Source organism: Urocitellus parryii, chromosome 3 (assembly GCF_045843805.1).
Source record: "Urocitellus parryii isolate mUroPar1 chromosome 3, mUroPar1.hap1, whole genome shotgun sequence".
Lineage (NCBI taxonomy): Eukaryota > Metazoa > Chordata > Mammalia > Rodentia > Sciuridae > Urocitellus > Urocitellus parryii.
Window position 1 is genome coordinate 81,110,000 of NC_135533.1, and position 61,191 is coordinate 81,171,190.

The 61,191-nt window shown below is 40.1% G+C and overlaps 1 protein-coding gene and 1 non-coding gene across 2 annotated transcripts; one reads left to right on the forward strand and one right to left on the reverse strand.

Moving 5' to 3' along the window:
* The first annotated feature begins 12,159 nt into the window (after nt 1-12,159).
* Nucleotides 12,160-12,233, forward strand: LOC113201213 (small nucleolar RNA SNORD93). Its single transcript, XR_003303127.1, has one exon. It is a non-coding gene; the product is annotated as a small nucleolar RNA SNORD93 (small nucleolar RNA).
* A 3,289-nt stretch (nt 12,234-15,522) lies between these two features.
* Nucleotides 15,523-33,489, reverse strand: LOC113201198 (ferroportin-like). Its single transcript, XM_026414806.2, has 8 exons — nt 33,431-33,489; nt 30,009-30,168; nt 28,661-28,776; nt 28,118-28,244; nt 26,205-26,459; nt 24,483-24,611; nt 23,655-24,365; nt 15,523-19,701 (listed from the first exon to the last, which is right to left on the reverse strand). The coding sequence occupies exons 1-8, from the start codon at nt 33,476-33,478 to the stop codon at nt 19,406-19,408; spliced, it is 1,842 nt and encodes a 613-aa protein (XP_026270591.2). The 5' UTR covers nt 33,479-33,489; the 3' UTR covers nt 15,523-19,405.
* Between the last annotated feature and the right edge of the window lie 27,702 nt (nt 33,490-61,191).

The following is a 61,191-nucleotide window of genomic DNA, read 5'->3' on the forward strand; positions in this document are numbered from 1 at the left end:
AGTTTTTGTAAACATAGTCTTAAGGGCTCTGGGGATTTAGCTCAATTGGTAGAGTGCTTGCTTTGCAAGGCCATGGGTTTGATCCCAAGCACCACACACACAAAAGAACATAGTTTAGTTACTACTATATTACTTTATTGATTAGTAATTGCTGACCTAATAATCTACTGTATTTCTTTTACAGGTCTGATGCATGAAAGAATCACTAAAGCTGTTCAAGTAATAAGGTATATGGCTGTATGGAATAGAGATTTTGATGTCTTTGTCCCTTTCTTGGTGGTCACAGAGGTGAATTTTGAGACAGTCCTAATTACATATATGAGCATATCTGGGAATTGTACCTCTGCCCTGTAGCTGAGTTGGACTCTTAGAGAATTTCTGTAGAACTTAGTTCCACATTTAGATTTTCTGTTAGCAAGGCTAGTTTGAAACTTGACACAGAATTAACATTAAAGATTGTCTTTATTCTTGGTTCATATACTCTACAAAGATGACCAAGGCTGGTTCATTAAGATCAGAGCTAGGAGGGGTGGTACACACCTGTAATCCCAGTAGCTCAGGAGGCTGAGGCAGGAGAATCACAAGTTCAAAGCCAGCCTCAGCAACTTAGTAAGGCCCTGTCTCTAAATAAATATTTAAAAAGGGCTAGGGTTGAGGCTCAGTGGTTAAGCACTCCTGGGTTCAACCCATGGTACCAAAAAGAAAAAAAAGATCAGTTAGAATAATTCTAAATTAACTAGCTATTTTACAACTATCTTAAGAAATTGTTGACTGCTTTAATTTATAAAAGTCATTATAAAATTATTCTTACTATTCCAGATAATCATGTGCTTTTAAGTTATACTCAATTAGTAGAGGCATAAATATGGTAGGACTAGAATTAAATTCTAAGATTACTTCTTACCTGAGCAAAATATCTGTATATCATAGCAAAATTTGAAACTGTCCTCATTGTTGGTTTACTAAAGAAAAGTTTAAAATACTTTCAAACACTTGGCTTTGTGTGTTTTGTATGCTTCGATCTTTTTTTCACTGTCGATCATTTTGGTGATTAGATCTGACCCTCTTGACAGAAAATGGATCAATTGATTCCAAGAACAGGAAGGGGTTGATTGTAAAGGGTTAGGAGGGTATTTTCAAAGTGATTTTTACATCTTGTTCAACATCTTGATTATGGTGGTGATTGCATGATTATGTGTTTGTTAAATATCACACTTAACAGGATGAATTTTACTGAATATAAATTCATACTAAAATAAGCAAGACTTTTAAAACATCCTTTCTGTTTTCTTAATAACATTTCCAAAGCAATCTATGGGAGAGTGGTTTGGGATCACCATTTAACATGATTTTATTGAGACATTAAGAGCAACAAAAATGCATGAAGATCATTTTTAGGGTATAAGTGACTCATACACATGATAAATATCAGAGAAATGTAAGATATTGACACACCCATCCAAGATATGAACTTTACTTTTATGGATGATTGAGGCAGCAGCATATACTACTCCACCTGCTCAACAGCTGCACTTTGAATCTCAACTATGCCAGGGCACTTTCACCAATTTGAAAATCCATATAGTCACAACAAGGTAGCAGAAAATGGGGTGTGAAGATTCTTACCATGTGCCCCAATGCTGTTAATTCTACTTTGGGTTCCTTGAATCCTGATTCCTCCTATATTGACCTTGTTTTCACTCCAAGGAATGCTTCTGGAATGTGAAGGTTTGTGAACTGCTTGGTGTGCTCCTCTGAAAGGCTGGCTGAAGCCAGGTGTAGCACATATCTGTAATCCCAGAGACCCAGGAGTGGGGGGTTGGGGAGTTGGGGCTGAAGAAGGAGGATCACAGGTTCAAAGCTAGCCTGGGTAATTTAGTGAGACTATTTCAAAACATAAAGGGCTGGGGAGTGTAACTCAGGGGTAGAGTGCCCCAGGGTTCATTCCCAGTACTACCAAAAAGGAAAAAAAAAATGCAGTTTGGAAAAAAATCAGTCTTTTTCCCTAAAAAGAAAAATGGGTTCTAGAAAGAAAGATGGGTTCAAACTTTAGTTGAGTCATTGTTCTTCCCTATCGGTCCAACTTCTACCCCCTGAGCCTGTTGAGCCCTTCCCTGGTGATTAAGGATATGGAGCTCAGTTGTGTCATCTTGTATGTCTTCCAGAACCCATTGGGGTTCCAGGTTTGATGCATTCTTTGCTGTACCCCCCACCTCCACCACATCCATGTCCCTATACCTAAAAGAGTTAGAATTGAAACCAGTCTTGAATATTAGAGTGGGGCTCGTTCCCCCAGTGTTATAGATTGAACACTTGAGAAATGCCAAGGTAATAGGTTTTATTTAAAGGATAGAACAGAGACTCCTGAGGGAGTGGATTGTGTTGGCCTTTTTATAGATTTTAGATTTCCTTTCTTGTGTCTCCTCTTCCTCTTATCTTGCCTATTTGACCAAAAGGGCAGAAAGAGAGCCATCTAGGGGTTGACTTCTTGGGTTGGAAAATGTGATCTTTCCCCTCCCCTGGAAGTTGTTAGTAACCAGGGATGGGGAGTGCTACCTACCCATTTCCTTCTCTTTGATTATCAGCTTCCTGTCCTTTGCTTTCATCTCACCATCAGTGAGATGGGCTAAGGAGCTGCAGTCATGCATCAGTTCTGTAGGATCAACTTTCCCTCCTTGGCACAGTGTGTGCCCTGTATGTTAAAATAGCTAAAGCAGCAATATACAAATGCCAACATGACTATTAAACCACCAGACTATCCTTTGTGCCCCCTTGCAGCACCCTCACGGTTTAAACCAATCATTTTAAGTTCGTCAACCCCTTGAACTAACCAATAATCCTTTCCAGATTCTTTCCCGCCACTTGATATGCTAATCATGTTTTAGAGGAGTTGTTTGATTTTTCCCCCATGTGTGATGATTTGCTAAGAGATGCTATGATGTATGTAAAGTCCCTGCCTTCCCCAAAGAGTGTATAAAAACTGTTGCAAACTCCTTCTGAGGGCTCACCAGTTGCTGTGTGTGGAGAGGACCCAGCTAGCTCACAATAAACGCCTCTTTGCTGCTAACATAGATCTTGGTCTCTGGTGGCCTTTGGGGGTCCCTTATAAGCCTACCCAGATACCTCAATCAAGAGGTGATGAAAACCTGGTTGGTAAGTTAAGGCATTGCCCATCTGTAATTTTCTGTACTTTAGTTGCCAGCAGGTTCTGGTTCTGTATTTTCTGGTCAACAAAAGGTCCTGGTGGACACACTATAGGGCCACCGACGGGGGTTTGTGGGAGACGTCTCCAGCCCCTTCTGGGTTCTGAGTGGATTGCACTTTACTAAAGGCTCTGTATTTTGTAGAGGAGGGATCCTTTGTCCATCTCCGCATTTAGTTTCAGTTTAGCCTTCCAGGCTCCACTGCATATTCTGTGTTATCTGTGTTTGTTTTTATAGTCCTGTCTGCCTCCACCCCCACACCCTGGCAAGGGAACTAATCCCCCACAGAATTCTTGCAGGTCATAAGCCTCCAGGGAGTCCTGTGGCGAAAGACCTACTCTGCCTTCTGAAATCCTCTTTGAAATGGCCTCAGGGTGCTCATGGTTTACGCAAAGCATTTGCTGTCTCTTTATGTTACAGCCTTGATTTGTGGAATAGTTGTAGCTGTTTTCTCTTTTCACCTAGACATGGGACAAACTCAGACTACTCCTTTGACTGTACTGACTGACCATTTTACAGACGTTAAGGAAAGAGGACATAATTTGGGAGTAGAGATAAAGAAAAGAAAACTAGTTGCTTTCTGTTCCTCCGAGTGGCCCACCTTTGGTGTAGGGTAGCCATGGGAGGGGACCTTTGACAAAAGTCCTCCAAGTAAAGAACTGATTTTTTGCCTGAGAAGAGAGGGACATCCAGATTGGATCCCTTATATCTTAGTGTGGCTGGACTTACTCAAGGACCCCCCCTAATTGGCTAACTCCTTTTTTACATGTGGCACATGAGGCCAACATTTTTCTGGCAAAAGAGGTTGATTCTGGGCCAGGAACCCTGGAACCTACCCGACTGTCCACCCCCACCCCTACCCCCCCCATCCAGTCCTCCTCGGAATCCGCGCCCCCTCCCTATGTGCCCCCCAACCAGCTGGATGAGGGGGGTGCAGGGGGAGGAGCAGGAAGAGCAGAAGGAGCACTGGAAGGACCAGCAGGGGAAACCCAAGGGTGAGCCCAACACGCCCTGTCCCCTGCCCAATCTCCTGACACCACCCTGGTCTTACCCCTCAGGGAGTTAGGGCCCCCTGAAGAGACAGGGAACCCTAGACTTCAGTACTGGCCCTTCTCCACTAGTGATTTACACAATTGGAAGAATCAAAACCCCTCTTACTCTGACAACCCAAAGAGTTTAGTTTCTCTCCTGGATAGTGTTCTGTTTACTCACCAGCCTACCTGGGATGATTGCCAACAACTGCTCCGCATCCTCTTCACCACGGAAGAAAGGGAAAGAATCCAGACTTCAGACAGAGGCCGGGAAACTGGTCCCTGGAGATGACGCCAACCCTGACTTGATTAATGCTACTTTTCCCTTGAGTAGGCCGCCTGCAGCCAAGTGGGACCACAACACGGCAGAAGGTAGGGGGAGGCTCCGGGTCTATCGCCAGACTCTAATGGCGGGTCTCCAGGCTGCGGCCTGAACACCAACTAATTTGGCTAAAGTTTATACAGTAATGCAAGGGAAACAGGAGTCGCCTGCTAGCTACCTAGAAAGGTTAATGGAAGCCTTTAGACAATTTACCCCAATGGATCCAGAGGCTCCAGAGAATCAGGCAGCAGTAGTAATGGCTTGTTAATTAGGCAGCTCCAGATATTAAATGGAAAACTACAAAAGCTAGAGAATTTAGAGGGTAAGAGTGTTTAGGATCTCTTAGCAACAGCACAGAGAGTCCATAATAATAGGTATGCACCTGAGGACAGGCAAGTAAAGGCCACCAGAGAAATGACAAGGGTGTTGGTAGCAGCAGTACAAGGAAGGGAAAGGAGGCAAAGCTCGAGGAACTGGGGCAGAGACCAAGAGCAAGAGCAGTGCTAACCTATCGGCCTGCCACCAACCGTGTAAAGACCAATGTGCTTACTGCAAGGAGACAGGTCATTGGGCAAGGGAATGCCCTAAGAAAGAGGAAATGGGGCTAGGGCCCCATCCCCCTAGATGCAAGCCAGTATTGGTGACTAACACAGAAGAAGATTAGGGGCGTCGAGGTTCAGCTCCCCTCCCAAAATCTAGGGTGACTTTTAAGGTGGAGGGGACTCCAATTGAGTCCCTAATGGACACTGGAGTTCAACACTCCGTATTGACAGAGCTGCAAGGAAAATTATCTAAAAAGACTTCTTGGGTACAGGGGGCTACAGGGATTAACAAATGTTCATGGACTACCCAAAGAACAGTGGACCTAGGTGTGGGCCGGGTTTTCCCTGACTGCCCCTACCCCCTGTTGGGAAGAGACTTACCAAAATTGGAGCTCAAGTTCACTTTCAACCTGGAGGCACTACAATCTCTGATGGTCAGGGACAGCTTATTCAGGTACTGACTGTGACCTTAGAGGATGGATATAGACTGTATCAACAACCCATGCCCGGCAATCAGGAAATAGACTGTTGGCTAAAGGAGTACCTGGAAGCATGGGCGGAGACAGGAGGTATGGGTCTGGCCAAACACCGGCCAGCAGTGTTTGTGGAACTAAAACCTGGAGCGGACCTGGCTAGGGTTCGTCAATACCCAATGTCGGTGGAAGCTTGAGCAGGAATAACCCCCCATATTCAGCAATCAATCAATGGACAGCTAACATGGACCAGACTCCCACATGGCTTCAAGAATTCTCCTACTATCCTCGATAAAGCACTCCATGAGGACCTAGGTGAGTTCTGGGAGAAGCACCCTGAGCCAACTCTCTTACAGTATGTAGATGATTTGTTGATTGCAGCCCAGACCAGCGAAGGGTGCCTAAAAGGGACCGGATACCTGTTGCAGATCTGGGGGACCTAGGTTACTGAGCCTCAGCCAACCAAGAAAGCTCAAAAATCTGCAAGCCTGAAGTGACATACCTAGGGTATCTGTTAAAAGATAGGCAATGCTGGCTAACACAGGCCAGGAAAGAGACAGTTTTAAAAATCCCTGTACCCCAGACCCCAAGGCAAGTGAGGGAGTTTCTGGGATCTGCTGGCTTTTGCAGGCTGTGGATACTTGGGTTTGCTGAATTACCCAGGCCTCTGTGCGAAGGCACGAATGCAACTCAGCCCTTCCAGTGGACTGAGGAGATGGGCAGAGCCTTCAATCAAATTAAGACTGCATTGCTATCCGCACCAGCTCTAGGGCTACCTGATGTCACGAAACCATTCTATCTGTACATTGATGAGCGCAAGGGGGTTGCTAAAGGGGTCTTGACCCAGTATCTGGGTCCCTGGAAGAGGCCAGTGGCCTACTTGTCAAAAAGGCTGGACCCTGTGGTGGCCAGCTGCCCACCTTGCTTGAGGATGATAGCTGCCACTGCCCTAATGATAAAGGATGCCAACAAACTAACCTTAGGACAAGAGCTATATATCACCACCACCACCCCCATGCCATCGAAGGAATCCTAAAGCAACCCCCAGACCGGTGGCTAAGAAACACCCGGCTCACCCATTATCAAGGGCTGTTACTTAACCTCAGAATTACCTTTTAGGCATCCTCAGCTCTCAACCCCACAACCCTGCTACCCGACCCCAACTTGGAGGCTCCCTTGCATGACTGTGCACAGATCCTAGCACAGGTCCCCAGCATCAGAGAAGACCTCCAGGACCAGCCATTGCCAGATGCAGAGCTTGGATGCAGATCCTGTTCACGGATGGGAGCAGCTTCATTCAACAAGGTCAGAGGTATGTGGGCACATGGTGGTAACAGAGACTGAAGTGGTATGGGCTGAGCCTCTCCCGACAGGAACATCAGCCCAGAAAGCTGAACTGATAGCCTTGACCCAAGCACTAACGCTAGGAAAAGACAAAAAGCTGACTGTGTACACCGATAGCCGGTATGCTTTTGCCACGGCCCACATACATGGCACCATCTATAAGAAAAGAGAGCTACTGACAGCTCAGGGAAAGATTATAAAAAAAGAAGAGATATTGGCCCTTATTACAATCCTATGGTTGCCTAAGAAATTGGCCATTGTCCACTGTCCAGGACATCAGAAACCTAAGGACATGGTATCCAGAGGGGACAATCTGGCAGATAAAACCGCTTGGGAAATAGCCATGCAAAGAGAGATTGTGATGATAGCCAACCTGCCTGACCCAGGACCCCGAAGCCTACCAGAAATGCCACAATATTTCAAAGAGGACTTAGAGTGGATTAAAGGACTGCCTATGACTCAGTGCCTTAATGGATGGTGGCAAGACTCCCAATGTCATGTGATAGTATCTGAAAAGTTAGGCAACAGAATTTTGCAAAAAATGCATCGCTCCACCCACATGGGTGAGAGAAAAATGCAGGACCTACTAAGCCATGCTAAGATAAAGATTTAAAATGCAAATTCCAAGATCCAGCAGATTGCTGCTACCTGTAAGGCCTGCCAGCTGAGGAATGCGGGCCACAGCACAATCAACCCTGGGAATGGGGTAAGAGGAGACAGAACAGGAGCCTATTGGGAAGTAGACTTCACTGAGGTAAAACCTGGCAAATATGGATATAAGTACCTTTTAGTTTTTATAGATACTTTATCAGGATGGTAGAAGGATTTCCAACTAAGCGTGAGACAGCTCAAGTAGTAGTTAAAAAGTTGCTGGAAAACATCTTACCCAAGTACGGCTTCCCAGTCTTGGTAGGGTCGGATAATGGACCGGCCTTTATGTCTAAGGTAAGTCAGGGACTCGTGTCTATTCTTGGGGCAGATTGGAAATTGCATTGTGCTTACAGACCCCAAAGTTCAGGACAAGTAGAGAGAATGAATAGAATCCTAAAAGAGACCCTAACCAAATTGACCATGGAGACTGGCGGAGACTGGGTAGCCCTCCTTCCCTATGCCCTGTATAGGGTATGGAATTCCCCTTATAAGTTAGGAGCCACTCCCTTTGAAATTATGTTTGGCATACCCCCTCCCATAATCCCCTGCTTGTCTGAGCACCTGCTTGTAGAATTTGATGACTCTGACCTCTTACATTCCCTAAAAGCCCAGCAACAAGCCCACCAGGACGAGTGGTCCCACCTCAAAGCTCTGTATGAAACAAGACCCCCTCCTCAGCCACACAGCTTCTGTTCCGGAGACTGGGTCTACATAAAGAGACATCAACAGGAATCACTGCAACCTCACTGGAAGGGACCATACGTGGTGATCCTCACAACGCCCACCGCTCTCAAGGTCAACGGGATTGCCATCTGGATCCACTACTCTCATGCAAAGCCAGCGGGCTTGTTCTCTGTGAGGAGCGACTTCATTCCGGATTCGAATTCCAAGTGGCAAGTTACTCGTCATAAGGACAATTTTCTTCATTGTTTAGACCCTAGTTAGGATGCTATTATTAGTCTGGCTGCTTATTCTTGCTTGCATTAGTACCATTCTTTGTAATAACCCCCATTTTCCATATAAGTGGACCTGGGTAATCCAGAATCCAGCAATTGGACATAACATAGTCTTGGCAACTCAGGAAGGACCCCAGATATGGTTCCCGGACTTACAGTTCGATCTTTGCCAGTTGGCTGAGGGGTCGTGGAAACAAACAAAACAAAAAGGTTCTGACACACCCATCCATTATATGAGAAAGAGGTACCTGAGCTCTGATGGCTTAAACGGTCCTCCCTGTAAAATGGATACCTGGTACATATGCCCTGGAGAGTCCCGCCCCCCAGAATGTGGGAGTTCTGCAGATTATTATTGCAAGCAATGGGGATGTGAGACTAGTGTGGGAGGGTCTAGAGCCTGGAAGGTTGCCAAAGATGACTTAGTAAAATACTCCAGACCACATAATCAGAACTCCTGGATACAAGCCAGATTCACCCCAAAGGGAAAAGAGGCACAAGGATGGGAACAAGGAAAGTCTTGGGGAATAAGACTTTACTGGATAGGAAGCAGTGATGAAGGACTCATTTTTACTCTCAAGGTTTTAAAGACCCAAATTGTACCCGCTGTGGTGGGACCTAACAAAGCCCTGGCCCCACCACCATCAGCTACCACCCCCATTATGCCTGAAAGTACCCAAGTACCTAAGACTATCCAGAGGATCCCTGAGGAAAGGGACCTAAACTCTCCACCTGAACTGCCCAACCTACTTGTTCCCGGCATTTCAGAGGAGAACGCCTTGGGAGCTCCCTTGTGGAAACTACTGCTAAAAACTTATGATGTTGTAAACAAAACCCAACCCCAGGTGACAGAGTCCTGTTGGATGTGTTATGATATGCAACTCCCCTTTTATGAGGGGATAGCTCTCCCAGGAAGTTATACACTGACTAGCAAGGTACAGGACTGCCAATGGGAACCCGTGGAATCTGGACTTACCTTGGAGAAGGTTATTGGAAAAGGCAGCTGTGTGGGAAACCCACCACCCTCTCTGCAGCATTTATGCAATCAGACTTCCCCTATACCTACCCAAATGACTTATCTATTACCATCAGAAAACAGTTGGTGGGCATGTGACACAGGCCTTACCCCCTGTGCTCACACAGCCATGCTCAACCATACCCACGGATTTTGTGTTATGGTTCAACTTGTACCCAGATTAATTTACCACTCTGAAGAAGAAGTGATATTCAGGTTAGAAAATAAGGAATTACAAAGGAAGGTAAAGGGAGAAGTAGCTGTAGCCATATTAACCATAGGAGCCCTGTTAGGAGCAGTAGGAGTGGGGACTGGAACAATGGCCCTGATTGAACAGCGCTCCTATTTTTCTAGTCTGAGGGAAGCCATAGATGAGGACATCCAAGAACTACAGAGACAGGTAAAACATTTGGAGGAATTACATGCATCCCTTGCAGAAATTGTGCTTCAAAATCGAAGGGGCTTAGATTTAGTCTTTTTACAACAAGGAGGACTTTGTGCAGCACTAGGAGAAGAATGTTGTTTTTACGTTAACCATTCTGGGGTAATCAGACAATCAATAGCCAAAGTACAGGAAGGATTGGAGAAGCGGAGGAAAGAGAGAGAGCGACAGAAGGGATGGTTTGAATCATGGTTTGATTATTCCCCCTGGCTCACAACTTTACTTTCAGCTTTGGTTGGACCCTTACTTGTAATTATGCTTGCCTTAATAGTAGGATCCTGTATTATAAATAAGTTTGCAGCCTTTGTAAAGGAACGAGTCAATACAGTCCAGTTAATGGTGTTACGAGCCCAGTACCAGTCCCTGGACAAAAGTAGTAGGGTCGAACCCTATGAGCTTACTCAGAGGAATCCATGATTGGCTTCCAAGGTACCCAAAAAGAAATATGGGAATGAAAGACCTAAGCAACCTCATTTTACTTGGGGCCTCATTTTGCTCTGAGACTTAACCCCTGACCTACTGCAGTCCTAAAGTCAGGAAATACCACAGAAAGCTCTGCACAAACAGTTCTCAGAAGCCACAGATGGTGATTGCCTAAGATAGGCCAGATGTTGAAATATCTGAAATTCCAGATGGCCCCCACCTAGGTGCAGTGACCAATATCTAAACCAGAAGCCCTGCAGCTTGGCACGTACCCCCCTTGCGACACTGTCACGGTTTAAAATAATCATTTTTAAGTGTGTCAACCCCTTGAACTAACCAATAATCCTTTCCAGATTCTTTCCCTCCACTTGATACGCTAACCATGTTTTAGAGTTGTTGTTTGATTTTCCCACGGTGTGTGATGATTTGCTAAGAGATGCTATGATGTATGTGAAGTACCTGCCTTCCCCAAAGAGTGTATAAAACTGCTGCAAACCCTGGGCTTGGGGCCTTTCAGCGTCACCAGTTGCTGTGTGTGCTAAATAATTGAACTATTTATTTAGCTCACAATAAATGCCTCTTTGCTGCTTACATTGATCTTGGTCTCTGGTGGTCTTTTGGGGGCCCCAAACTTGAGCATATCACTAGTTCATGATAGATTGGCTCTGCTGTTTGGGGTATGTGGCAAGATAGCACATTATGGCAGTAGTCTTATAAGACTAATAAGTCTTATAAGTCTTGTGTTTGACATGTGTTCCTCAGCTCTGAGAGACTCTTACTACCCTTTTTGAAAGAGGAAAGATCTGCAGTGATGTAACCTGTGTTCTAGGCACCTTTTGTTCAGCCACAAATCTTGACCCAAAGCACACGAACAGATTGAATCCCCTATCTGTCAAATAGCCCAGTGACACAGGAACCTCCAATGGGGAGTTCTTTGTTTTACCATTGTTTTAGGTGTTGAGGATTCCTGTTGAACCAAACTGGGTTAACTGTTCAGTTTGATGCAGGCTGAGACCTGGCATGTCAAGGAAGCAGCCCTGAGCCAGTGTCTATTTAAGGATTTGGAAACTGAGCAAGTGCCCAGGCCTAGAAACTTCTCAACCCTAGGCTCTCAGCCTCAGGGTAAAAAAGTTTCATGCTTCTTTTAATTTTAAATCTGTGAAAAGTTTATTTCAGTTTTTTAGGAGAATACTGTATCCAAGTAGTGTTTCTTTTCTAAACTTGATACTATTGCATGCTAATGTAACAAAGAGATAAAGTTAGAAAGATGGTAACTGCTAAAGTTAAATTGATTCCCAGATTTTAAGGATCTTAAAATCTTTGGAATTGTCAGGAATTTGGAGACCATAGCGTTGTATTTTATCTATTCATCAAAGGAAGCTAGTAGATAGCCACAATACAGGACACTCTTTAAACAACAAAGCTATATCTGGATTATTATTATTATTATTATTATTTTTGCACCTGGGATTGAAATCAGGGGCACATCCCCAACCCTATTTTGTATTTAGAGACAGGGTCTCACTGACTTGCTTAGTGATTCTCACTTTTGCTGAGGCTGGCTTTGAACTTTTGAACCTCCTGCCTCAGCCTCCCAAACCACTGGGATTACAAGTTTGCGCCATTGCACCCAGTTGATATTAACATTAATCTTGTTGTCACTTTTTTGCCAGGCTCAGTGGTGCTCAAGATCCTGAGGAACATAAGGTATGGACCAAATGAAAATAATTTGGCTTGAGTTCATACTGGAATAGAATTCATGGCCAAGGATGAGAACTCTAACCTGATTGGATATGCTTCTGCTCTGATGGGTTAAAGGATTTACCTGAGGCCAACTTGGTATGCAGGAATTTAGTAAATGCAGTCACACCATTCCTTTTAAAATTCTGCTTTACACAGAAGATGGCGAAAGCCTCTAGTAAATGGATTAATGCTTCAACAAGCCAAGAGATAGGATTTTGAGTTTAAAATTGTGGTTTTTTTTTTTTTTTTTTTTTTTTGTGTGTGTGTGTGTGTGTGTCTACACTAAAATGTTTGTGTCAACAATGGGTACATTGGGATTCTGTTTCTTACTTCTGCAGTTTTTATAAACATAGTCTAAGGGTTCTGGGGATATAACTCAGTATGTAGAATGCTTGCCTTGCATGCACAAGGCCATGGGTTCGATCCCCAGCGCCACATACACATACACACACACACACACACACACACACACACACACAAGAACATAGTCTAGATACTACTGTATTATTTTATTGATTAGTAATTGCTGACCTAATAATCTACTGTATTTCTTTTACAGGTCTGATGCATGAAAGAATCATTAAAGCTGTTCAAGTAATAAGGTATATGGCTGTATGGAATAGAGGTTTTGATGTCTTTGTCCCTTTCTTTGTAGTCGCAAGGGTGAATTTTGAGACAGTCCTAATTACATATATGAGCATATCTGGGAATTGTACCTCTGCCCTGTAGCTGAGTTGGACTCTTAGAGAATTTCTGTAGAACTCAGTTCCACATTTAGATTTTCTATTAATAAGGCTAGTTTGAAACTTGACACAGAATTAACATTAAAGATTGTCTTTATGGATTCCACCTCTTGGGTCCCCTTCTTCCTCCGGGAGAAGTCTTTTCTTCTGTCCTTTAATAAATTTCTAATTTCTACTCTGAAAAAAAAAAAAAAAAAAAGATTGTCTTTATTGTTGGTTCATATACTCTACAAAGATGACCAAGGCTGATTCATTAAGATCAGAGCCAGGAGGGGTGGTTCACACCTGTAATCCCAGTAGCTCAGAAGGCTGAGGCAGGAGAATCACAAGTTCAAAGCCAGCCTCAGCAACTTAGTAAGGCCCTGTCTCTAAATAAAATATTTTAAAAGGGCTGGAGTTGTGACTCAGTGGTTAAGCACTCCTGGGTTCAACCCATGGTACCAAAAAAGAAAAAAAAGATCAGTTAGAATAATTCTAAATTAACTAGCTATTTTACAACTATCTTAAGAAATTGTTGAATGCTTTAATTTATAAGTCATTATAAAATTATTCTTACTATTCCAGATAATCATGTACACTCAAATAGTAGAGGCATAAATATGGCAGGACTAGAGTTAAATTCTAAGATTTACCTCTAACCTGAGCAAAATATCTGTATATCATAGCAAAATTTGAAACTGTCCTCATTGTTGGTTTACTAAAGAAAAGTTTAAAATACTTTCAAAAACTTGGCTTGTGTGTTTTGTATGCTTTCATCTTTTTCACAGTCGATCATTTTAGTGATTAGATCTGACCCTCTTGACAGAAAACAGATCAATTTATTCTAAGAACAGGAAGGGGTTGATTGCAAAGGGTTAGGAGGGTATTTTCAAAGTGATTTTTACATCTTGTTCAACATCTTGATTATGGTGGTGATTGCATGATTATGTGTTTGTCAAATATCACACTTAACAGGATGAATTTTACTGAATATAAATTCATACTAAAATAAGCAAGACTTTTAAAACATCCTTTCTGTTTTCTTAATAACATTTCCAAAGCAATCTATAGGAGAGTGGTTTGGAATCACCATTTAACATGATTTTATTGAGACATTAAGAGCAACAAAAATGCATGAAGATCATTTTTAGGGTATAAGTGACTCATGCACATAATAAATATCAGAGAAAAGTAAGACATTGACACACCCATCCAAGATATGAACTTTTATGGATGATTGAGGCAGCAGCATATACTACTCCACCTGCTCAACAGCTGCACTTTGAATCTCAACTATGCCAGGGCACTTTCACCAATTTGAAAATCCATATAGTCACAACAAGGTAGCAGAAAATGGGGTGTGAAGATTCTTACCATGTGCCCCAATGCTGTTAATTCTACTTTGGGTTCCTTGAATCCTGATTCCTCCTACATTTTCACTCCAAGGAATGCTTCTGGAATGTGAAGGTTTGTGAACTGCTTGGTGTGCTCCTCTGAAAGGCTGGCTGAAGCCAGGTGTAGCACATATCTGTAATCCCAGAGACCCAGGAGTGGGGGGTTGGGGAGTTGGGGCTGAAGAAGGAGGATCACAGGTTCAAAGCTAGCCTGGGTAATTTAGTGAGACTATTTCAAAACATAAAGGGCTGGGGAGTGTAACTCAGGGGTAGAGTGCCCCAGGGTTCATTCCCAGTACTACCAAAAAGGAAAAAAAAAATGCAGTTTGGAAAAAAATCAGTCTTTTTCCCTAAAAAGAAAAATGGGTTCTAGAAAGAAAGATGGGTTCAAACATTAGTTGAGTCATTGTTCTTCCCTATAGGTCAAACTTCCAAACTCTGAGCCTGTTGAGCCCTTCCCTGGTGACCAAGGGTATATATAGAGTTCAGTTGTGTCATCTTGTATGTCTTCCAGAACCCGTTGGGGTTCCAGGTTTGATGCATTCTTTGCTGTATCCCCACCTCCACCAAATCCATGTCCCTATACCTGAACATGGTTAAAGAGTTAGAACTGAAACCAGTCTTAAAAAGTAGAATGGGGCTCATTCCCCCAGTGTTATAGATTGAACACTTGAGAAATGCCAAGGCAATAGGTTTTATTTAAAGGATAGAACAGAGACTCCTGAGGGAGTGGGGTGTGTTGGCCTTTTTATAGATATCAGATTTCCTTTCTTGTGTCTCCTCTTCCTCTTATCTTGCCTATTTGACCAAAAAGGCAGGAAGAGAGCCATCTAGGGGTTGACTTCTTGGGTTGGAAAATGTGATCTTTCCCCTCCCCTGGAGGTTGTTAGCAACCAGGGATGGGGAGTGCTACCTACCCATTTCCTTCTCTTTGATTATCAGCTTCCTGTCCTTTGCTTTCATCTCACCATCAGTGAGATGGGCCAAGGAGCTGCAGTCATGCATCAGTTCTGTAGGATCAACTTTCCCTCCTTGGCACAGTGTGTGCCCTGTATGTTAAAATAGCTAAAGCAGCAATATACAAATGCCAACATGACTATTAAACCACCAGACTGTCCTTTGTGCTCCAGGGCCCTAACAGAAGAAGCAAGTCTGAAGTTGAAAGAAATGTTTTCACAAGATTTATTCATTCCAAATGAGAGACTTGGGCTTGAAGATTATCTTTAATTATGATAAAACTGGAATTGGAATACAATTTTTATGCTTAAGGTTATGATTTCACTGAAAATATAAAATCTTTCAGAACTCCAGTCACTAACTTCTCCAGATAGTGGCATAACTCACCCAGTATGCCAGTTAACACCATTGATGCGTCATTCAGGTAGGTTGAGATGCATTACTTTGATTTCAAGAAAAGACATACCCCATGTTCCTAAGCACTTGAGTCCAAGTAGATTCTGTTTCTTAAAGGTAAGCAAGTCTTATAGTTCAAGTGAATATTCCAGACTAAAATACGTGTATTTTTGAGGGTCTTCAGACCTTAAATAATTATGTTCTTGATAAATATATTAAGTCCTGTGGTAGCAATGACTCCCTCCTTTATGGAGTTTGTGCAGTGATATCCATTGCACAATGTGACATGGAGCTGGTTGGCATGTGCTTCCATTGACTTCTGTTAAAAGAGGTAATTTCACCTTGTAGCTGGGTCAATACAATATCTGAAAGAGTCAATTGTTAGTACAAATAGTGAAGAAACTATTATATCTTATTATACCCCCCAATACCACATTTCCCCAAATGATTCAGGGTCATTTAAAAGCATCTTAATTAAAACAATAAGCCATAAGAGAGAATAAAAGCCCAGTAAGAAGAGAGCAGGAGTACAAAAGTAAGCCATTGGCCTTTATGTTTTCAGTTTGGCTCTTGAGCCTCCTAAGGGCAGAGAAAAGAGACAGCTGACAAATTAGCCGATGAATTCATCACTTCAAAATGGAGGAGGGGAGCAGTCCTTCACATTTGAGGAATCCTGAACCCAAATGAGAACAGGCTCTTTTCCCCTGCTGATCTCAAGTACTTTGAAGAAAGTAGAACAGAAAAGGTATCTGGATAAAAGGAGGATCTAGAAAAAGTGGAGACTGATGCATTTGGCTCTAGAACAGGAAGGTGAGTTGTTAGCTGCCCACTCTGAGGTCTGGGCCTGCTCAGCTGATTGGCCAGCCAAAGTTAGAGGTAAAATGAGAAGCTACTTCCAGGTTGTATGCATGGATAAATAGCCAGAAGTATGTTCGAAAGTCTTATATTTATTTTGTACTCATAAAGATTGCCTTTCCAAAATTTACTTTGTATTTATAAACTTAAAATTTCTGCTTTCAATATTTTATTATAAAATTGTAATTTATCACAATCTGGAATTAGGCAACTGTGGCTAGAAGGCCCTCTAGTGGAGTTTATCTATACTGCAAGGGGCCAATTATCTTGAACCCTCCACTATTGCCATATGAACCTCCATACCAGTCAGTTTCAGAGATAAGAGATAAACTGTCAAATCAGTTTGATGCATGTCACCTTGATTTATTTTGGGGAGTAGCAGGATATTATAGCTGATGGAATGAAACCTAATACCATTAACATTGGACAAATTTCCTGACCTGTTACCAAATTCTCTCAGGTAAGTATAACCCATGTGTCACAGGCCTCTCCTAGTGAAGAAATATGTGGGACTTAGGGAATCATTGATACAGCAGCCACCAGTCATATGTGACTAGTCCAAACTGATGTGCTGTAGGTGTGAAAAGTTCAGATGTAAAGAATATATAAAAATCTGGGCTGGGGTTGTGGCTCAGTGGTAGAGCACTTGCCTAGCATTTGTGAGACACTGGGTTTGATTCTCAGCCCCACATCTAAATAAAATAAAGGTCCATCCATGACTCAAAAAAAAAAAAAACTTTTGAAAAAGAATAAATAAAATTTCCAATTTTATAATGATTGTAAGTTCCACAATAATTGACTGGGTTGAATTAAATACACTTGAAGTGATATTAGTATGATTTGCATTATATTTCTATTGGACAAGATGGGTGTAAAACATGAATCAAAATCATCATGGAAACATGCAAATAGCAATCTACAATGTAATAGGAAGATGTTGCCATACTATACAGAACCTTGAGGAAAAGGAAGAGTAAAATTAGCACTCACAGTGTGGAATTTACCAGGAAGCGGCTATTTTCCCTCCTAAGGACAGAAGTTGCAGAGGTAGGGAGCTCATGCTACTCAGAAGACTCGACATAGAGTCTGGTCTCGCACTAGAGATTTTAAAGGAAAAAGACTTCAGAATGTATTTATTAAATGCTCCTTCTGTTCTCCATCTGTCCTGCACAAACATTTGTGTGTTCATTGGAGTAATCAAGGGCTGGAGGGTTTGGTAGGCTACATCGAGTCAAATATGACTTCCTAGTAAAGAATCCAGATGAAGAAAGGTCTGGTCTCCTGACCAATTCTTCTGCTGGTGTGTGTGTGTGTGTGTGTGTGTGTGTGTGTGTATAGTAGTAGTAGTAGTAGTAGTAGTAGTAGTAGTAGTAGTAGAGTAGTAGTAGTAATGTAGTAATGGAAGGGGAGAGATTGGAGGAGGTGGCATCACAAATATCACTAGAATTTGTATAAAGTACTCTTTTTTGAAACTACCCTATGTTAGGCAAAATGTTCCACAGAATTCTCTCCTTCCCTTGTTTTCACTTGACTGTTTGCTCTAAAAAAGCAGATCCATGTAAAATCCCAGTGTGTCGTTTTATTGCTACTAATAATGACTTTTTGTCATTTTGTTTCTTTCTGTGAAGTGCTGAGGATGAAATCCAGGCCCTCACACATGCTAGGCGAGTGCTCTACCACTGCTCTCCCAGCCTCTGACATTTTATTTTTAATAATAAGTGAATTCCTCCTGTAGTTTTCACATTTCTCTTAAATAATGGTTCTTAATTAGGGGACATTTGTTAGTGTCTGAAGACTCTTGATTGTCACAGCTAGGTTGATGGGGCTATGCCACCAGCATCTAGTGGGTAGAGACCAGAGATGCTACAAAGTATGCTACAATGCAAAGGACTCCTGCAACAAAGAATGCTGACCCAGAGTGTCCGTAGTACAAAACTGGGAATCACTGTCTTAAAAATGTCATTTCTGGGGCTGGGGTTGAAGCTCAGTGGTAGAGAACTTGCCTATCAGAAGTGAGGCACTGAGTCTCATCCTCAGCACCACATAAAAATAAATAAATAAAACAAAGGTATTGTGTCCATCTATAACTAAGAAAGAAAGAAAAGAATGTCATTTCTTCAAGACCTACCTGCTAAGGTGTTCCTGAGTATGCTATTGGCTGTTTCCAAAATGTGACATAGAAAGCTTCTCTAGACCATAGGTTAAGGGGACTTTATTGCTAGCACCACTGATTTTTCACTTCCAGGTGAAACTTACACATCACAGCACTTATAAAATAATAATTGATTATTAGTCTTAAGTCAACATATAAAACTAGTTTTAGTGTTAATTGTTTATAAGTGACCAGCAACTCCCCATTTGCTCATCACAAACAAGCATGTTCTTAGAGTGTTCATGAGGCGAAGCTTGTCCACACTCGCCAAAGGACCACTGTATCTGTGGTCCGGCTGCAGAGTCCATAAGCCACACCCAGGTTATTCTCATGATCTGTTTCTCCAATAAAAGCTTCAGTCCTCAGCTCAACCAAAGAACAGTCACCAACTAGCAGAAGAACAAAAAAAGTAAACTCGCACTGAAGAATTAAAGCAGACATTACTGACCACTCTCCACCTCTCTAATTTTAACACTGACCAGAAGATTCTGACTCATATCCCAAAGAACAATAAAACACTGAGTTACTATTCTGGCAAAATTAAAACAAGCCTCTTCAAGTTGTCTGGTGGCGGGGGTCTCTGACTTGGAGTCATCCCCCTTTCCTGCGCTGATGGTACCACCAGGGCCAAGACACACGTAAGCAGATGGTGCTGTTGGCAAGAGGTTATGACACTTGCTCTGGAGTGAAGCAGTGGCACAGGCAGACATGGTAGCCATGAGGGAAGTCAGTGGACACACTCAGTGGAGATGGGGCCAGAGTTGCTCTGGGAAGTACTGCCTACCTCTCAGCTTAAAGGTGTCCAAGTGCCCTTCTTCATTGTCTCATTCACCTGGGAATTTTCAATCTTACACTTTCTTGCATAAAAAAAATACAGCACATGGCCTGTGGTTACAAACAGCATGGAAATGAAGACTAGCATGCCAAACTGCTGTGGCCGCGGGGCCAGCATGACGAGGATGAAGTGGATGAGGTCCATAAGATAGTTCAGGGAGCACTGCACACCGTTGACAGCCCCTCGCTCTGCTTCCGGAATGTTCTCCTGGAGAAGCTGGGTCACAGTGAGGTCAAAGGACCAGAGCCCTGCAGGACAGCAATGTAGGGAGAGAATAAACATGAACAGATGTCAGAGGACCCCTGTGAGATTCTGGCTCTGGAATTGATGAGCATTGTTGCCTTGGATAAATGCAACTTCCTGCTGCTCAGTTTCTTTATCTGTGAAATGGGAATATTTAAGGCACTAATGGCTCAATGGAGAATTCCATGAACTTGTACAATAAAATGTGTAATACTGTGCCTGACCACCTGTGCGTGGCAGTTACTGTCATAAGTTATGGTGTTATTAATTGTCTTTTTTAATCACCATTACTGCCATTGTCACCAGATGCACTATAACTTCATTTTGGATGTATTTATTTGTGTCCCCTCCATATTGCAAAAACATGTTTAAGGCAGAGAGCAAAATCTTGAGCTTCAAATCTACTTCCAATTCCAGATTTTCCCTCTTCCCACCTGGCTTAGCGGAGAAAGAATTGGACTCCACTCTTCACCCTGCCCACCACTCTCAAACACCTAAAGAGGACACATTTGAATTTGTTTCAGAAGCAGCTCCAGGATCTGCTGTGTAACCTCAGCAAGGGCAGAAGCCAGCAGTGCTGAGGACAGTGCTGTCCTTCAGTGGCAACATCTCCCCTAGGGGTTCTAGTGCCTGTCCCAGTGGGCCCTGAACCCAAATTCTGCCTGTTCAGTTGGTTTTCCAGCCAACTAGCCTTCTGGGTACTCCCAGGATTCAGCATTGGCTCTGCAGAGGCCTCCTGGTGCCACTGATCCAATACCTGGACTTAGCTCTGAACTCAGTAATTATTTGGAGGTAATGTACTATGTCCTCCGGTGCCTGCCTTTGCAGAGCACTGTCTGGACCTCTGTCTTCCTGGGCTGCCTTAACCACCCTGCTGTGGCCACCACCCACAGGCCCTGACCAGTCCCCCATCCTCTTGGGGTATTCTTACCACCCCAAATGCCTCAATTTCTCTCCAGGCTTTCCTGCCAAGAACCCCATCCTGCAGGGGACTCTGACCCAGAGCTTACCTGTAATATCTCCACACCTTCAGGCCCTTTGCCAGCAGCACTTACAAAGTTAGAGAGTATCTGTAAAATGCTGCAGTGATACTATGAGAAGTGTTCAAGGAAGCGAGGGCTAATTATGCTCTGAGAATTATTTCTAAATTGAGGGCATAAAAAGTTACAGTTCTTAGATTTTAAAAAGCAAAGTGACTTTTAAGCAGTGTGCCAAATCTTATTGTAGGCATAGTTCTGCAAGTTAGTTTCCATCAGAGTAGAAACAAGTATCTACTGAACACACACCTAAGATGAGCCCTAAGCTTGGTGATACATGTTGGATACTTATTGTGTCAGGCCACAGGCCACTGCTCCCAGTGAGAGGACCAGTCATCACAGCTCCAGGCCCAACTGCATTAACAAAGGCACAATATATCCTTTGGGGCACTGGTGCTCTTAATGTCTGAAGTTTTGATACCACACCATCAACCCCAAGGTTAAGTGTGACCCCAATAAGAATGAATGTAAAGGGTCCTTGCTGGCATTGCATGTGCAGGAGTTGAGAAGCATCCACATCACCTAGCACTGTAATTGCCTGTGACTCTCTGCCCACCCACACCTCAGCCTCACACAGCAACATTCAGAAAGGCACCAAAATTATAGCTAAAATACGATGATGATGACGACCCAAGATGACAATTAATGTTCATTTCCAGCAGGTAGCTCCCACAGTTGTGAAAGCTTTGTGCTAACCACATTGCCTACAGGGATTCTTCAGCACTTGCTCAGAACCTTTTTCATGGGGAAATATCATCATTATTATTATTATTCCAACTTGAAATCAGGAAACAGTGACATTGGGAACTTAGGTGTCTTGCCAACATCATCAGGCAGCCTGGCTCCAGGTCCTGAGCTATATTGCTCATGAGTGCCAAGAGGGTTCTGTGTCTCTGCAGTCCTCATTTGGGGTACAACAAATAGACTTGCTATTGGCATAGGAAAAAAGGCCAAGGTTCTCTCATACAGGACGTGAGTCCAGATGGCAGGCTCCTCTGAAGCAGTTTCATGTTTTCCAAATGTGATCATTTCCTTTGTATCAGGAAAGCCCAGTGAACCTGGTAGACAGGATCCTTTTGAAGTAAACAATCATAATACAATATGAATGACACAAAGCTTAAGGGGCCAATCTACTCTCAGTTGTTTGTGCAATGAAAGGGTAGATGTACAAATCAAACACACTAATGAAAGACAATTCACCCTTCAGGTACTTCGCTTAAAATATTTTAGAGGTCAGGCAATCTCTACATGAAAGAATGGGCTTCTAAATTAGTTTTTTGGAACTAGGAACATGTCTTTCTCCTGTAAATACATTACATCAGAAATGAGATTCCGAGGCTAGCCTATGATCTTATAGTCTCTTGAATTGGGCCTTCAGAATTCTCATTTCCTCTCCACATTTTTATAAAGCAACAAGTGCTGGACGTGGTAGTACACGCAAGTATCCTAGAAATTCGGGAGGCTGAGGCAGGAGGATTGTCAAATTCAAGCTCAGCTTCAACAATTTAGCAAGGCCCTAAACAACTTAGTGAGATCCTGTCTCAAAAGAAAAAATAAAAAGGGCTGGGCATGTTGCTCAGTAGTCAGACACCCCTGGGTTCAATCCCCAGTACCCCTGGTACATCCTCCCAATCACATGATCCCACCCCTCAGAGGTGAGCAGACGATGCTCTGAGGCCCAAGAGGGCAGAGACCTTGCTTTGGCACAGTGGCTGCAGTGGTGAATGTAGCGTGGGAAGGGTGGTTGGATGAATGGGGAAGACATGCTTGGTTTTTGATCCATACCATCCATCACTTGCCACCACACTTTTCCCCGTCTCTGAGCTGTGCAGGCAGGGCAGAGCCTCAAAGGTGTACATTTGAATTTGGAGCAAAATGGGCTTGAGCAAGAAGTGGTGCTTTCCAGGTAGAAAACCAATCATGGGAATTTCGAGATGAAGAACAAGGTCCCAGATTCTTCCCAGATGAGAATCTGCAGGTCTGACTGATCACAAGAGCCAGTGTGCTGTTAACAAGTTTCTGCTGCCATCACAACTGATCCCCAGCAGCTCATTTTGGGGGTTGTCAGGCATCAAATGACATTTTTTAAAAAAATGTATTAATAAACACTTTAGCCATGTTTTCACTACTAGATAAGAATGGCATATGGTAGAAATCACATATGGTAGAGATATGGTAGTGACAGAGCTCAGAGATGGAGTACTTGTGGCAGACAAACCTGTAGGCACTCAAACTCAGGCACCCCATCTTTGGGAAAGGATTACACTGCCCTCCCCAGACAGCTAAGGAATGCCTTTGTCCCAAGAAATTGCCATCATTCCTCTTTCCTCATCCCCTCCGCAAAGAAAGGATCCAGATCCAAACACTACAATCATGCGGACACCATCTATGGCATTTACATGTTTGACACCCAGGAAATAATTATAATATTTTCGCTTTTCCAAATCTCCATCTCCAAGTTTTCAACTTTCAGCCTTGTCTCAGCACCACCGTGCCCCAGCCTGGAGCAGGCATCCCTCTCTGGACATGTCTTGCCTGCTCATCTGAGATCTTCAGTTGTGCCTCCCTGTAGGATGGCTTCCTCAGCTCTCAAGACCAGTTTTGGTGTTCCTCCTATTGCTCTCAATCTGTCTGTCCTTCCCTACCTCTATCTCATTGCCTATCGTTGGCTGCTTACTGTTCCCTCACCCAGGCTGTAAACACCATGACTAAAGCACTGTTTGATTAAATCATTCTTGTGGTTTTTTTTTCCCCCCTCTGCCCCCACATTCTGGTCCAGTTCTTATCACTAGAACTCATTCTTAATGAATGGATGATGAAGACTTACAGCAGCATAGAGATGGCACAATTGCACACTTCTAAGATTATCTGGCAACATCCCAGCCTGCAGAAACCCACACCATGCATGACCCACTACTCACCAATTCTGGCCAGGATCACGCCAGAGAAGAGCAAGATAATGGAGACGTAAGACTCTGGCTGCTCAGGGTCCTGCCGCCCGTCGAACAGAACAGTGCTGTTGGTCCAATGAATGGAAGAACGGTCCGGGAGGATGGGTTGGTTCAGGTTTCTTTCAAAAGGGTAAATGTGCACTTGGTCATCTTTTAGTAACTCGGGACTTGAAGAAGAGTTCTTGCTCAATGGAAGTGAGGAAACAGCCGTGTCAAAGGGACTTCCAGGAGCGAAGACAGAAAACACGCAGAGCGTTAGACAACCTACATGGAGCCAGCTGGATATGACTCCCGTGGTGACCAAGCCATAATGCCCCCGGAGCCAGGTGAAGAGAATTGTACCCATCAGGCCAGATAAAGCCGAAAGGGCTGTGAGGATGCTGAGCAGGGACCCTCCGATGCCTTGGGTGTAGGCATAGCCTGTGGTGATGCAGTCAAACCCCAGCACAGTCATGTAGAGGAAGGCCAGGCCCAGGCCAGGCAGGAAGATGGTCTGCCGGCAGTAGGTTTCCCAGCCCTCCCTGCACGTGTGCAGCAGCCTCTGAGTGTTTCGAAGGCAAAGAAGAAATCTTTTAGTTGTGACCCGTTCTTTTTCAAGGTGAGACTTGCAATCTTTTGGTTCTTTTGAAGTTCCAGGCTTGTTGATAAATCCATCAGTGGTTTCCCAAGAGTCCATTTCACCTAAAATAAAATCCAGATAAGCTTAAAGTCAATACCCGTGTCCCCTCAGCCCATCCCAACCTCTGCTTTTTATTGGATACTTCCTGTGCACACTGGTGGCTTCCTGTCCCCAATCACCTGTGTCTCTGCCTGAAGACCTCTCTCCAGCCACTGGAACAGGAGGGACAGGCTGTGAGTGCCTGGGACAATTTGAAGGAACATCCCTTGTACCTCTCAGGTCCTCAGTTGGACTGAGCCCAAATCTCTCTGTAATAATCTCTGGGAGCCTCCTTTCCCCTTCCTGTCTTACTTCCCACCCCTCAGCATGCTTCCGGAGGTCACATTCCAAAGAGATGACTCTCTACCCCAAATCTGTCTCAAGAGGCACTTGAAAGAATCCCACAAGACACACTATCCAATTAGGAAGGCAGGCATTGATGGGGACAGTGGGTATAGGGGAGGGTGGGAGAGCAAATTTCACTTGCTTGAAACTTGGTAATGAGCTCCAGAAAAAGTGATAGGTACCTCCTTTAGTTACTTTTCTGAAGAAACAAGTACTTATGATGGGGAAAAAATATATATAAAATACCTTTAGGTCTTCCAGGATATATCAGACAATGATATAAGCAGATTAAACTATTGGTGAGAGACTGACCAGTCCTGCAAAGGGCTGGAGGAGCCCAGTAGGGCTCTGAGGGGAGAAGGGGCAGGTGAGCCAAGTCTATTCCAGATCAAGACCCAAGGGAAAGTGAGGCTCTTCCTCACAGAATGGAATTTATTGCCAAGGCAGTTTTATTTTTAAAGATGACAAAATAACAAGAACAATGAAAACATAGCTAAATTGACTGAAGTTCTCCTATATGCCAGTGAGTTTAATGATGCTTTGCATCTATTTAATTGTACAAAATCCTATCAAATAAGGTTTATTATTGTCCTTGCTTTATAGACAACAAGGCAAAGAATATGAATAAATTAAACTTGCGAAGTCACACAGGTAATACACGGGAGATGAAAAGGATGTAGTTCTATCGATTTGTATCTACCTGTCTAGCTACTCACATACCCATCCATTCATTATTTAAGTATGTATATCCATCTATCTCTCAAATATATATGTTTTACTCATGTAATGGGATTGGTGAGATTTAGGTACAAAACAACTTGAGAGAAGAGAGAATGAATGATACTTAATTAATGATAATTAACAAAGAAGAACTGCAGTCAGAAGCCATTACTAAATTGCTTTGTACCAGGCAGATGGACAACCTTGTCAACAGGCAGGGATGGCTCTCACTTTGGGAGAATGAGGTCATATCTACTGGTAGGTTTTCCTTCCTTTCATTCTCATCATACTGTTGGGGAATTTATAATAATAATAAAAAAAATAATAAAATATAAATAAATAAAAAATAAATAATAAAAAAATCATATTATCCTTACCAAAGATTAACCCATAGTTTTTGACACATTTGCCTTTTTCAATTTAACATCCCTGGGGAAGATGTGCATGAGTGAGATGAGAAGGAGTAATTTGCCCTCTGGGACCTTGGGATAGGTTGTACAGTTTTTACACTGTACAGTCCCATGGGGGTGCTACTTACAATGGAGTCTCTCTGAATGGAGCCCTGGTGTTATGCAGTACACAACTTGTGTAACTGTATAAAAGCAGCCCTGCCTGTCCCAACCAATAAGATCAGCCAAGTGAACTATACAACCAATGGCACAGCTGGAGACTGCTCATTTATCACATTTGCCAAGAAAATGTCAAGATTAGGATCCGACATTAAGTTCTGAAAAGAAGAAATGAAACACGAAGAGAGGGGGAAAAAAGAACAAGAGCTCTCTCTGAGTTTGCATTACCTTGAACATTCACAGCCTCCTGTCGCTTTTCTAGGAAGGGCTTCCCTGTTTGTTGCTGGGGTTTTACAGCCAATTGGGGAACTAGATGATAAACCCTAGACAGAAATAGAAACTCTACAAGAAGTGAAACCAAGTTCCATCCAAGAATGAAACCACAACCGATCACATGAGATGCCCATGTCATCACCTGGCCCACAGACAGGGGAGCAAATATATTGATGATCTGGTCCAGCCGCCGGACTGCTGCATTCATCCCTGTGAGAGGAAGGAAATATGGCAGGTCAGTGGATGACTCCTTCTTTCCAGTCAATTGACCACAGACACTTGCTGGAGTTGCCAGCCACGCCCTAGGTGGATGATATTAACAGAAGGAAAACATCCCTTTGGCTGAACTATAGTAATACGATTCTCAACCTGAAAAAAAAAATGTTAAGATCAGTTCTATTGGAACTTGAGCAGTTAACAATTAATAAAATCAGGACTAGAGAGACTAGGTTACTTGGAGCTAGTTATTCTACCCCCCATCTCAGCACACTTTCCCATCATACCCCACTATCTTAACAACAATAATATTAATAGCCACTGTCACAGCTAACATGGTGACAGGGAAGAGTGAGTGGTCATCGAAGGAGGACAGAAGGAGGAATGAGTTGAATATTTACTATGTGCCACAAAAATAGTTCCACGCCTTCTACCTGTATTCATCTCATTTCACCCTCATCACAACTCTAGGAGGTAACAGTATTTCTCTTTTGCAAATTAGGAAACTGAGACACACAGAGGTGAATATATTTGCTCAAGGACACAAAGGAGGAAAATGATGGAGCTGAGACTCAAACCCAAGCAGTCCGACTGCAAAGCTTATTCTCTTCCCTCTTCTGCTATCACTGAAGAGTTCGTTGTAATAACTGTAATGAACTTGAACCAGAATCCATGCTTTTCTAAGATTTCCTTAAAATTAATTAACAGAGAACGGGGAGATTTTGGAGGACACCTCAACACGATGTCACCCAGTTCCACTTGCCTGGCTGTTTTATTTTGGGTGTTGTTATTTAAGCCACAGTACATCCAAAGAAGTGCAGTTTAAAAGAAAACATGATTATAAGGGGCTTCTAACTCTGCATGAGGCATACATTTGAATCGACTCCTCCTTAATAGCTTTCTTTATCTTGGCCATCAGCACTCGTACACATTTCCTAGCAGGGAGTTTCAACTGCACAAATACAGAGTAGGCTGAGGTCTTCAGCTTGAAGTCGGCAATTAGAATATATATCACAATGTGAAGGACCCAATTTTTGTAAATGGGGGAAAAAAAAAACAAAGAAGACATCCAATTATCCTATTGAATTACTTCACTGGAATATCAATGCTGACCAACAGTCACACTGGCAGATACTGTTTGTCTTGTTGTCTGCTTATCACTAGATGGAATTAAGAAATCTTTTCATTCATTTATTTTCCAGGTCTAAAATTGTCAAGGAACTTGGTGATGAACTTGCAAATGGAAGACTTCTTTCCTGAAGGCACAGTCTATTTCTTTCAACAATAACGATATCAACCATTTCTTAGGGGCTTCCTACATGTGGATACAGGGTTAAGTGCTTTTCAAACCCTGTGTCCCCCAGAATCCTCCGTGTGTGTGTGTGTGTGTGTGTGTGTGTGTGTGTCTGTGTGTGTCCCACATCCTACAAATGAGGAAAGTCAAAACTAGAGAAGGGCAGTAACTTGCCCAGGGGAGGCAGCTGGGAAGAGGCATACCTGGTTTTAGCTGAATTTGAACCCACCTCTGTGGGCTCCAAATACCATTCACTTAACAGGCTATCATTCTGCCTCTCTCAGAACCCCAAATGGCTCTCCAATTCCATTTTTCAGAAGATCGGAAGACTGGTAAGGCCCAGGATGGCATTGCTCACCAGCCAGCTGGCTTCCGTTGCCACCTGTGAGGCTCACGATCCAGTCCCTCTGAATGGTGATGGTCAGCGCTGTGCCAGCCAGGTTTGCCACAGCTGCCAGGGTGATCAGCACTGTGTAGCAGGCCACCTGTGGGAGGAAGGGGACTTCAGAGCTCAAGAACACTTTTCCAACCCACAGGCATACACACAAGTTATTTATCTGACAGCTTGAGGATCATCTAAACGAGCAAAGAGACTTGTGGGAGAAAGAGGCTCAATGCAAGTTTGAAGCCAAATGTGTGCTAACGCTAAGCATTTTCTCAGCCCATTACAGATCAGATCCTAATATGTACCTTGCAGACAGACTCTGCTGTTATATTGCTTCCTGTCTGTGAGATTTGGGCTTGATTCACAAATTAGGGGCAAGGAGAGCACTGGTGGAAAGATGGTCCAGATCACAAACCAGTGAGCAGGGACGTGCAGAGATGACTCCCTAATGGACATCCTTGTCTATGACTGTGACATTCGCTCTCATGGCTTAGGAGGGAGTGGAGAGACACTCACAGTGAACCAGCCGTGCCAGATTTGTTCCATCTCCCTTCGGTAAGAGAACAGGAGCATGAGGAGCACACAGCAGGTGGTGACAGAGGCATTCTGAATGAAGAGCGAGGCGTGAGCAACTGTGAAGGGAAATGCCCGGGGGCCCAAGATTTACTTTTGGCATTAGGAGGCAAGTCACAGCTATGTCACCATGTAATGCAGAGCAATTACATCTGACCAAATCCCTGGGCCAACCAGGCTTGTAATTTCCATCAGCAATTGCAGGCTTGGGTAGGAAGCAAAGAGCAGGCTCCGTGCTCAGGACAAGCAAAGCCTTTGTGACCAAAAGACAAAAAGCCGAGCTTTGCAAGTGAATGAAACATACTTTGAGAGAAAGGTGATATGAAAAGCCAGATTCCAGATAAATTAAGAAGCTTGATTTTTTCTATTGCTTCATTTGACTTTCTCGGATTTCACTTATGGTTGTAGCTATCCAATGAGTCTAAAGAGCAACACTACAGATTTTAAGTAAATCGGGCTTAAACACATTAGTGTAGTTTCTGCAAACTCATTTCCAACTCTCTTAGAGATAATGAAAATAATCATGTTGACTAGTCATCAAAAGAACAGGATAACTTGGGAGACCCAACATTTTTATTGGGCAAAGAGGCCTAAGAAGGTATTATAGGCAAAAAGTTAAAAGTTAAAAAGAACATCTATGTTTGAAGAAATAAGTATCCATGTTGATTCCTCGCTTAGATGGATTACCTCATATAAAAGGTATCTTTTACACATAGAAATTACCTTTACCAAAAATAGCACAAGTTTTATTATGCATAGGTAATACCAGAACATTAAAAAGCTATATCTGGGGATATAGCTCAGTTGGTAGAGTCCTTTCCTTGTATGAACAAGGCCCTGAGTTCAATCCCCAACACCACAAGAAAAAAGAAAGAGTGATTGTAATGTTTTGAGCAACTAATAAAAAATTAAAAATTAAAAAGAAAGAAAGAAAGAAAACAAGCATGTTTTTCAATAATTTAATATTAAAAGGGTGTAATTATTAAGATTCTAAAAACCATTAAAAAGCTGGGAATATGGCTTAATGGGAGAGCATTTGCTGAGTAGGTATAGCTCTGGGTTTAATTGCTAGCCCCACAAAAAAGTAAATAAATAAAAACCACATTAAAGTATTTTAAATGTAGCACCAAAGAATATGACACAAAGTTATATAAGGCTTTCTTTTAGAGTTTTCAAGTTACGTTCCACTCTTAGCTCAGATCTATAATTTTGATTCACTAAATAAGCCAAAAAAATCTAGTAAATTCATGATGAACAACATAATCATATGTGAAATAAATAAAAGCATTACCTTTATTTCTTGGCTTCCTGTCAATCCAGTTACCAATTAAGACCCCAAATATTAGTACAGATCCAGCCACCACTAAGCCAAACACTGCTGTTAGAAGAAGATTATGTCCATATAATTCTATCAGGAACACAGACATGGCAAAGTGCCACATTCGATCTCCCTGCAAGGCAGTAGGGCAAAGCATATTGTAGTCATTGACTGAAAGACAGAATAGTTAAAATCCAGAAAGGCACATTTCTCCCAAAGAATATGCTATGTGCAAACTTTGAAAACAGAATAATCAAATTACACTTTTATGTAGAACTATAACTTTATTCAATATACTTACAACTTTAAAAAGCCAGACAGAATATTTTCACAAATTTCTAAAGCATTAAAGAACCAATAATCTAGGACTAGGGTTGTGGCTCAGTGGTAAAGCGCTTGCCTGGCATGTGTGGGGCCCTGGGTTCGATCCTCAGTACCACAATAAACAAACAAATAAAGTTAAAAAAAAAACCCATTGACAACTAAAAACATTTTTTTTTTAAAAAAAAAAGAGCCAATAATCTAGAGAAAAATCAAGCATACACTTGGGAGAAGATGAGAACTCAAAGAGCACATCTGCTGATCAGAAGCAACAACTGTGACATAGAACTGCAGCTCTGCTGGACTCAGAAAGCTAGGTGACAGAAGTCTACCAAAGATGGGTACCACTTTAAGCTAAGAGCCCACATAGTCAGCTATACCCTTAGGTTAAAGAGGGCAAACTGGAAGTAAATCCCACTTGCCTGGGCTAATTGTTCACCTGTACCTCATCTGTATAATCCAGAAAACCTCAAGCCTTGAACTTGGGTTAAATCCCTATGCTAACCAGCACTATCATTTCCATCAGCAATTGCTGGCTTAAGTCAGAGACAAATGGCCAATGCCCACTAGGTACCCTAGGGAAGGCAGTTAAATCCTCCCTAAAGTCAGATGCCATCATCTTAGCAGTAAATCTTCAAGTATAATGCCCAGCCCATGGTCAAGGGCAACCAGCATATGGCAATAGAGCAAAATCTATAATAAAGAGCAGTCAGCACTACAGACCCACTAAGAGTTCGTGTATTTAATTTATTAGACATAGACTGTAAAACAATTATGCTTACTAAATCTAAAAAAATTCAAGTTTGGGCTGGGGTTGTAGTTCAGTGGCATGCGTGAGGCATGGGGTTCAATTCTCAGCACTACATATAAATAAATAAATACTAAAGGTTCATCGACAACTAAAAAAAAAGAGTGACATGGCAAGTTTGGAAAAAGGCTAAATAAAAATTCTAGGACTGCAAAATACAACAATAGAAACTAAAATTAAAAATTCAATTGCTTGGTTCCATAGTAGATTAAACATAAAAAAATCAGTTAATTTTAGATATGACTGAAGAAACAACTAACGATAAAACAGAGAAAGACAAAATAAGAGGAAGGATGACAAGAAGGTGAAAAAGGAGAAAAAGAAATATAATAGGCCAAACCAATAGAAAACACAAAGTAACATGGTAGACTTAGCTTAAACATATCATTAATTACAAATGAACTATTTTAGTTAAAGCATAAAGATTGACAAATTGGATTTTAAAATATAATTATATACTGTTTAAACAAAAATATTAAAGCAAAAGAATAAAAAAGAGCAGACATAAGAAGATGGATAATGATATCATGCAAATTCCAATCAAAATCAATGCACATCACTAAGTTAATATCAAGGAAAATACTCCAAAGCAGAAAGCATTACTCGAAATAAAGAGGGTCACTTTATAATGATAAAAGTTTAATTTTCCAGAAAGATATAAAAATTCTGATTTTATATGCAGTTAATAACAAGGGCTCAAATATATGACACAAAAAAGTGTAGAATTAAAGTGAGAAGTAGATAATCCCTGTGGGAGATTTTTAGGTCACCACCTTTCTCTTCATAATTGATGAAAAAGCTAAAATATACATATATAAATATGTTAAATGCATGTGTGTTTGTGTGTGTTCATTCAACCTAAAGGTCACAGCAAAACACTGTACCCATCAAACTTCAGAATGCGTATTGTTTTAAGCACATGAAATATTTGTAGAAATGAGCCATATAATGAATTACAGAGAAAAATCCTAATTTCAGTGTATTGAAAGAGGATGTTCTCTGAACTCAAGACAAGTAAGCCCCCAAATCAACAAAATAAAAATCAAAAACTCCTTATTTATTTGTAAGTTAAAGAATATATCTTTAAATAATCCATAGGTCACAAGCCAGCAATCACAAAGGACATTATAAAATATATTTAATTAAGTATATCAAAACTTGCCACATGCAGCTTATGCACTGCTAGAGAAATTTTTAATCTTAAATTCATATATTAGAAATGAAAGGGTAAATCTAATGAGCTAAGTATCTTTATTATGAAATTTAAAAAGGGCTGGGTGCTGTAGCACTCGCCTGTAATTCCAGCGTCTCAGAAGGCTGAGGCAGGAAGATTGTAGTTACAAAGTCAGCCTCAGCAAAAGCAAGGTACTAAACAACTCAATGAGAACTTGTCTCTAAATAAAATCCTAAATAGTGCTGGTGATGTGGTTCAGTGGTTTAATGCCCCTGAATTCAATCCCCAGAAGAAGGAGGAGGAGAAGGAGGAGGAAGAGGAGAAAGAGGGGGAAGGAGGAGGAAGAGGAGAAGTAGGAGAAGGAGGAGGAGGAGGAGGAGGAGGAGGAGATTAAAAAGGAACAGCAAATCAAACCCAAAGAAAATAGGAAAAAGGCAATAATAAAAGTTAAGATCAGAAATTAATGAACTGGAAAAATGAAGACACACAAAAAAGGCTTCTAAAGCCCAAAGCTGAGTCTTTGGAAGGACTAATAATGTAAGTTGTGGTATATTGTGTAATGAATATAATACAGCAGTGGAAAGTACCAAGCCAGGACTTTTACAAAAACAGAGATATTAAAAAAACATAATCTTGAGCAAAAAAAGTAAGACAGGATAGAATATACATGGTAGGATTTATTTTATGTAAAGTTCAGAGAGTAAGCTAAATATCATTTAGGGATGACTACATTCGTGGTAAAACTAAAGAAAAACAAGGAAATAAATGCCATAATGTGAGGCTCATAGCCACTTCCCATTGGTAAGGAAGTCGGTGTGACTGGAAAAGACCCATGAGGGACGTGCTAGGTGCTGGTGAAATCATAGGTCTCCATTGAGATGGCTTAAATGATATTTATTTTGTAATTATTCATTATCATCTTTTATAAACATTATCTTTTCCTCTATTTGTCCTATATTTGATAATTCAAAATATCTTTAAACAAAAATATGCACATGCTTTGCATTCAATATTTTGAGACATTCTAATGTCCTTAACATTTCAGTTCTCTTAACCATTAAAAAATATTAATTTCATTTTGATTCATCTTACCCATATCGATAAGGCACAGCTTACATAAATCAAAAATCTTGGGCCCATGAGGTAGATCAAAATTGCTCCTAAAACACACATACACAAATCATAGATGTTAGTAAATAGTAAAATACATCTAAAGATTTATTTAAAGCAAATTTTGCCACTAATGCAGAGAAAGTAAAATGCTGTTTAGCGTTAATATGCTTTCAGAAAGTAGTTAACTGCTAAGTAGAAATGCCAGAAACAGAAAAGCATATGGTTTGCCCAACAAGCTAGGGAATTCTCAGTTTTCGGTTTGTTTTTCTTTGACTTGAAGCCCTCGTCACTCATTGTCACCAAGTGACCACTGGGGAAATATTCAGCTAGGTCCCTTTTCTCAAGTCTAGAGATAGAGAAGCAAGCAAGCCATTACTAAAGGCTTAAAGGAAGCATTAAAGGAAGAAGCCCAGAGTGTGATGGGAAAAACACACAAGTGTCAGCTGTCCCAAACTGAAAATGTAGGATGAAGGCTTTCAGTAGAAGTGACCCCTGGGCAAAGTCAGAAGGTCACAAGGGAGATGAGCTACTGATGAGAATTGAGATGGACATTGCTCTCTAGGTCAGGAGACCTACGATATGAAGATTGAATACAAGAAAAAGTAAAACATCTAACAATAAAATCTGGAGGTTGGGTAAAAAAGGTAAAAAAGGTGGAGAAAGATAAGAAGAAACAAAGGGCAGGAAGCAAGTCCACAGGGAAACGCCTCTTTACCTAGAAGAAACAGGAAAGAGGGAGATCCTCAAAGCCACTGTCTCCCCCATGGATTTCCAGCTACAGGGGGCCTCCTCCTCATCCTTCCTGCTGCTCAGACCTGAAAACTTTGTATTCTCTCTTTTACACTCATCATGTTGCCTGAATCTTAAAATATATACACAATTCCTGAATCCAATTACTTTCCCCACCTCCATTTCACCATCTTACACCTGGATTATTTCAATAGTCCCTTAACTAATCTCCAACTTCTACCGTGCCCCCCTTTCAGTCTATTTTGATCATAGCAGCAAGAGTGGTCCTATAGAAAACCTCAATCAGGTTATTAACTCCTCTGCTTAAAACCTCAAACAGTGGCCACGTCTACTCAACAAAATCCAAAGTCCTTACAGTGGCTCCTACAGGATTCTTTCCCCTCCATTTATTTCTCTTACCTCATCTTTTACTACTCTATCCCCATGAATTATGTTCCAGCCGCATGGGCCTCATTCTCATCTCTGAATCTTTGCACTGGCTGTTCCCTCTGTCTGGAATACTCCTCCTCCAGGCATTCTCATGGACTCACCCCATCAACCATCAAAAGTTCTCTCTTCATTGGCACCTTCTCTTTCTACTCAATGTAAAAATAGCATACTGGAGCTGGGCACAGTGGTGCATGCTTGTAGTCCCAGCTATTTGGAGGCTGAAACAGGAGGATGGCTGGAGTTCAGGAGTTTGAGACCAACCTGGGAAATGTAGTAAGACCACATCTAAACATTTAAAAAGTAAATATATAGGAATAAAATTTGTGTACTGTCTAGACCAACTTGTGATAACCAATGGAACTTTCTTCAATAATGGGAACATAACCTCACTGTCAACAGGATAGCCACTATCTACCTAGAACAGGAAATGTGGCTGGTGGGACTTAGGAAGTGAATTTTGAATTTTAACTAATTTAAATAGCCACACCAGGCTCATGACTATGATTTATAAGTACAGCAACTGTACACTCATTTCTTTTGCTGATTTTCCCCTTATTTTTGTCCCTGACATACTATATAATTTAGTTATAATTTATTTATTTTTTCCTGTTTAAATTTGCTCTTCCTGCTAAAAGTTAAGCTCCATTGAGGTAGAAAATTTTCATCTTGTTCACTACCATCTTCCTAGCACTGAGGAAAATTCCCAGCTCATGGTAGACACTTGAAAAATATTAGTTAAGTGAACAAATAGAGGTGCATAAAAGAACCTAAAATTGTCCTCTGGCCGTGGTCTGGATCTGCTCTCTGCTATTTTGCTGACTTGCTCCAAATCTCATCTTCTTGCCTGATGTCCCTGCCCTTTTCACTGGCCTGTCCATCCATTCATACACTTTGTTCTAGTTCCCCAATGGCATACTCACCACCTTCACCTTGACCTCTAATTTCTAGTCTCTTCATATTGGCTCATCGCAACCACACTTAGCTCTGCTGAGTTTCTTTTCAATTAGATTTTCCTGAGACAATAAATGGCCAAGAAGAAAGTCACAGCCGTAGAGTGCTGTCAGCTTATGCTTCTCTGTACTAAGCCTCCAGAGAAAAGCACAGCACCTCACAGCTGCTCTCAGCTGTCAATCATAGTATAATAAGTTAGACCTCAATCATCAACCCCATATGCCAAATCATCAGACAGGTGCACTAATAGGGATGAAGGACTTATGCACCAAGACCTCTGAGTGTAGTCCATCTCCTGCTGTGTCTTCCCAGGATACACAACTATGACCCCCAGTGATGTTTAGGTGGCTATTACTAGTCGGAGGATTTATTCCAATCCATGTACCTTGAGGGTATCTCACCTTTTGTAATAGAAAGCCTAAGTTTGAACCAATGGACAGTAAAAGGAACAGGAAGACTCTAGAAAAGTTTCATTGTACCTATTATTCATTATGATCAATAGATGGGTTTCCACTTTAAAAACCTGGATGTCAAGAGTATTCTATTGTAGTGGTCTCACACAGGCTGCAAAGGAAGTAGAAATTAAAATGTTGTTGAAGGCTTCCAGTTTTCTCTTTCTTTATTAAGTCTGATGACTCAGGTTTAATTTAAGTCTTTTGTAACAGCTAAGCATTTCCTTCTTGCATAAATGAGGGGACACGAAACCCACATATTAGAACTTGCATTTAGAGGACACTCAACACACCATGGCTAATAATATGACAGGCAGGAGCATCTATTCCATTCTGTTGTACAGAACAATCTTTGCAAGTAAACTGTATATTGAAATGTGTTACTAAAATTGAGAGTGAAGCAAAAGATAGTTTTCATGAATGGTACAAAGTTCACCTTTCCTTAAGCTAAAGAGATTGTGTGTACACAAAAAGAGAAACCTAAAGTGTCCTTTTGGACACCATTTATCTTCAGTTAAACTTCAACATGATACAGAGCAGAATGAGTTTGAGTTTTAAGTTTCGTTTAACATCAAATGAAACAATTTCCTTTCTAGAGGAAAGAGCAACTGTTTGGCAAATGACCAGTCACTGACATCTCTCCCTTTCCCCCCTTGACAGCATAATGATTTTGTGCAGGGTGACAATGCACCCATATCCCAGGGGATGAATCACAGTGGATGTCAATCTTTGAAGGTGGTTCTATTTTCAGCCTCCCCCATAGCTAGGATTGGCCACAGGACTGTTCTTCTACTCATGAGGTTCCATGGAATTCTTTCGGGGGCTTCTGGGAAAGATGTGCTTTCTGATAAGAAGACAGCCTGCTTTGCTCTTCCCACCTACAGCCTGCCTTTGAACATGACTATGATACCTAGAGCACAGAAGTTACCTTGCAATCATGAACAGACAGTGTCTACAGCCAGCCACCAAGGATGCCAAGGCAGATGGGCAGAACAAGCTGGGTTCTGAAGGCATCTCTGAATGGCTCTAAACTGGATAGCTACTGAAATTCTTGTTTACTAAAGAGTGAATGTTCTTGGGCTGGGGTTGTGGCTTAGCGGTAGAGTACTCATCTGGCACATGCAAGGCCCTGGGTTTGATCCTCAGCACCACATATAAATAAAATAAAGGTATTGTATCAACTACAACTAAAAAATATTTTTAAAAAAGAGTGAATGTTTTTAAAGTTTAAGCCCTTGACAGCTGAGTTTTATTAGTATCCAGAAATATTTCTTTAATTATTAGTTCAGTGACTGCCTATACACCCAGTATCTAAATTTAATATTTTTAATATTTACCATATTTGCTTTATCTCTGTATTTATAATTTCAGCGTACTTGGAAAATAAATTGTAGACATCATGAAACTTCACTCTTGTCAGCACACAACTCCTAAAAATAAGGAGATTTTCTTTCATAACTACAGTGTCATTATCTTTCCCCCCAATGCTACTAATTCTAAGAGCATCTAAGAGCTGCTCCATATTTATCTTCTCTATTATTGCCCAAATGTGTTTTTGTGGTTAGAGAAATTTGCCATTTAAACAGGACAAGTGGGAGTTGGGGTATTTTCACTTATTATTCTTCTTTTAATCAAAAAAGAAGATTGACCTGTGACAACCAAGCTTCATTTTCCAGCTCATGATGGCTTCTGAGCACAGCTGAAATTCCAGGAAAGACTAGAATAAAGCTTTAGTGTTACAACTGCAACAAATAACCTGTGAGCCTCATGCACACATCTTTCAAGAATGTTGCAAAAATTCCCATTTGGAAACTTATTTGGGATGGAGCTTCTGCAATACTAATGCTCTTCTCAATTAGACGGTGAGGCAAAGGACCATGAATATCTAATGTAGAGTCAGGGACCCACTCAGTGAGGCAGGACTCTTAACTTGTGGTTCTAGCTTGATCCCTCCTCCCACAAATAGCCCTATGCATCTCACTCCATGATTTATAAGGAACAGGGTGAGAAAATGAACAGGAGATGATAGTCGTGGTAATTATAATACTAACTGTGTACACATAATAGTCAACATTTTTTGTGAGTATAATCAAGAAAAATTAGGATGCACCCAAACTCTGGAAAAGAGAGATGAGAAAACAAAGATAATTGCCTTGTGCCATTTAAATTGGTAAAATCAGTTGAGATTTTTTTCTAGAACATTGCTACATAAAAAAGACAAGTGTTGTTTGATTATCTTTGCTTATTTTTTCTTAACCTCCCATTTTACTTAATTAAAGCCACTGTGCTCAGAGGAATTGTGCAATTCCAGAGCACTGTGAATGCAGCAGTATTGCCCCTCCAGAGGTAATGTGCTCCCTTTTCTCAAGGAGAGCCTACAATGATGCCTAACCAGAGACTTACCTAAAGAACTCGTCTCTCCCTTCATGTGCTTGGTGCTTGCTGTTTTAGTTTGCTTCTCCTCATTTCCAGGATTTTCAATGTCATTCAATTCTCCCACCATAATAACCACATGCTGGGAAAGAAAGGTTTCAAATAATGAAAAATACATTCAAACAACTCCCATACTTATGGTCAAAAACAGGAATAAGTCAGTGTGCTTAACTGACTTACTTCCAATTGGATTCTTCTGAGCCCACTTATATTGTTGCTTATTTCAACTACATAAAATGAATTGTGTAATCCATTTGAAGGGCTCTACTGCACGTGAATAAGTCATAGCAAGTGCTATAGACAAATAGAGGCCTATTATCAATTCTCAAAACCAATTATTTTGGGGGAAACATTCAACTCGATATAATCAGAGATTCAGCAGATTAATCAGACACACAAAAAGGGTAAAGATATGTTTTGACTAAATTTTCTGTTGCCATTCAACCCAGGAACACTGGTGTAAGTAATTTGTCCTCCATTAATATGTTATTTTTCCAACTTTAATTTTTCAACAGGGTAAATTTATTATGCTTATAACTAATTCAAGTGATAACTAAAATCTTCCTTGAATTTTCACTAACATATATCCTGGTGAAGCCAAGATTTATTTCTGTTAATGACTATTTTACTTCTAAAAAAGAGTGAAAATGAAGAATTTCCAAAACTGTAATAGTTTGCTCACCGAACAGACAGCAGGAGGGTCTGGATCTCTCACTGGACTCTCCAGAAGCCGAAGAGAAAGATGAATTATAAAGCAGCGTAGCCAACGGCTTCTGAACCACACATGGGGGTTGCTATACGCACCGCTTTGTGCGGAAAGTGCTGGAGGTGCAAATGTGTCCTGTGGGTTATCGAAAGAGAGGCCAGCAGTTTCTGCCACCCGTGACCGCCCAGCACAATATGCTCTGGCAGGGGCCCTTCTGGGATGGTAGGTCAGTGCACTGGGAGAAGGGGACATGAAGTGCAGCCAGTCCTGAGGGCCCCAATGAGTATGAGACACCTTCAAAATATCCTTGCCACATTAAACCCTGGTCACATGCAGAAACATTCATCAAGACTCTTAAGGGAAAAAGTTGTATTTGTACTTTGAAATGTGTCATAAATTGCTTAGAGGTAAACAGGAGCTGACCCTCTGCAGAATAAAGTAGATAACATGTCCCCTCCATGTTTAGAGAGAGTTCCCTTAGGCCTTGACTTTCCAGAACTTTCCAGGAGAAGGCTGCCCAGCACTTCTCCCTTTCCTTCCTTCCCCCTCTGAAGTTCTGACTATCAAGAGCATCGTCTCATCCCTAGGTCACCTGTGCTGGCCAGTCCCCAAACAGAGGAATCCTACTAAAAGCCAATGCAAGCACAAGTTTGGGGCTGGTCCTCCTGGATCGATTGGCCTTCCTTCCAAGAGGATTCTATTTTTTTATTGAGATTTTCAGGAACACTTATTTTCATGAAATATGTTATTTTGGAAAAGAATGGGTTTGGGGATGTCTCCAGGTCTTTGGCTCATAATATAATGGGCACCATTTAGCAGTGGCTGTGGCTCAAAAAAAAAAAAAAAAAAATCTCTTCTTTGTCCCAAGCATTCAGTATTGAGTAAAGGACACTTGGGGCCCTTACTCACTTCAGTGATGACCTAAGACATTTCTCTCAGGCTTGGAATGTTTAGTCCGTACATCTTGTTTGCAGTCAAAGGCAGAGAGTAAGTTGAGAAACTTAAGATAATAAAGCTTTCAGTTTATAAATGTTCCAAAGAAGAAATCCAAGAAGATTTAATGAAAGCATTCAATTTGACACATTCTAGATAAATTATTTAAATTTTCCTGCAAATGCTTCAGCCTAAAATAAATGGCTTTGTTTGCAGGAATGGGTACCACACATTTGTCAAAACTCCTCATCCATGTGGAAGTGCTGTAGTCCTGGTAACCAGGGAGCTCAGCAGAGCCGAGAGTCCTGCAGGCTGGCAGGGTGTGCCAGAAACTCCATGATGGTGGGGCTCACATCTGCTAAATCACCCTCCTATCTTGGGGCCCAGGCACAGAGTGAGCACCGAGCAGGCACTCAGGGAAAGAGACCCACTTACTATATTTACAAGTGTAGAAATAGAGGAGCTAAGAAAAAAAAGAGAGAGACACGTTTCAGCTTCATCTTTGATGCACACATGTGCTACACCACATGGTAGAAAAAAGGAGAAAGCAGAGTTGTTCTCTCAAAAAGGAAAATATTAACAAGATATTTGGAAATATTAGTGCAATTTTGAAACTACTGGTGGTTTCTCTAGGCAGGAGTCAGCAGGAGTGAAAAAAAATCAGTTCAGCACACTAGGCAAAAATGTGATTGTCTGGGGGGCAGGAGAAGCATTGTAGAACAGCTCATCAAATAGCTCCCAAGTTAAAGCAAAAAAAAAAAATTTCCAATTAGAGCAAAATGCAAACACACACATATGTGTGTGTGCACATTATATACATGTTTACTGAACATTTCAGTCAACCATGGACCATGTGTACAATGGCAGCTCCATAAGATTTTACTGTAGCTGAAAAACTCTTATTGCCTAGTAATGTCATAGCAACCTTAGTTGTATAAGGATACTGTATGCTGTTTCCACAATGACAGACAAGTTACCTAACCAGGCATATCTTAGAACATGTCCCCCTCATAAGCAATGCATGACTGTGTGTATCTACATACACATACACATGTATATATATGTGTATATACCCATATATAGATAGATAGATATAGATATACATATAGATATACTTTATCAAACGGCTCCCAAATTATGCAAAATTTCCCAATTAAAGATATATATATATATATGTGTGTGTGTGTGTGTGTGTATATATGTATAGATAGATAGATAGATAGATAATTTAACTAAACTCTTAAGATGGAGAGGTCTCTGAAACAAAAGGATTTATTGAGCTGTTTACAGATGCTAGCAAGAAAAGGACTTGATTCTGGCACAAGTGCCCCAGCAATCAGCAGCAGGGCTGGATAGTGGTTAGGAATATGTCTGCCTGACCTAAGAACCAGCAATGTTTCCATAATGAATATGTGGAGGAGGAAAGTATAAATTGTCTATATTGAGACTACTTTGGCTATAGATAAGAGGGTTGGGATAATGAGAAGAAAGGGACAGTTCTTAAGGAGACGTGTTTCTTTCTTAAAGACTGTTTGGGGTTAAGAGATCAGAAGGTCCATTGATAAACCTGACCAGGGGAGCCTAGTGGTTGATGCCTGGAGATATAAGTCAAGGGTGCAAACTACATTTGGGAATATGGAACTATATTTTGGTGGTTTGCCCCATAGCTGTTAACTGGTTAACTTCTCTTATGTCATCTCTCTTCCCTTCTCCAGCCCTTGTGATTAAATTTAGGATATCTCAGAATTTTTCTTTTATCAACAGATAAACTTACAGAAATGAATATATAAATAAATATACATGTATAATATACATAAATACCTAAGCATACATGTATATACTTAACAGTTTCTGTCTTCTTACTCAAACTTTCAGTGATGAATCAGAGATGCTTTGGTCATGAATAGAGGAATAGTAAAATAAATTCCTGAAATTTGGACAGAGGTGGGAATCAGGGAGAAAGGTGTTATTTAGCATAAGATGATCAGTTTCCTGAAAACTACCTGCCTATATAAGCTATAAAAATAATTTCAAAATTTGCCACTTTATTCTTTCAATACCTTTAAGGAATAACACAGACATCCAAATCAAATATTAGAAAAGGAATTATTCACTGGCTCCAGGCAGACCAACCCTTATCCCATTTAAAAGACATTTGCTGTTTTGATTTACTGGGCTTGTTTTAAATAAAATAAACTGGTAACTGAGAAATTGTTGCTAGGCTTGTCATGACAGTAGATGGGGTTTCACTCTCCAGAGGAGAATATTTTCCCCTTTGCTACACATTGCTTGATAGAATTATGTGCTTGACTTAGTAACCTAGGGCAATTGAAATCTTAAGTGAAAAGGCTCAGAGGAGCCCAGGGAAGAAGCAAATGGGAAGGTGCTCAGACAAAAGGACTCTCAGAAGTCCTGAGATTTCTGGTTTGGACCAAATCCTGTTTTCCAACCTGTGCTTTCCTCCAACAGACACTGCTGGTCAGTGTTTCAATAAGAATTACCCATCCATCCCCAAGCCCAGGCACAGACTCTGCAGTCAAACTGCCTCGGTTCAAATCCAGGGTCCTCCACCTGCCAGTCACAAGGCCATAAGGTTTCTTGGTTTTATGAGGACTCTCAGTTTTTCATCTCTTCAATGGGGATAATAACAGTACTCACCTCACTGAGTGCTCATGAGATTAGATGAGAAGGATTTGCATGAAGGCACTTAGGAGCCCCTCTGGGTAGAAGTAGTGCTCAGAAGAGCTTAGTTGTTGACACTTTTAGTAATAATATTTACACATTCAAGTATTATCATTTTCATTACTATTATGTTCAATGTATAAAATGGCAATCAATGAGAAGGAGAGGGCAATGAATATTTTTTGAAAAAATAAGCCCCAAACACTCTCTCCCTCTCCTTTCCATTTATGTCTGACCATGACCCCTAGGGCTCCATGAGATGAATCGAGACATTCTACTAAATGAAGACAAAAGGCTACAAATACAAAAATTTAAATTAAAAAAAGACAAAAGACTAAGTATGATCCACAGAGGTAAGAACATTGATTGGAGTAACATGGAGTGAAATAAAATATATAATATTTTGCTCTTTGAAATTAATTCTTAAACAATTAATACATGGATTCTCCTTGCAAATATTCAAACAATGCAGATGAGGGCAAACTTTCCTTTGGCCATCATCCCCACTCTTAGGCCCCTGCACTCTTTTCTGGGAGGAATCCATCCTTCCATACCTTGTCTAGAGAAAATCTGCTCTCCCCATTTTTATTCACATAAATGGATTCCTACCCTGTGCACTGTTTTGCAGCTGCTTTCTTCATTCAATAGTCTCTGGAGGTGTTTCCAAGTTATTATATATAAATAGTTCTATTTCATTCATTCTTTTTCATTTGTGCCTACTCCTAATAACCATAATAGGTTGCTTCCATAGATCTGGTGAATATTCATCCCTGATCTCCCTCAAAAAAACTCTGTGGGAGAAGTGTCACCAGTCTGAGATACTGGTCATTGTCCTTTGGCTCTAGTAATTCTAACTAGAAGTGAGATCTTGAGCTAATTATTAAGCTACTCCAATCTTAATATCCTTATTTATTAAATGAGAGAATTGGATTATATGGTTTCTAAATTCCCACACAACTATGATAATCAGTGTTTTGAGTTCAAAGACAGAGAAAGTTATTTTTTTCCAAATGTCAGAAGGAGGGAAGTTGTGTGTGTGAGTGGGCAAAAGCTGGTGTTTCCGAGAAGTTCATTTTTACTAATCAGAATATTGCTACCCACAAAGTTAGGTCCTTCAGACAGTCATTACCTCATTCTTTTAATGTATGCATCATATTCAATAATACGTGGGCTTTATTTGACAGCATGAGTCAAGATATTTTTAAGTAGTCCCACATACTCAAATTCTTCTGATAGAACGTGGTTGAAAGTAATTGCAGCTGGATTATTTATTAGGGACAGTGTTTGGGGGAGGGCAAATTTGGGGAAGAAAGTAAGTGCTAACAGGGAGGGAATGGAATGCACAGTCATTTGTTCAACATTTCTTGAGCACCTACTTCATCCAGTGATTGGGATATTAAAATAAAAAAAAAAAAAACAAGATCATTATTGGCTTCCCAAATGCTACCCATCGCTTGTCTTCCACCCACAGGTTGTCTGCATTATGGAGTGGTTCTCCTGCTATCACCAAGTTATTTATTTGCTGTTGGAACATTCTGACGAGGCCTTGGAAAGATGCTTGTGGGTGTGTCTTATTAATGAGTTTCCTCACTGAAGTCACTATTAATGTTTAATCAGTAAGGGAGGAAAGGGATTAACAATAATCATTGTATTACTTTTATCATCATTTTTGGAATATAAAAAAATTATCATTAGTGATACCAAAGGAGAAAAGTCCTATTACCAACAAACAGGAAACTGGGGAGCATTAGGCATGGGTGAGCAGTGATATGATTGAATGGGGGAGGGGGACAGCAGAAGGGGTTGAATGTGAGCATTTCAGTGTCACATGAGGTGGAAAGGGGACCCAGCAACCTCCTCCCTCCTTCCTCCCTTCACCCTCTGAACTGCAGTCCCTTGTAAAGACTCCGGGAGTTCACAGCATGACCTGCCTTCACCCATACCTTGGTGCCCAGTCCTCAGGGAAGCTAAATCCTATGCCTCCACTCCACACCTCACATTTATGAGATTTGTTCACAACCTTAACCCCAGGCCTACCCTCCTAGATGTGTTCCCAGAGGTCCAAGATGGAGAGGCTTTGAAACTTACTTCCTAATTCACTTTCAGGATCCGCCTGGTCTGCAGAGTGAAGGACAGAGTACAGACACTCCCAGCCCTGACCGAGAAAGTCAATCCTTAGCCACCTTAGGCTCCCCACCTGCCTGCATCAAATTTAGAGTAAAGACAGCACTGAAAAAGCCCTACTCCTTTTTAAATAAATGCCAGAGGTAAGTCCATGGTGGGGGGGAGGGGGGCATGCTACGTGATTCTTCCCTTCCCTCACCTCCCACCACCATCTCCCACCTCCCTAATCACACAGTTTAAAGCTTGCAGAAATCAAGGTCAGTAGTCTTCAGCAAAATGTAACCTTTCAAACAGATCAGGCTCTGTTCAGATTTGGTTCTGTTTTAGGTACTTACATGTATTGCTGTCCTACAGAAAACTCTCCAGAGATTTTGCAAAAATTACAGAAATCTGAAAGCTACACACAATGTCATGGGAAAAGGACCACGTGCCGAAACTGCTGGGTCATCCCTATGGGAGCCTCAGACCCCTGAATTCCACCGGCCTGCAGGCTACCTCATGTCAAAAGTCATCCTAACACCTTTATCCCTGCCTGTGAGATGCTTTGAATTTTTGTGTCAATCACTATGTGACTTTCAGGCATTCTTAAATTTTTTTTTTGGTCATATAAACCTTATTTTGCCCCCAACAGTAAGACAAAGAACCTTGAAAATTTTTGGAAGCATCATTTTCATACTGTAAATCATCACACTTCACTTTTAGCAAAAATTTCAATGTGACATTCATTGCTTCTTAGCTAGTTGTCATAATTGAATTTTCTACCCTTTAGATCTCTTATATACCCTGCTATTTTTATAACCAATAACAAGCAAAAACTGATGTAGAGCAAAGACAGCACCAAACACCAGCAAGGTGGGGAAGCTGTTTTATTATGATGATCTCCTTATGTTGTTCACACTGAGATCCAGCTAGATGATCTCTGTGGTTAATGTATTTGAATGAAAAGATTCCAAGTTCTTCAAAATTTGCATTCCCAAAGGCTGTCTTCTTGAATTTCTATATTTTAAAAACAATCTTCTGAAAACTAAGATCGGATTTAAATCGACTTTGCAAATTCCAGCAAGAAACTGTGTCCATATCACTTGAGGATCTATTCTGTCGATTTCCCTTGCTTCCGCCTAGCCAAAAAGATAAGCCATTTTTTAAAATTGCAAAATTACTTTAAAAAATAATGTTTAAGTATTCAACATACAGCTAGCTAGGCTCCTTAGGAGTTATGGTACAGAAGGAGAAAGAGATAAAAAATACAAAGCCAAAAACTGGAAAAGGAAAAATGAAACATCGAATCAGACTCTAAAACAAAAGAACAAAGCAAATTTTATTGCACAGACTGCAATTCTGGCTTAACCTTGAGTTAGTCCACTATAGAGCTGTTCTGAGAGAACAGGGCACACCAAGTTCATGAAGTACTTTCATATGACAACTAGCAACTGTAAACCCTGGAAACACAAGTGGATTTTGGATTCAAATTACCCACAGATTCTCATCTTGCTGAAGTGTCTGCTAGTTTCACCTTTTATACAATTCTCTTCGGTTACTGCATGGATTGAAAAAAAAACAATACAAAATAGAAATTCCACTGAGCATCTTTCTAGCAGAGAGAAGGCTTTCCCATCATTCCCTTCTCCAATCCTATGTCTTTCTGTCATCTGTTTTTTGTTTGTTTGTTTGTTTGTTTCTCTTCCTAAGGGAGCCAGGGGCGGGCTGGGAGTTCAGAGTATAAATCCACCCCTTATTAGCTTTGAATAGAGGGCAAATGACTTCACTTTTCTAAGTCATACATCTTCAATGAATGTTCATTGAACTACTATGTGCCAAGCAGTTTTCTAAGGCACGGGGGGGGGGGGGGGGTCAAGATGCCATTGAAAACACGTTCTTTTGGAAGGAGAAACCATGAATGTAGGGAAAAGAAGCATTCACCATAGTGTCAGGTGGCACCCCCCACCCCCCCAAAAAAAGTAGGGCAAAGGGCAGGGGGTATAGAAGGAAGGTGTTTGGGGCAAGAAAAACTCTCCAGGTGATCAGGTTGGATCAAAGACTAAAGGAGGTAAAGGAGTGAGTCATATCTGGGGGAGGGACAGTGATCGCAGACATCAAGGTGGGAACAAGCTTGGCTTGTGCTGAGAATGGTCAAGGAACTGCCGTGGCCGGTGTGAAGTGGGTGTGAGGCAGGGTGGAAGAAGGCCAGGGCAGGGAGGCTCATGGAGCCAGGGCACATGTGCCTTATGGGCCACTGTGGGACTTGGAAATTTACTCAGCGACATGAAGCAATTGAAGAATTTTAGCAGAGGCATGATGTGATCTGATTTCATTTTATAAAAACAGGTCCGGTTGATTTTGTGGAGAGTGGATGTGAGAGTCGAAATGCATGGAAGCAGAGGGACCAGCGCTCCTTTCTGTTTCCAAGTTATGCTAAGGGCCAGCGCAAGGCATGATGGTAGCTTACTCATCTGTGAGGGTCGTGGGAGCAACAACTGCAAAGTGCTGTCCTGAGAATTAAATGCTATGTTATGTGTCAGTGGCTTAATACAGTGCCTGGTACAGAATAAGGGCTCCATGTGAGCACTGTTACTGCTCATGGTTTTGAGGGGATTCTTCTACCCAACTGTAGCTGCTTTTCTAAGCTTTTGGCACTTCTACTGCTTGGGGGAATTCCAATACTCTTTCCTCCCCACTATAGGTTTCCTCAAGAGTCCCAGAGCAGCCTTGCATGCAGAAAGGTTGTGTTTTGTTAAAAATGTTCAAAATGCTGTTTTAGTCATTGTGGTTGAAAATCAGCCATTTATGACCCAGAGGCATCATGGTGGAGAATACTGATAGCAGCACTGCCTCCAGGGGCATCTGACCATGGGGGCCATTTCTGGATGTCACATAATAGGAGTACTTCTTTCTGGTACTTAGTGGGTGAGATCTGGGGATGCTGAATGAGACAGTCCTGCACTACAAATAATTTTGACACCCAAACTTCCCATGCTGCCCCTTAGGGAAACTTATGTGGCAGGAAAGTCTCCATGCAGGTTGTACCTGGCCCAATCCAGGGGGTTGTGCAGCCTGGGGGAACCTGACGGAAGAGCATTGAGTTGAGGATTAGGTCCCAGCCTCAAACCTAATAAGCACAAATCTTGAGAACCGAGATAATTTTGTTTATTGTAGCCAAATCTTAGCTTCCTCATACATAAAATGGGGCCATTTCCCCTTACTATCTTCCCGGAATGTTAAGGAAATTCAATAAGATGTGCATATACACTTATGCAAGTATAAATCATCATAAGAATTAACATACTAGTCTGCACATATAAGCTGCTAATGAGACAGAAAATACAGTATCTTCCCTAGAGAATTTATAATTCAATCATCAGTAATAAAGAGCTATAAGTCCTTGTTAGAGAAGAAAGTAGGAAATTTACTTTCAAGATGATAGGCCTGGTTTTCACAAACCAAACATCTTATATTTAATTAAACTTTGCAAATACCAAATCTTCTTCTGCTCAAGAAGGATATTTTCCCAAGAATATTCATATTCTACTGAAATATATTAAGTCAAAATTACTCAAAATATCATTTAGACTTTCAAAAACAAAATTACAAGTGACATTGTTTATAACATTTACCTTCTTTTAAAAATGATAAAGGAAACAGCCCAATGGCACAAATTAAGGCTTTTTCTTTTGTTGTTGTTGTTTTAATTATGGTTGTCTCCTTTATGGCAAAATAATCTCACTAACAAAAATCTGATCTGCTAGAATAAGTTTGAGCTGATTCTTTACAAAATTTCATTTTTGTAGTCACAAAATGGCTATTTTATATATTCATTTATTATTTAATCACTAATAGATATTAACTATTACTACTATGCACCAGTTTTACACCAACTCACAGTTATTCTAAAGGACACCCCTAGCCTAAATAAGCAACAAAATGGAAATAAGAAGCATAGGAGCAACACACAGTAAAGGACTTTGTGAAATTCTTTTAAGGGGAGAAATGTTCCTTAGTTAATGAAATAAATTATTAAAATGAATTGACAAAAATAAAGAATGATGTTAAAATGTGCTGAGGTTAAAAAATGTGGCTGACTAAATGCATTCGATAAGATTAATTACTGTGGGCTGGGAGTAGTAGCATACACCTGTAATCCCAGCAACTTGGGAGGCTGAGGCAGAGGATCCAAGGCCAGGCTCAGCAATTTAGTGAGGTCCTAACTCAAAACAAAAAACCAAAAAATGCTGGGTATGTTGCTCAGTGGTAGAGCACCACAGGCTTCAATCCCTAGTATCAAAGGGAAGGAGAAATGACTTAACTTCCGTAGACAATGATTGTTATTTATTCAGTTATTTATTCAGTCTCCTTTTTTTGCATGCAAATACCAATTAGTTCAATAACAGAAAGAGATCCTTCTATTTCAATGCAGTTGGATTCCCCCTCCAATTCCAGTATAGGGTAGTGAAGAGATCCAGTGTAGCCAATGATATGTAAATAGACATCTACTGCACAGGTCTCCAAGACAGCTTTTGATGCATTGTACTAGAAAGGCAGCTTTGCTTAGGGGTATGTATTGTAATTTCTAGAATAACCACTAAAATAATAAGAAAAAGAGGTATAACTAAAAGTTCAGCAGATACATTAAAATGAAATATTAAGAAAATTGTTTAAAAAGCAGTAAGGTGCAGGCCTGGTGCAGTGCCACACACCTGTAATCCCAGCAACTTGGGAGGTTGAGGAAGAAGGATCTCAATTTTGAGGTTAGCCTCAGCAACTCAGTGAAGCCCCTTCTCAAAATAAAAATTTGATTTAAAAGATAACTGGGATGTAGTTCAGTGGTAAAGTGTCCTTGGCTTCAATCCCCAGTACCCCCCCAAACACACCAAAAAAAAAAAAAAAAAGCACAATAAGGTCAAAAAAAGGAAACAGAAGAACAAAAACTTGGAGGGTACAGATGATAAAATGATGAAATGATAGTTCTAAACCCAAGTATATCAATAATTACATTAAATGTTAGTGATCAAAATATATCATTAAAAAGGTAAAGACTTTCAGAGTGGATAAGAAGCAAGACCTAACTATATATTCTCTATAAAAGATGTACTTTAAATAAGAAGACCCAAATAGGTTTGAAAGTATATGGAATAAAAAAGATATACAGTGAATTTTTAAAAATGAGTAAGTGACCCTGAAGAAGACAGAAAAATAAACAACAACAACAACAACAAAAAAAAAAAAAAAACAGAAAATAAACGAAACAGGGCACTAGAAGAAAACAAAAATACAATAAAAGACTTAAGTCCCAATTTTTCCATAATTGCATTAAATGTAAATGCTGTGAACCCACTAATTAGAAGACAAATTCTAAAAACATGACTTAACTATATGTTGTCTACAGAAACTCATTTCAAATATGAATCACAGGGGCATTGCTATAGACTGAATGTTTGTGTTACCAAAACTCCCAAAACTCATGTTGAATACCTAACCACCAAAGAGGCATTTTGAAAAATCAGTAAGCCCAAGAAGGCTGGAAAGGCTATATTAGCAGATTAATAAAGACAAAAAAAAAATACTACTAGAGATAGAAGGGAACAAGTCCTAAGGACAAAGGGGGCTATTCATCTGAACGATATAGCAATTACAAATGTGTATGAACATAATAACAGAATCTTCAAAATACATAAAGAATAAAATTACAAAAAGAATAAAATTATGACATTTGCAGGTAATGGGTGGAGTTGGAGGATATCATGCTAAGTAAGCGAAGAAAGCCAATCCAAAAACCAAAGACTGAATGTTTTCTCTGGTAAGTGGATGCTGATCCATAATGGGGGTGAGGGGGGCATGGGATGAATGAAGAAACTTTTGATTGGGCAAAGGGGGGGAGGGGAGGAGACTTCAGGGTAGGAAAGATGGTGGAATGAGACAGACATTATTACCCTAGGTACATGCATAATTGCACGAATGGTGTGACTCTACTTTGTGTACAACCAGAGAAGTGAAAAATTGTGCTCCATTTGTGTACAATGAATTGGGGGGCATTCTGCTATCATGATTAGAACAAAAGGAAAAAAAGAAAGAAATATAGGGAAAAAAAGATTTTGACAGAATGAAAGACCTCATTTCACTATTGTAGTAAGAGATTTTAATATACTTTTTAAAAAAGCAATCGACAGAGTAACTAGACAAAAAAAATCAAGAATGAGTAATTCTATAAACTATCTTGATATAATCAAAATTTATATAATATTACCTCCAACAACTGCAGGATAGACATCCTCTTCAAGTACACATTCACCAAATAGACCACATGCTGAACTAAAATACAAATCTCAACGAATTGATAGCATACAGAGTATATTATCTGACCCAAGTAGAATTAAATTAGAAATAAATAAAAATAAGATATCTACAAAAGCGCAAATATTTGAAAATAAGTAACACATTTCTAAACAAGTCACATGCAAAGAAGCAATTGGGAGGGAATTTAGAAATTATTTTGAAATGAATGGCAAAAATCTGAGACCTGCTTCCCAATATTTTTATGTCTCAGATTTAGAGAAAAATGTATAGCTTTAATTGCTTGTACTGGAAAAGAATTTTTGAAGTTCTAAAGCAATGGTCAAACATTCTACTTTAAGTTGAAAAAAAAAACAGTAAAGTAAGCAGGATGTAGGAAATAAAATCAATTGGAACAGAAGTCAGAAAAAAAAGGCAATGAGACAGATAATAGAGAAAAATCAATAAAACCCAAAGTTAGTTCTTTGAAAATATCAAGAACAAAAAAATTACTGAAGTAAAAAATTTAAAGACTGCTGAGGTTGAGAATCCTGAGCTTCAGTTCAGTATTGGCAACAACAACAAAAATAGATATATAGATCAATAGAACGGAATAGATAATCCAGAAAGAGACCATTTATATGGTCAATTAATTTCTTTAATTGCTAAGGAAACTGAATGGGAGGAAGAAATTTTTTTCAATAAATGGTGATTGAATAATTTGGATATCTCTGTGAGGGAAAATGAACACTGACCCTTTTTTTCAAATCATGCACAAAAATGAAATCAACTGTATTCCAGATAACTGTAAAACCTGTAACTCTAAAACTTCTTGAAGAAACCATGGAAGAAAATCTTTGTGACCTTGGGATAAACAAAGTATCTTAAAGAAGAATGAACCATAAGTGAAAAAAAAATAATAAACTGCATTTCAATCGTCAAAGAAAATATACAAATGGCCAATAAGCAAATTCAAAGATATTAAATATCATTGGTCAGTAGGGAAATGCAAACCAAAGTACAGTAAGATACCATCTTAGGCGCAGTAGGATAGTTAGAGTGAAAGACAGTGTCGACAAGTGCTAAGAAGCATGTAAGAATTGTAGCCCCTTACCCTGTTGGAGGAAATGCAAAAGGGCACCATCACTGTGGAAAACAGTTCAGTGAGTCCTGAAAGGGTGAGCACAGTGTTACCGTATCACCTAGGAAGTTCACTCCTAGGCATATACTGAAGACAAATGAAAATATATGTCCACATAAAAGCTGGCACACAAATGTCACAGCAGCTTTATTTTAATTGCTCCAAACTGGAAACAACTCAAAATTGACAAATTCCTGGTAGAGTGATCAAGGAAAAGTTGAGAGAACCCAAATAAACTATATGGAGAATAAAAGAGAGATATGAATTATTACTATAGATACAACAGAAATTAAAATGGCCATAGGAGAATATATGAAAAACCTCATGACAACAAATTTGACAATCTAAGTGACATGAACAAAGTCCTAGAAAAACATAGCTTACCAAAATTGACCCAAGAAGCAACAGAAAATCTGAGTAGCCATAGTTTTTCTGTTAACGGAGAAATTGAATTTGTTATCAGTGACTTTCCCACAAAGTACACTCCAGGCTACTTGTTTTCACTGGTAAATTTTATCAAACAACTCAAGAAGGAATAACTTTGATCTCATGTGAAACAAAGCAGTAGGAAACACCAACCACTCATAAGACTACTTACTATCAACATTACAAAAAGACATATCAAAACAGACATATCAATATCCCTTAAACAGTAGTTCCTAATCTTGCCCTCCTAGAGAATATCTGGCAATGTGGGGAGACATTTTTAAAAAGCCTTTGCCATATTTTTTATTAGTACTTTATAATTGTACATAATGATGGGCTTCCTTGTACAGTATTCATACATACACATAATACAATTGTATAATTTGGCCAATATCATGCCCTAGTGTTTTACCTGAGAGACAATTTTTAATAGCATGACTTGGATGAGAGAAAGCCAAAGGATAAAGGAAGAACTACTACAAGTTCACATTTCCATAATGTTTGAAAACTTTTATTATAAAAAGTTAAGGGATTATAATTTTCTTATATCCTAAAGCTTTTTTTTTCTACCTAGGAGTAGGCATTTATACAAGTGCTTAAATACAATATTAAAGCTGCTAAAACAAAAGAAAATAAATAATATGGTAAGACTAATAAAATATAAAATGTAAAAGTTATCAAATCCTACAAAAACTTAGTATTTAAGACTATACTGCATGACCAATATGATTCTGTAACTTGTACACTCAGAAAAATGAGAAATTATATCCCATCCGATTCAAATGTATGATATGTCATGGTCATTGTACTTTCATGTGTAACTAATTAAAACAAATTTTTAAAAAAAGACTGTATTTTTTGGCCTTTGAGGCCCCTAGACCTAATTCTGGAAAGAAAGGTAAAAAAGAGCACAAGGCATTGTGCTTTCAAGAGGAAAAGGGTATAAGTCACATGTTAAAAAAATATTTTCTAAAAATCACCAAAATACTTTCTTTCTTCTCTTAAGAATTTGATAATATAATTAAAGAAACTTTCCCAGAAAGGAGAAAAGTACTATAATCTCATAAATCTTTATTTGAATATAATTCTTTTCTATTTTTCCTCAGATGCAGATGCATTTTTACTTGGCATTGTACATTCTGTTTTTTTTAAACAGAATATTAAATATTTTATGCCTGTATAAATGGTTTAATACAAATGAAATATATTAATTTTAGAGGATTTCTTTAACATGATTGATAATTTCACAATATTTTTTTTTCTTTTGTATCAAGGATTGAACCCAGGGACACTCAACTATTGGGCCACATCCCCAGCCTTTTTTATTTTGAAAAACTGTCTTGCTAAGTTGCTCAGGGCCTCACTAAATTCCTGAGACTGGCTTTGAACTTGTGATCCTCTTGCCTCAACCCCCCTCAGCCACTGGGATTATAGGCATGAGCCACTTCCCCAGGCTAATTTCACAATTTAATAGAAGATATTTATTTACAGGAAAATGCAAAATTCTAATAGAAGAATAAAATAAATTCACGAAGACATATACGCTGTTCTTGTGGAAGAAACCTAAGGAAAATATTAACATGTTCACTGTTAGAGCATATTAAATACGAGTTGCAGTCTCCAGCCCACCTCTTGACAAATTTATAGTGTAGTTTTTCAGGAAAGATCAGTAAGCAAGACTACCACACAGTAATGATGATGATGGTTATAATAATAGTAGCATTTTAATGCTGGCACCCCCCGATCCCATGGACTTGGTTGGTACTCCCTGGCCTCACATTAATGTTTCATCCTCACCAACTCCTTATCCAAGAAGAGGAAAATTCACATCCAGATGTAAACAAAGAAGTAGTGGGAGGCAGGAATAATTCAAGAGGAAGGATGGGAGATATTTTAATAATTAAAATCTGGTGGATTAGATTTGCTAGTAATTCCAAAAAGGTAACTTTAAAAACTATTCTAAAAACTAGGAAAAAATGGACTGGCATATATTTACCTCAGTCATGGAGGAATGATGCATGATAAACTGTAGTCCATGTTTAAATATTTTGACTTGTTTAAAATATTAAAAGAAAAGCAATTAAAGGGACAGAAACATGTAATGAGCTATTGATAAATAAGAATTTCAAGTGCATAAGGTTAGTGTCTGGTTCTACTTGCTTTATAGTCTATGTGGACAAACACTTTACACGTGTAGACTTACAGAAATCAAATTATCAAAATGAAAAACTAATAAACTTGTTCAGTTTCTAGCACGGTTCAGTGGCATACATCTGTAATCCTAATGACTCAGGAATCTGAGGCAGGAAGATTGCATGTTTGAAGCCAGTGGCAACAACTTAGCAAGACCCTGTCTCAAAATGAAAAATAAAAAGACTAGAGATATAGCTCGGTGGTAAATGCTCCAGTACCAAAAAAAAAAAAAAAAAAAAAAAAGATAAAGAAAAGACAATCTAGGGCACAATTACACATTTATTAAATTTAAAATTGAAAACAAATTAAGCTTAAGATTAGAAGCACAACTTGGTAGGAGTTGGAGGGTGGGGGAGGTAACAGATGCAGGCTTACAGCCACAAATTCATTCTATCATTCAGAAAATTTATCTAGTGATGAAACCTATATAAACCAATGCCCTTTAACTTGATCATTCCTGTTAGGGATTTTAGTCAGTGTGTCAGGAGAATTAACACAACCCTGGACAAGTTATTTAACTGCTCTTGGTTTTGTTGCTCCAACTCTACGTAATGGGTTGGGCTAAAGATAAGTTTCTCACTTTTAGTGTGCAAGTCAAACAAATGGCCCAGGCCAGTCCAGACTCTCACCAAAGAATGGGGGTGTCCAGGAGAGGTATGGAAACTTTGCTTTTCTCCTTGCTTAGAGTAGCTAAGACATGTCCGTATTTTTAAAAGTAAACTTGGATTACAAAACAAAGGTAGGAATGAAGCAAAGAAGTATTGGCCCCTGGTGACATCTAGCCAGAGGCTGTGTGAGGCTGACACTTTACTTAACTCTCCAGGTGACTTCAACACAGAATCCTTCAGCCCCTCCAGCTAAACCTTTGACTCTAGGAGCTCTATTAGGATAGCAAAATCAACAACTATTGCAAAAAAAAAAAAAAAAAAAAAAACCTACTGAGAGCCTTCTGGGTATCAGACACTTCAATAAACCAAGTGTTTTTTTTCCTGGGGTTTATCTAAAGAAACTATCCCAGGTGTGCAAAATATTTTGAAGGACTGATAGATAGATCCAGGATGTGCCTATTAAAAGGCAGATTCCTACATTCCACTCTCTCCTTTCTCTTTTTTTGGTGGGGGGATGGGGGCAGTGGGCATACTGAGGATGAAACCCTTAGATGGCCTAAGTTGCCCAGGCTAGCCTTGAACTTGTGAAGATCCTGCTTCAGCTTCCTGAGTAAGTGGGATTACAGGTATGTGCCACTGTGCCCAGCTCTGAAAGCTATCCTTAAACAAAAAGTAGACCTACAGGAGCTCTAAGATCTCTCTTGACTCCCCAATTTTCTGAATCTATAATTTATGTTTGATAACCTAAAACTTAAAAAATAGCTTACATGATAAAAAAAAATTGAGAAATGCATAAGGAAGTCAGTTTCATACTAAGGAGTGGTAGAAAGGTCTATTTGACAAATTTCTTTTGCAGAGACTTTAGTGCTCTTCCATTCATTAGATAATAATGAGTCCTGAAGTCCAGGGTTCCCATTTTGCTCTCACATCTATTATCCACTCAATTTAGGAAGCTCGCCTTTGACTTATGTCTTTTGTTAGTGAGATTCACCTCTCCTCCATCTGTCACATCAGTGATTCCCCACCTGGCCTGATCACCTTTCAAGTCTCTAACACTGCAGTCAGAATGGACTCTTTAAACCTTGTATGGTAAAGAATTTATCTTACCCAAAGAGAAGCCTGGTCTTGGCCCTCAGCTCATGGAAGGTGATCTCTGAGCCCTTGGAATATCTTGCCTGATAATGTGATTTATGGTGGGGCCTTTGGACCATGAAGTATCAGTAACCACCATAGGGGCTGGAGAATGAAAGTCAGCCATATGGACAGTGAACCATATCTATGTGTCTGACCTCAATAAACACCCTGCGTGCTAAAGTTGGGGTGAGCTTTCCTGGTAAGACAATACTCCATGCAGACTGTCTCACATCATTGCTGGAAGAAGTTAGCTCCGTCCATGACTCCACTGAGAGGGGACAATGGAAGATGTCACACATGGACCCTTCCCAGATTTTGCCTCAAACATCTTTTTCACTAGCTGATTTTAATCTGTATCCTTGAACCATAACATGAGTGTAACACCTTCCCGTGAGCTCTGGGGATCTTCTAACAAATTACTGAAACTAGAGGTTTTCTTGGGACCTACCTAACTGCATTCTTGTAATGTTCTGAACATCTCAACGTCTTTCATTCTTCTAGGGCTTTCCTCAGCTTAATGTTCCTGTCCCCATGACCCTCCTCTCCCCGAGTGCCCTGGAAAACTCCTGTTCTTATATTTAAGATGGTTTAAGACCACCTCCTTTGTGATTTCTCACTACATCTCTCTTTCAGTCAAAATTAGTCATTCCCATACCACCCCCATGATGCTTCTAGAGTTCTGTCAGGTCACCCTGCAAAACCATGTTCTTCCCAGTACCTAACAGGGGCCTTCCTTCGGAGTAAGTCTTTAGTACATGTAGGGATTGAATGAATTAGCTATGGAAATGAGTATTTAAAATAAAGAAAAAACCAGATTAGAAAATATGCACAAATGAAGTACAACCCAATGACAAAAATGTAAGGCTGTTAATAAGCATCCACAAGGAATGCCAAGAAATGTCTATTTGACATTTATTATTAACTATCACTTATAACTTTAAAAAGCCAGGTTTATTTTAATATGAAAAATGAGGGTAGACAGCTACAATAAAAATAATTCACCAAAGAAACAAGGTTAGGGAAGCTAAAATATAATGTGTAAAGTGTTACTGAAATAGGTAAATTTAACATTTTAACTCATAAGCAGATTTATTTTTAGCAATCCAATTACTTTTGGCAATAAAATATATCATTACATTTCCCCTCCTTTTTTCTGGCCAACTAAATTTAGTTGACTTCTTCTTTAATTGCTGTTAGAAAGTATTTCGAAAATATTCTCTTTTAAGTACATTCACTCAAAAAAAAAAAGAATGTGCAGAAGTTCACAGAAACTATGTTGCTATTATTATTGCATGTTAATGTTTATGTTTTATTATGTTAAAGTAGCTGCTTGATTATGGCTTATCTTTTTAGACTTCCACATTTTGAGAGCTTGGTTTAATCTAAATGAAGTATACAACTGATAACATTTCAAGACAAGGCTAAAGTAATAACTATTTGTGTTTGTTTTGATTTCAGGAGCAGGAAGGATGGCTGTTATGACCTTTTGCTTTGGTATGAAAGCATTTGAAAATAATTACTGAAACTGGATATTAGTGATTACCATAAATTTGATGGCTGCTCAGAGGCCCTTAACCTTAGAATGGTTAGGAAAACAGGACCTTGTAAATGAGTGATATTGTGCAGGTTGGTTTTGTTTTGACTCATTTGTTTATTGTTAATGAGAAGCAATTGTCCTGGTACTAAATTATCATTTTGTTTTTCCATTTGATAATCAGTTTTTTTAATGTTTATTTAATTTAATTAACGAATTTATTTCTTTTTTCTTTTTTCTTTTTTTGAAACAGTGTCTTGCTAAGTTGCTCAGGCTGGCCTTGAATTTCCCATCCACCTGTCTCAGGCTCCCCAGTAACTGGGATTACAGGTGTGCACCTCCACACCCAGCTTAATCTTTATATTTTGGAAGTAAACGTTAGCAATGTCTTTGGCAGCAAGATAATTCACCCCTACAACTGCCTGAGATACCATAATTTATTGTTCTCATATCTACACTCAAATCAAACTTCCTTGAAATGTTTTTAATCCCAGTACTATACTGGTGTAGTGCACTGGAACTAAATGTTTCTGGTTATGCAGCCTCAGCTTAGCAAAGTAACATCGCCATCCTTTTTTCAAAAAAGAAGAATCAGTGAGGTAGAAAAAACAATTATATTTGAAGATTGGCTCGTGATATTTATCATAACAGTACATTCACTGGGTTCACAGGAGGCCCCTGGACATTTTCAAGGCCAATGTTGATGGCAGTTTATCTTTTAAATTTTAGTTTCTACTTCTGGGATGACAGTCTGAGGAACTCTGAGGGCCCACTCTCCAGCTTATGAGCTTAGTTTAAAAAAGTTTTTTTTTTTTTTAATTTTAAAGTCTTTGAAAATTGTCCTAACCATACCAAAACTCAGAACAATAAGAGTATGTGGGAGTTGAGTCATGTCTCTCTTTTTTCTTTATACCCTGCAGCTCAGCTGATCTAGGTGGATATGGCCAAGAAGGTGGAGCTCCTTTCCCCCTACTATTTTTTTTAAAGAGAGAGAGAGAGAGAGAGAGAGAGAGAGAATTTTTTAATATTTATTTTTTAGTTATCGGCGGACACAGCATCTTTTGTTTGTATGTGGTGATGAGGATCAAACCCGGGCCGCACCCATGCCAGGCTTGAGCCACATCCCCGGCCCTCCCCCTACTATTTCTCACACCTTTCAACTCCAAGTGCAAGAGGAAAAGTTCCTGAACAGAGCAACCAAAAGTCTGGGAACTCCACCCAGCACTCACTTGAAGGATGGAGGCTCTGCCTCAGGAGCAGCAGGCCAAGAACACTGGGACCCCAATTATTCTCACTTTAGTTTATTCAAAGAGTAGAGCTTCCATGGATAGAGAGGGCAGCCAAGAAGAGGAGAAGCTATTGCCCCACCCACAGTGCTTCAGAGATGTTTCCCAGGAGAAGAGGTAGTTCATAAGAAAAGAATGTTTCATGATTTCTCCAAAGTAACTGATTTTATTTGAACCAGAGCATGGGAAAGTTCAAGCTTAAAGATACTTTAGAAAATAACAGCTCCTTTTAATGAAGGGCAACAGCTAAACCATAGGTCAGGCAGCCCACCAAGGAGAACCAGCTACACTGACAACTAAAAGTGCCCTCCTGGGGTCAGAACAAACCTCAAGACTGAACTCCAAAACTACCCCTGCCTGAATTTAATTGGGTCAGACTTCAGAGCAATTTATGCCCTAGGTTATTGTTGAAAACAATAGGGATAGGCTGGTAATTCACGAAGCCCAGCAGTTGGTTGTGCTACCAAATCAGGCAATTTAGACTAGGGGAAAAGATAGTCAAAGAAAACTCTGCTAAAATCCCAATGGGACTCTGTGTAAGCTCAAGGCAGTGCCTTCCACATATGAGAGAAAATAGTCTTTAGTAAAATGGTATAAAAAAATGCAAGCAAAGAACAACAAAAAGGCTCCTGAGAGAAAGAAAATCAATATCCATAGCCACAATAACATATTGTTAAATTTTTAACAAAAATTGTAAGATAAACAAAGAAACAGGGAAGTCTGAGTCATATGTGGGAACAAAAGAAATTACACCTGAGAGGAACCAGATGCCAGATTTAACAAAAACTTCAAAGTAGCCATTACATATGTGTAAAAGGACCCAAGGAAATGATGCATAAAGGCATAATGGAAGGCCAGGTGTGGTGGCACATGCCCATATTCCCAGTGACTCAGGAGGCTGAGGCAGTAGGAACACCAATTCAAGGTCAATCTCATCAACTTAGTAAGCCCCTATCTCAAAAAACAAAAACAAAAACAAAAAACTAAAAGGGCTGGTATGTAGCAGCTCAGTGATAGAGCACCCCTGGGTTAAAACTCTGATACTACAAAAAAATTAAATTAAATTAAACAAGGGAAGTTATGATGAAAATGTCCCATCAAATAGGGAATTGTAAAAATGAACCAAATGGAAATTCTGGAGCTGAAAAGTAGAATAACTGAAATGAAAATTCATTAGAGGGGCTTAACTAGATTTGAAGTGGCAGAAGAAAGAATCTGCAAACTTAAAGGTGAATTGACAGAGATTATGAGATCAAAACAGAGAGAAAAACAGAATAAAAAATAAGAAGTCTCAGAGGAATATGGAACACCTTCAGGTGTGCTAATATATACATAATGGGGGGATGAAGAAATAATTGATCACATTTCTCAAATATATTGAGAAAATGTTAATTTACACATTCAAGAAATTTGATGAAACCCAAGGAGGACAGATGAAAAGAGATATAACTTGATAGTAAAAATGCTAACCCACAGGATGAAAAAGAAAATCTTAAAAGCAGCAAGAGAAAAACAGCATATAAAAGAAAACCCCAAAAAGATTGATAGGTCAGGGCTGGGGTTGTAGCTCAGTGGTAGAGCGCTTGACTTGTATGCGTGAGGCCCTGGGTTCAATCCTCAGCACCACATAAAAATAAATAAAAATAAAGATATTGTGTCCATCTACAACTTAAAAAAATATTAAAAAAAAGATT

Excerpts from the sequence above, each read along its gene's own strand:
- LOC113201198 (XM_026414806.2), bottom strand. The coding sequence starts at position 33,478 with ATGGGCCCAAGATTTTTGATTTATGTAAGCTGTGCCTTATCGATATGG. Across the intron at positions 28,777-30,008 it reads CAGGAAGCCAAGAAATAAAG|TTGCTCACGCCTCGCTCTTC; the intron begins GTAATGCTTTTA and ends TTCCCTTCACAG. Across the intron at positions 28,245-28,660 it reads TCTGGCACGGCTGGTTCACT|GTGGCCTGCTACACAGTGCT; the intron begins GTGAGTGTCTCT and ends TTCCTCCCACAG.